We start from the raw sequence: 72,089 nt of genomic DNA on the forward strand, positions 1-72,089 counted from the left end.
CGGATAGTTTTCCCACTAGTATCAGCATAAGTATTTTGACGTTTCTTCCCCTATATAATGAAGGTCTTTGTTCAATTTCGGTACATATTTCAGAATAGATTGCATCTTCGATTTTGTATTTCTCTTTGATTTGTCCTATTGATTTTCATGAATACTAACAAAATATTTCAATCTAAAAAGTGATCTCGGTGTGATTCATAGATAACCGGCCCTATTCAAATTATGAAAAATCTTCATTTATCTAAGTCTGAGGAAAAGGTTATGGTGCATGATTGAGTACTCCAAAAGAAAATCTAGTTAAGAATAAGTTTATATAAACATATTCAAGTTTTAGAGTGACTATTTGCCTTGTGTTTTTATAACTGAAACAACTAAATACTATTCATCAACATATTTACTTCCATTGGCAAGAATTTTTACAATATATAGATGTTTTCGGTATAAGTCATGGAACTGAGTAGACTTATCACACAAGATCCATTTTCAGTAATATTACGCTAATAAATGTTATGTGCGTTATCTTTTTTCTATGAAGAAACTTCCATTCATAAAATTACTCCCAAATAAAAAATTAATGATGGATTACAGTCTAAACATCCTATTAATAAACATAAAATTGTTAACTTAACTGGGAGGAGGTAGTTTTGAATCTGTTTTAAAGGGGTATTGCATGATTCATCCATTGTAGCAGAGAAAAACCTAGAAGGTGTCAGCCGAGAAGAAAAAAAAACTAAGGAGTGAAGTTAGTACAATTGTGATCATCCAACATTCATGTTAATATTGTACGCTTTTTTGGTTCTGTGCAGAAGGTAATTGGTATATGATTACATACCAATGGTTCTCTAAATACTCATATTTTCAATCGAAAACAAGATAGTGTTCTAACCTGGAAAATAAGGTAATCATATTGCACTTGGAATGGCTAGTGGTTGGTTTATCTTCATGAGAAGTGCATGTTGGGAATTCCCGAGTTAGTCTGTGGCTTGGTGCTTGAGACGGCTAGGATATTAACTTGCACGACGTGCAAGTTAATGAATAAATAATATTAATCATAAAATTATCTAGTTTCCTATTTGATACATGTTAGGTAGACGATTATTATGGAACTGATTAATTAGAATCCTGATTATAGTATAATGTGTTAGGTTAGCTATATATACCTTGTTTAGGGTATGGGAGAAGTTGTATCAAGTTTTTTAGTCAGATATCAATAAAATTGGGTGTTAGCCAATTTCGGTTAGGTCTGTGTTTGTGTTCTAATCTGGTTATCAAACTGTACCAATTAATCACTTTAATTTGTATTAGAGCGGTACTAAATTAGTCGGCCGGTAATAAAATCAGAAGGAAGGAAAAGCATGTCTGACATGGGGCTACTCCGATGGAACAAACAAACCGACCAACGATCCCGTGATCAGAAATTCGTCTGCGACTAAAGGACTGCCAAGAAGAAGATAAGCCAACAAATCAATTCCTTCATATATTAAATATAGAAAAAGTCAACTATGTCCGTTGTCTTTAGTGATTTGATTCATGCACATGAGAAGCATGGTGATCATTTATTATTATTGAATTGATATATCAAATTATCAATTAAAAAAATGCCAAAGTGTGATTATTTGTTTAGTACAAACGAGGAGAATAAAGAATAAACATGGTGGCTTAACTCTTTTCTTGGTTAAGCAATACAACATGTTTTCGCGATTAAGGTTTGACGAAGATCGATGGGCGATCAACCGGCCAAAGAAACGAACACAAACCCGAACTCATTTCAGTGTCTAAAACTAACAACAACGAGTTACACAGTATGGGCTATGCACATGTGCGTGCTGATGAATGTGCATGGCGTGTGGGAAAAAATCAATCCCGGTAACGACGATGCAAAACTAAACAGTATTGCAAGCGCCTTGATTTTTTGGTCGATCCCTAAAGCACAGATTTTACAAGTTGGTAATCTGCGCACAGCAAAAGAGATGCGGGAAGCGTTAAAGATCCGACATCTAGGTGTTGAGCGGGTGAAGGGGCGAAGCTCCAAACCCTAACGTCAGAGTTCGACGAGTTGAAGATGAAAGAAACAAGGACGATCGATGAGTATGAAGCCAGACTATCGACCTACTCATCAAAAGCAGCCACGCTCAGAGAGAAAAGCTCGGAAGAAAAAATGGTAAAAAAGTTCTATACGAGTCTTTCGAGAAATTTTATTCATATAGTGGCATCACTCGAGCAAGTTTTAGAATTTAAGACTATTGGGCTTGATGATGTGGTGGGTCGATTAAAATCCTATGAAGAGAGGATAAAAGAAGACAATATTCAAACCGAGAGCTGTCAAAGTCGGTCAATGTTCACTAAATCTGAACTATTTGATGGGGTCGAGTTCGATAATCCTATGCTTCAAGAGGACGGGGACGTAGTCAAGGTGATAACAAGAAGCGTGATTATAAGAAAGGAAAAGGAATGGAATGAGATTTATCACATATTAAATGCTACGGGTGCGATTACTTCAGGCACTTTATGTCGAGGTGCCACAACCGATTTCGGAAAGATGAAGAAGCAAATCTAAATCGAAAGGACAAACGTGAAACGAAAGGTCTTGATGCTTCGTTTTTCATGATGGAAGGTATCAGGGAAACCGTATACCTTAACGAAGATAAAGTAATTCCGACAATATACAATACATATTCGGGCAATACTGACATGTGGCATTTAGATAATGGTGCAAGTAACAATATGACGGGAAACCGTGAATATTTTGCGGAATTAAACGAACAAATAATCGGACGAGTAAGGTTTGGGGGTGTTTCGTGTGTACCGATCAAAGGAAAGGGTTGGATTATTTTCAAAGGTAAAAGTGGAGAGCAAAAATTGATGACTGATATCTATTATATTTCAGTTCTGCAGTGTAATTTGAGTAGCTTGGGTCAAGCAACCGAGTCGGGTTGTGATATACGGATGAAGAGCAACTACTTAACGGTACACGATAGTAGTGAGAAGTTATTAATGAAGGTCACGGGGAACACCAACATACTTTATAAAATCCGACTACACATTGGGAACCCAACCTGTTTGAAAACTAAGTTACCTAGTATGTTCTCCGGTGTTTGCGGGCCGATAGATTCCGGGTTTGGTCTAATGAAACCCAACCCAAACTAACAACAGCAATAGCGACGGATTTGGTACTAACAACAGCAATAGAGACAGGTCTACAAAAAATTGCAGCAACAACCCGACAAAAAATGTCGCTAACAGCAGCAACAGCGACAGCCACGTTACAAACAACAACAGCGTTGTTGCGAACAACAGTTGCACCGACAAAACTATCCATAACAACAAAGAATTTGTCACTAACAGCACAAACCCGTCGCAAACTGCAGTAAGGTAAATTTCAATGAAGAACTCGATAAACTACTAGTGTTATTGAGTGATGAATTGATTAGTTTTGATGAAGCGAAATCGCAACCCGAGTGGATGAAAGCGATGTGGGCGAGATCGATTCATTCGAGAAAAACAAGACACGGAGTTTAGCGTGGTTACCAAAAGAAGTAAAACCAATCGGTTTAAAACAGGTATTCAAGGTAAAACGGAATCCCGGCGAGTCGATAAACAAACACAAGGCAGGGCTTGTGGTGAAAGGATACGTACAACAACCGGGGTTTTACTATGATGAAGTGTTCACCCCGGAAGCACGAATCGAGAAGATACGGATTTTAGTTTCTCTCGTGCGGATTAAATTCAACGAGATGCAAGCTTTTCAAAAGTTGGAAGATTTCCCTGTACGACTAAGAAATTCTACTCTGAATTTCTATGGGAGTGATTGTTGGAATTCTCGAGTCGGTATGTGGCTTGGTGCGTGGGACTGCTAGGATATTAACTTGGCGTGCAAGTTAATGAATAAATAAAATTAATCATATAATTATCTTGTTTCCTATTTGATACATTTTAGGAAGATGATTATTATGGAATTGATTAATTAGAATCCCGGTTATAGTATAACGTGTTACGTTAGCTATTTATATCGTGTTTAGGGTGTGGGACAAGTTGTATCAAGTTTTGAGCTAGATTTCTTGATCAATAAAATTGGGTGTTAGCCGATTCTAGTTGCGTCTATGTTTGTGTTCTAATCTGGTTATTAATACCAATTAATCACTTTACTGCAGAGACTGTATAATCCTGTGACATAAATCCTGTAGAAAATATTCTTTTAAATGCTATTTTTTGTCCAAATATTGCAGATATTGGTATGGCATAGCTCATGGGTAAAGACTTTAGTAGGGTTTTGACAACTATGAGAGGGACACTAGGATATCTAGCTCCAGAATGGTAATCGGTGTTGGTCATGACTGCCAAAGCAGATGTTTTTAGATATGGGAAGATGTTGTTTGAGTTGTTTAATGGTTAGAGAAATTCCAAGAAATCTGAAGGTTGGAATTATGTATTCTTCCAAGTTTAGCTGCAGATGTTGTAGTGAAGGGAGGTGATATCCTTTGCTTGTTAGATAGTAGGTTGAATAGGGAAGCTAGTGCTAAACAAGTCACCAAAATTCTAACAGTTGCATACTGGTGTATACAAGATGAAGAAGACAACATGCCTTCAATGAGTCAGGTGGAACATATTCTTGAAGGGATTTTAGATGTGAACGTGCCCCCAATCCACCACAATCAGTTGATGATGACAAAAGGATATTATTATCTTCAAACAGTATTCTCTATTAGGAATTATTGAAATATGATTCAAACTCGTGTTGAAGGCTATCTCATTTATTTATATTATGTTTGTTTTGTTTATTTTGAATAAGTGGGCCTGGTTTCACGGTTTGTTTGTTGAAGTCCAGTTCCTTTGTTTAGAGTCGTTGTCATGCTCTCTTTATGAGAGGGTTTTGCTTTCTTTCATTTTATGCAACTTATATAATCAATCAATCAATATGATAGCCTTCCTCAAACCCTAATTTGTTCATTACTATTATTCATCTGATACCAACAGATTTGGTATTAGAGCACCAGCCTTCGATCCATTCCTTGACATATGCTCAAAACCCTACATATGGTTGATCAAACCAGGTTGCTTCCGACTGCTCAAACCCTAATTCATGTGTTTAAGGGAGAAGGGTACGAGTGTTGGAGCATACGTAATAAAACCATTTTAAGATCTCATGATCTATGGGACCTGGTAAAAGAAGGTTTTGATGATACCAAGAAAGACCAGAGCAAACTCAAAAACAATATCAAAAGAGATGCCCATGCTATGGCCACTAGAACAAAAGAGGCTTGAAGATGCGGTCGATTTTCCCACAAGGTGCGGGTCAAGGACCGCACCACATACTATCGCACCATTTGTTATAATTGAACCGCATCTTCTTCAAAACCGCATCTTATGCTTATTAAAAAGAGAACCGCACCTTCTTAGCATCCAAATTTGAACTGCAATTGCTTATTTGAACCTCTAAATATGAACCTACTCTGCCCCAAATGATGCTGGTTTGGTGACCGCATCATCTGCACCATCTGATTCTTCTTCTTTTTTTTTAGGTAATTTCCAGAACACAAATAATATTATATATATAATACAATATGAATTTCCTGATTCCTAAAAACCAAAGATAATAACATACAGAAAAGTTTCATTGTCACAAATACATATAGGTTTAAGAGATAATAACATGCTCAACCTCTCCGTTGAACTCAACTTTTTTATTCCTAAAAATGTGACCCCTCGGAAGGAATCTTTGATGGTCCATGTATAGTTTTTTGCAATTTTTTAAATATATTGAGCTTGTTTCATTCTCACAAACAGGACAAGCTTTCTTAACCTTCACCTTGTATCCCGACAAGTTACCATATGCTGGAAAATCATTTATTGTACAGAAAATCATGGCACACAATTGAAAGTGTTCTTTCTTATAAGCATCATATATCTTTACACCTGAATCCCAAAGGGTGTTTAAGTCATCAATCAAAGGAGACAAGTATACGTCAATATTATTACCAGGCTGTCTCGGACCCTGAATCAACAATGACATCATAATGTATTTTCGTTTCATGCATAACCATGGTGGAAGATTGTAGATGCATAAAAGAACCGGCCACGTACTATGGCGACTACTCATGGTCCCAAATGGACTGATCCCATCAGAACTAAGCCCAAACTGTATGTTTCTAGCCTCCTTTCTAAATTCACAATACTTGTTATCAATGGTTTTCCATTGAGGTGAATCCGCGACGTGTCTTAGTTTTCCGTCAATTACACGTTCTTCTGAATGCCAACGTAATAATTTGGCTTCTTTTTCGTTTGAAAATAACCTTTTCAGTCTCGGTATAATAGGGAGATACCACAATACTTTAGCAGGCGGTTGTTTTTTTGTCATCTCATCGTCAACGTCACCCGAATCGTTTATCTGTTTATACCTTGATGCACTGCACACAACACATTTATGGTTAATTTCATACTGATTTCTATACAATATACAATTATTTGGGCATGCATGAATTCTTTCAACTTCTAATCCCATCGAACACATTAACTTTTTTGCTTGGTATGTTGAAATTGGTAATTCATTATCTCTTGGAAGCCTGTCATGCCAAAACACTAACAACTCTGTGAAACTTTTATCACTCCATCCATTTTTTAACTTCAAGTTAAGCAAGTTTAACACTGTATCAAGTTTCTTAAAATTAGAACCAGGATATAATGGTTTCTCTGCATCTTTAAACAGGTGTTGTAAATTTTCAATTTCAACATCACCCATGTCAGTCTCCATGTCATGTAACATTTCATTTACGTTTTCATTGGGATCATTTGAATGGTTATCATCGTCTATGGGGTCATTTGATTTTTCATCATGACCGTTAAGGTTTAATGAGTCATTGTTATATGTGTTATCATTAGTGGTCGATGACATGCTAAAATCAGCTAGTGATTCTCCATGCCTTGACCAACAATGGTATCTAGGCTTAAAACCATTTCGAACAAATGTGCCTCTATTTCATTGGTATCATTACAATACTTAAAGTTTTGACATTTGGAACAAGGACAACAAATCTACCGACTTCCTTTATAGCGAGATGTGCTTCAGCAACCCTAAGAAAACTTTTAACACCTTCCGCGTAAATTTCGGATTGTCGCAAAGCTTTGTACATCCAATCATCTCGATCCATCTGAAAATTAAAATAAACAAACAAGTGATGTAAATGTATGTAAACCGGCACTCTAAGGTAGTGGATCCTAACCCACTTTTTTGGATATTCTATCTCATATGTATACATTTTAACTTGGTAGCTATTTAAGAAAAAATCGGCATCATTTCCCCTTAACTCCTCAAGTATGCGTATAAAACGCAAACCCGATGGAGTAGGAGAAAAAGCTACCGTTTTATCTTACTTAGTCAACACATTAAAATGTATACACGTCCTAACGAGATAGAATATTCAAAAAGCAGTCCCAAAGGGGACAATCCAAAATTTATCTCTATTAGATAAATTTTGGACGGGTATTTCTATAAGGTTATCTTAAATACATATTATGACAAATATATCATATATAAAATATATCTTAAAACTAAAACGTACCTTCAATTAAGTGACAAAATTTAAGATGTGAAATTTTGAGCTTTTCTTGCTTGAAGAGAGGAAGAAGGAAGAAGCTAGAGAGTGAACCGTGAGAGGGAAAGAAGATACTATATATTTTTGAAATATATCCGTTCACAAAATAAGAACAATAATGGAACCTATTGCATTGAACCGCACCTTTTTCATTTGAAAATATACATTTTGAACCGCACCTTTTGCATTTGAACCTATTCAACGTTAATTTGTTTAAAAGAAACGCATCTTCTTCTTTTACATTTAATACAAAAACAAAATATTATGAATTTGGTCTAAAGGTGCTGTGGATCTTGAAACCGCACCTTCTGTGCTTAACCCATCGCATCTTCTGCCTATTTGTGTACTAGTGGGCCATCATTCAACATGTTGTTCATGATTACTAATCTCAAGAGTTGCTGCTGCTTCCACGGCCAAGGAAGCATAGGAGATATAGAAGATGGAATATAATGGAGACTCTCAGATAAAGGCTCTTAAACTGCAGAGTCTAAGAAGGAACTTCGAAAAACTCTTCATGAAAGAAGGAGAGATGATAGGTGATTACTCTAGGCGTGTCATGGCTCTTGTGAGCCAGAATAAAACCTATAGGGAAACTGTTACTGATCAAACAGTTATTGAAAAGATTCTTAGGAGTCTAATGCCCAAATTTGATTTTGTTGTGCCTTCCATCACTACTACAAAAGTGATCAAAACGTGCAATATCAAAAAAGCAAAAGATGCGGTTCTATACATCAACCGCACCTTTAGAGAATAATTAAAGTTTAAATATAAATGGAAACATAAGGTGCGGTTGTGAAGCTGGTTTATATTTAAATAAACATGGAAGCAAAAGGTGCAGTTCTTTCTTTTTTATTTTTTCCTTTTTCTTTTATTTTGGAAGGGCTATAATCCAAAATAGGTGTCTTTTAACCAGTAACTAGCTCCAAAAGGTCCATATTCATCCTCTAGAGTTTTACCACTAAATTTATGATTGTATATTTCACTTTTACGATATATTTTCATGATTGTTGAATATATTTATTTGTATGAAGATAAGGTGTTATTATTTATGTGATCAAGATATTTTATTTAATTATCAAGCAAATATATGATTGGTTGAGGGAATTGAAAGAGATTGTTTGGTATGGGGTAATGAAATGGGCGATTGAATGGAATGAACGAGGGAATGAAATGGACAAGGTAATTGAATGGATCATTATGATTCCGTGGACAGGTTTGGTTACCATGTGGGAATGAAATGAATTATTAGTTTTTTATTTTTTGGTAAGATAGAAAAAATAGAATAAAATAAAAATGGTAATGAGTGGTGGCGGCGGAGAGCACTAATGGTGGTGGTGGGTGGTTGGCGGCGGTGGAGATGGGCGGGAGCCGGGAGTGATTGTTAGTGGTGGTGATAGATGGGTGGTGGTGGCGATGGTAAACAGTGGGTGGCGAGCGGTGGTGGTGATGGCCGGTAGCGATTGTTGGTGGTAGCAGGTGGTGGTGATAGTGGGTGGTGGTGGTGGTGGTAAGCAGCGGATGGCCGGGAGCGATGGTTGGTGGTGGTGGGCAACATTGGTAGGTGGTGGTGGGTTGTTGGTGGTGGTGGAGACGGGGGTGGGTGGTGATTGTGGCGGGTGGCGGAGGCGGGTGGGTGATGGTAGGCGGCGATGGTAGGTGGTGATGGTGGTGGTGAGAGGGAAATGGCTAGTGGTGGTGGGAGAGTGGTGGATAAGATATAGTGTGCAAGAGGGATGAAATGGAAAAAAAACAAGGGGGGTGGATGGAATGAATTTGGGGTGTTTTTGTGTAACATCCTACTTTCAGTTATTATAATAAAAATAAATTTCGTTATTTCATAGTGGGTCGTTATCGGTTTAGATAAAGAGAATACGAGTTGGGCCAATGCTGGGTAAATGAATATGGGTTATGGACTTAGGTTAGGAAAGAAAGAAGGAAAGACCATGGGCTTAAGCCCATGATCCATAAATATATAAACCCTTAATATCCATTTAATCCTCATTCACACATATTCCATACACCACCCAAAACACACACTTATGATTTCTCTCTAGTTCTTCCTTATCTCTATCCGAAATCAAGAAGGAAACCGAGCACCGATCCGAGGTAACGATAGTTTAATATTGTATGAGCTTAACCCGTTAGATAAAGTTGCGAAACAACGAGCCGACACCGTTAAACCGTTTAAATCATGAGATCCGGGTGGATTCGGGTATAAACCGAACCTATGATTAGCTTAGGGATCACCCTAGCTCAGATCTGGATCGAACGGGGCGAAAAACGGTGAAAAACGAGTTAAGAATCGTTTTTCCGGTGAATTCGCGTTTTTCCGGCGGCTTTCCGGCAATGACGGCGCCGGAAAGGCGGCGCCGGAAAAGTAATACGAAGTTAAGGGTATGTCAGGGAATGTTCTGACATTCCCTGACCTAACCCTAGTTCGCTAACGGGAATTTAGCGAATTAAGGGTGATTCGTTAAGTAGATTCGCTGAGGAAAGATAACGAACTAGCCTTAGTTCGTGTCCTGATTCGTTAAGTAGATTCGCTGAGGAAAGATAACGAACTAGCCTTAGTTCGTGTCCTGATTCGTTAAGGAAAAGATAACGAATTACCCCCCCCCCCCCCATTTCGTTATAGCCATTCGTTAAAGGAGATAACGAATTAGAAGGTCCAATTCGTTACTTGAACTGATTCGCTATGTGGACTGGTTCGTACAAGGACGGATTCGTCAGAGGTCCAGTTCGTTAGAGGGTTCAGTTCGTTACAAATGACCAGTTCGCTAAGATAAGTCAATTCGTTAAAGACTGAATAACGAACTAGAAAGTTTAATAAAATGACAGAACAGTCCCTGGACTTAGAAAAAGAATGAATTAATTACAATTCATCCCTTGAACTTTTAAGTAACATATTAGTCAATGATTCAAAATGCTAATGGAAAATGTGTTAAGACAGTTAAGACAGCTCGACCCCAGCCAGGGGCTCTGCCCCTTTGACCCTGCTAGGGGCTGCCGCCCCTAGACCCCGCTGACAGGGGCGCTGCTCCCGGACCCCCGTTCGTTGTGGGTTATATAAAGATAGATATACAACATGAGTAGTAGTAGTTAATTGATACATGTAAATATTATACAGTTAGCCGTGCACAGCTCAAGAAGGGAATAACGATTAACGGAGAGCGTAACAGGATTCAGGTGAGTTTCTAGCCCCATTTATGTGTTATGTTTCCGGGGCTGTGTGCATACTCAATATGTTTGTTAATACGCTTATCCTAAGAGATAAGTGTATGTCTTATGTGAATAATGTGAAATGTATGAATGATTGCTTGATGGTACGTGAACGATCTTCGGATATTGCACGTACTGTCGGGTTGTAATGCTATGTATGAGGTAAGTATGATATGTATGCTTATATGTATGAACTTGATAAAGTTAATAAAAGAAGGAAATGATGGCTGTAGGGTTGTATGGTTACGAAAAGGGTACCGAGTCCTAATAATGCTCGAGGTATGATGTATGGTTGTATGGTAACGAAGAGGGAATCGAACCCTACTAATATTCGAGAACTAGGGAACCGAACCCTACTAATATTCGAGGAAAGAGGGTACCGAGCCCTAATAATACTCGAGGAAAGAGGGTACCAGCCCTAATAATACTCGAGGAAGGAGGGTACAGAGCCCTAATAATACTCGAGGAAGGAGGGTACCGAGCCCTAATAATACTCGAGGAATATAGGGCGTAATGCCCTTTATAACGTAAGATATGAAAGTAAGTTAATACAAAAGAAAGTATGAAAGTATGAAAGTATGAAAGTATGAATGAAAGAATATAAGTTTACGTGTATTGTATAATGTATGATTAACTAGAACTCACTCAGCGTAGCTGACTTTTAGTATGCACGCAGGTGAGTAGGATGAGGCTGCTCGCTTGAGGAGGACACGTGGCATTGAATAAGAGGCTGGCATCGGAAGACTCAAGACGTTTAAGTTTAATGTTTTGTTTATTTTGAAAGACAAGATGACGTTTTAAGACAAGATGTGTTTTGTTATGAAATGTTTTATGAAAGCTTTTATATTCCGCGAATGTTTTAGTTAACTCTGATATTTAGAACTGCGTTTATGAGTAAATCAACTGGAAAGTAGGGCTACCGGTAACGGGGCCTTACAAGTTGGTATCAGAGCAAAGTTCGAGAGATTTAAGCATCCTACATGCTTAGACTCGAATAGAGAATGAGATTTAAGTAAGAAATGAAAGAAGATGCCAGTTCGAGAATGTCATGTGTCGCTCAAGCAAGATCAGTGCTGGGTAAATGAATATGGGTTATGGACTTGGGTTAGGAAAGAAAGAAGGAAAGACCATGGGCTTAAGCCCATGATCCATAAATATATAAACCCTTAATATCCATTTAATCCTCATTCACACATATTCCATACACCACTCAAAACACACACTTAAGATTTCTCTCTAGTTCTTCCTTATCTCTATCCGAAATCAAGAAGGAAACCGAGCACCGATCCGAGGTAACGATAATTTAATATTGTATGAGCTTAACCCGTTAGATAAAGTTGCGAAACAACGAGCCGACACCGTTAAACCGTTTAAATCACGAGATCCAGGTGGAATCGTGTATAAACCGAACCTATGATGAACTTAGGGATCACCCTAGCTCAGATCTGGATCGAACGGGGCGAAAAACGGTGAAAAACGAGTTAAGAATCGTTTTTCCGGTGAGTTCGCGTTTTTCCGGCGGCTTTCCGGCAATGACGGCGCCGGAAAAGTAATACGAGGTTAAGGGTATGTCAGGGAATATTCTGACATTCCCTGACCTAACCCTAGTTCGCTAACGGGAATTTAGCGAATTAAGGGTGATTCGTTAAGTAGATTCGCTGAGGAAAGATAACGAACTAGCCTTAGTTCGTGTCCTGATTCGTTAAGTAGATTCGCTGAGGAAAGATAACGAACTAGCCTTAGTTCGTGTCCTGATTCGTTAAGGAAAAGATAACGAATTAACCCCCCCCCCCATTTCGTTATAACCATTCGTTAAAGGAGATAACGAATTAGAAGGTCCAATTCGCTACTTGAACTGATTCGCTATGTGGACTGGTTCGTACAAGGACGGATTCGTCAGAGTTCCAGTTCGTTAGAGGGTTCAGTTCGTTACAAATGACCAGTTCGCTAAGATAAGTCAATTCGTTAAAGACTGAATAACGAACTAGAAAGTTTAATAAAATGACAGAACAGTCCCTGGACTTAGAAAAAGAATGAATTAATTACAATTCATCCCTTGAACTTTTAAGTAACATATTAGTCAATGATTCAAAATGCTAATGGAAAATGTGTTAAGACAGTTAAGACAGCTCGACCCCAGCCAGGGGCTCTGCCCCTTGGACCCTGCTAGGGGCTGCCGCCCCTAGACCCCGCTGCCAGGGGCGCTGCCCCCGGACCCCCGTTCGTTGTGGGTTTTATAAAGATAGATATACAACATGAGTAGTAGTAGTTAATTGATACATGTAAATATTATACAGTTAGCCGTGCACAGCACAAGAAGGGAATAACGATTAACGGAGAGCTAACAGGATTCAGGTGAGTTTCTAGCCCCATTTATGTGTTATGTTTTCGGGGCTGTGTGCATACTCAATATGTTTGTTAATACGCTTATCCTAAGAGATAAGTGTATGTCTTATGTGAATAATGTGAAATGTATGAATGATTGCTTGATGGTACGTGAACGATCTTCGGATATTGCACGTACTGTCGGGTTGTAACGCTATGTATGAGGTAAGTATGATATGTATGCTTATATGTATGAACGTGATAAAGTTAATAAAAGAAGGAAATGATGGCTGTAGGGTTGTATAGTTACGAAAAGGGTACCGAGTCCTAACAATGCTCGAGGTATGATGTATGGTTGTATGGTAACGAAGAGGGAATCGAACCCTACTAATATTCGAGAACTAGGGAACCGAACCCTACTAATATTCGAGGAAAGAGGGTACCGAGCCCTAATAATACTCGAGGAAAGAGGGTACCAGCCCTAATAATACTCGAGGAAGGAGGGTACCGAGCCCTAATAATACTCGAGGAAGGAGGGTACCGAGCCCTAATAATACTCGAGGAATATAGGGCATAATGCCCTTTATAACGTAAGATATGAAATTAAGTTAATACAAAAGAAAGTATGAAAGTATGAAAGTATGAATGAAAGAATATAAGTTTACGTGTATTGTATAATGTATGATTAACTAGAACTCACTCAGCGTAGCTGACTTTTAGTATGCACACAGATGAGTAGGATGAGGCAGCTCGCTTGAGGAGACACGTGGCATTGAATAAGAGGCTGGCATCGGAAGACTCATGACGTTTAAGTTTAATGTTTTGTTTATTTTGAAAGACAAGATGACGTTTTAAGACAAGATGTGTTTTGTTATGAAATGTTTTATGAAAGCTTTTATATTCCGCGAATGTTTTAGTTAACTCTGATATTTAGAACTGCGTTTATGAGTAAATCCAACTGGAATGTAGGGCTACAGGTAACGGGGCCTTACAAGTTGGTATCAGAGCAAAGTTCGAGAGATTTAAGCATCCTACATGCTTAGACTCGAATAGAGAATGAGATTTAAGTAAGAAATGAAAGAAGATGCCAGTTCGAGAATGTCATGTGTCGCTCAAGCAAGATCAGTGCTGGGTAAATGAATATGGGTTATGGACTTGGGTTAGGAAAGAAAGAAGGAAAGACCATGGGCTTAAGCCCATGATCCATAAATATATAAACCCTTAATATCCATTTAATCCTCATTCACACATATTCCATACACCACCCAAAACACACACTTAAGATTTCCCTCTAGTTCTTCCTTATCTCTATCCGAAATCAAGAAGGAAACCGAGCACCGATCCGAGGTAACGATAATTTAATATCGTATGAGCTTAACCCGTTAGATAAAGTTGCGAAACAACGAGCCGACACCGTTAAACCGTTTAAATCACGAGATCCAGGTGGAATCGGGTATAAACCGAACCTATGATGAACTTAGGGATCACCCTAGCTCAGATCTGGATCGAACGGGGCGAAAAACGGTGAAAAACGAGTTAAGAATCGTTTTTCCGGTGAGTTCGCGTTTTTCCAGCGGCTTTCCGGCAATGACGGCGCCGGGAAAGTAGTACGAGGTTAAGGGTATGTCAGGGAATGTTCTGACATTCCCTGACCTAACCCTAGTTCGCTAACGGGAATTTAGCGAATTAAGGGTGATTCGTTAAGTAGATTCGCTGAGGAAAGATAACGAACTAGCCTTAGTTCGTGTCCTGATTCGTTAAGTAGATTCGCTGAGGAAAGATAACGAACTAGCTTTAGTTCGTGTCCTGATTCGTTAAGGAAAAGATAACGAATTAACCCCCCCCCCCATTTCGTTATAGCCATTCGTTAAAGGAGATAACGAATTAGAAGGTCCAATTCGTTACTTGAACTGATTCGCTATGTGGACTGGTTCGTACAAGGACGGATTCGTCAGAGTTCCAGTTCGTTAGAGGGTTCAGTTCGTTACAAATGACCAGTTCGCTAAGATAAGTCAATTCGTTAAAGACTGAATAACGAACTAGAAAGTTTAATAAAATGACAGAACAGTCCCTGGACTTAGAAAAAGAATGAATTAATTACAATTCATCCCTTGAACTTTTAAGTAACATATTAGTCAATGATTCAAAATGCTAATGGAAAATGTGTTAAGACAGTTAAGACAGCTCGACCCCAGCCAGGGGCTCTGCCCCTTGGACCCTGCTAGGGGCTGCCGCCCCTAGACCCCGCTGCCAGGGGCGCTGCCCCCGGACCCCCGTTCGTTGTGGGTTATATAAAGATAGATATACAACATGAGTAGTAGTAGTTAATTGATACATGTAAATATTATACAGTTAGCCGTGCACAGCTCAAGAAGGGAATAACGATTAACGGAGAGCGTAACAGGATTCAGGTGAGTTTCTAGCCCCATTTATGTGTTATGTTTCCGGGGCTGTGTGAATACTCAATATGTTTGTTAATACGCTTATCCTAAGAGATAAGTGTATGTCTTATGTGAATAATGTGAAATGTATGAATGATTGCTTGATGGTACGTGAACGATCTTCGGATATTGCACGTACTGTCGGGTTGTAACGCTATGTATGAGGTAAGTATGATATGTATGCTTATATGTATGAACGTGATAAAGTTAATAAAAGAAGGAAATGATGGCTGTAGGGTTGTATGGTTACGAAAAGGGTACCGAGTCCTAATAATGCTCGAGGTATGATGTATGGTTGTATGGTAACGAAGAGGGAATCGAACCCTACTAATATTCGAGAACTAGGGAACCGAACCCTACTAATATTCGAGGAAAGAGGGTACCGAGCCCTAATAATACTCGAGGAAAGAGGGTACCAGCCCTAATAATACTCGAGGAAGGAGGGTACCGAGCCCTAATAATACTCGAGGAAGGAGGGTACCGAGCCCTAATAATACTCGAGGAATGTAGGGCGTAATGCCCTTTATAACGTAAGATATGAAAGTATGTTAATACAAAAGAAAGTATGAAAGTATGAAAGTATGAATGAAAGAATATAAGTTTACGTGTATTGTATAATGTATGATTAACTAGAACTCACTCAGCGTAGCTGACTTTTAGTATGCACGCAGGTGAGTAGGATGAGGCAGCTCGCTTGAGGAGACACGTGGCATTGAATAAGAGGCTGGCATCGGAAGACTCAAGACGTTTAAGTTTAATGTTTTGTTTATTTTGAAAGACAAGATGACGTTTTAAGACAAGATGTGTTTTGTTATGAAATGTTTTATGAAAGCTTTTATATTCCGCGAATGTTTTAATTAACTCTAATTATATAGAACTGCGTTTATAAGTAAATCCAACAGGAAAGTAGGGCTACCGGTAACGGGGCCTTACATTTTGAGGGAATGGAATGAACTTTGTAATGGCCGATTCCATTCCATTGACCAACCAAACACATTTTATTTCATTCCGTCATAATGGTCTATTCCATTCCAGCTCTCATTCATGCATAACAAACACTACTTAAATGTGTCATTACTATTCCTTTGTATTATTTGGTTAATAATCTATTGAATCGAATGAATTACTACTTTATGATATTTGGTAGCGATGGTAGAGTCGTGGTAATGATGATTTTAGTAGTGGTGGCGACACAAGTGGCGTTGGTGGTGGGGGTCGTGGTAGTCAGGTGGCGGAGGTGGTATTTAGGTGGCGGCAACGGCGATGGTGGTGGCCGTGGCAGTCAAGTGGTGGCGGTGGTGGTGGTGGTGATCTGGTGGTGTTGTTATTGTCATAGTATGGTGAAAGATAGATGAAATGAAAAAAAAGGGGAGGGGGAAGAAATGGTTTTTGATAGTAAATTTTTTTAATAATGGTTTGACCTAAAAACCATCAAAACTGAATCGTGAACAACCCCTTGTGTGTATGGATAATATGTGTAGGTATGATATATTTGTCAACATATCCATTTAACATAGCCTTTTAGAGAATACTCGTCGAAAATTTATCTGATAGAGATAACTTTTGGATAGTCCCCTTTGGGACTACTTTTTGAATATTCTATCTCATTAGGACGTGTATACATTTTAACGTGTTGATTATTTAAGAAACAATCGGTAGCTTTTTCTCTTACTCCATCGGGTTTTGCGTTTTATATGCATACTCGGGGAGTTAAGGAGAAATGCTGCCATTTTTTATAAAATACTTAGCACGTTAAAATGTATACATATGATATAGATATTCAAAAAGTGGGTTAGGATCCATCGCCTTAGAGCACCGGATTACATACATTCATATCACTTGTTTGTTTATTTTAATTTTCAGATGGATCGTGATGATAGGGCGTACAAAGCTTTGCGACAATCTGAAATTTATGCGATGGGTGTTAAAAGTTTTCTTAGGACAGCCGAAGCACATCGCGCCAATAAAGGAACTCATTCGATTTGTTGTCCTTGTTCCAAATGTCAAAACTTTAGATATTGTAAATATAAATGAAACAGAGACACATTTGTTCTAAAATGGTTTTAAGCTTAGATACCATTGTTGGTCAAGGCATGGAGAATCACTAGTTGATCTTAGCACGTCATCGACAACAAATGATAATACATATAACAATGGCCCATTGAACCTTAATGGTTATGATGAAAATTCAAATGACCCAAAAGAACCCGGTTAGGTATGGAGATGCTACGCTCAACAAACCCGGATAAGGATGATATATGGTACATAAAAACTCAAAACAAAGAGTTATTGAGGTGGATGAGAAAAAAGGTAAAAGAAATTGATGCTGATGAAATCGTGAAAGGGTTAGGAGATGATCCAGATTGTAGAGTTAAATCTTATCAAGGGTATGCCATTAATGGTCATACGTTTTACACCAGTGATCGAGATAAAAAGAGTGCCGTTCAAAATAGCGGAGTTACATTAGTAGCATCAACGACCGAACTCTACAGTCAACGTCGTGAAACAATAATAAAAATCGTCAAGAATTCTTACTAGTAAGAGTTATGTAAATAAATTAAAAGATTTATGAACTAAATAATAAGTTTAATAATGACTTTATGACAAAACAAGTCACACATGTTTTTTTATGATGAAGATAAATAGATGTATTTTATTGTTTGTATGATTGTTTCATTTTGACTATAATTGCTATTTGTTTTATTTGTTTTAATAGTCATATAATATAAATGTTACCATGTACACCGCCAAAAGTCAAAAATATTTGACATTCCGTCCATTGATCTTTATCTATTCAGATTCGGCGCCAAACCAGCCCCTAATAAACTGAAATCAGTCACCTTTGCCTCTTCAACACTGTACATCTTGAAATCAACAAACATAGTAAGTCACAGCTTCAATTCTTTTTGTTAATTGTTTACGCAGTGGGGAGCCTGAACCAAAGTTATTGTTTTGTTTCAATTTCATTATTTATATATTTTGTTTCAGTCGGGTTTAGGGTTAATCGGGTCGGGTTATTCGGTTACTCTTATGCGATGTCGTTTTGTTCCAGCGACGGATACAACATTAATCCTAGTTAGTTTACATAGAAAATAATTATGCAACTATTTTCAATATAAAAGAGTTTAGTTTGTTTAGTTTTCTTTGGTGCATATGCATACAATTGTTTTTATAATCAGGTCATTATAATAATATATGAAGTAGTTGTTTTGCTTTGACTGTGTAATCAAACTGAATTAATATGAATAGTTGTATGGAGTATGTAAGTTACTATAATAATATCGAAACTTACGACCGAATCTAGACACTGTTTTATAACCACTCTGGAATTCGACTTTATCGAACACCAAGAGCAACCTCTGTTAGCTCTCCATCTAATGTGAATCATAACAATACTATAGTTCAATATTGAAAACAAATCTAAACACTACAAAGACAACTTAATTTATAACTACAGTAGTTTAATAAAGCGATTGGGATGAAACTAAGGTATCAATTGTGATTTGTAAATTGTAGGTGAGCTTGGTCTATGGCATAAATCCTCATTAATATAACTAGTGCATGTGTTGGTAATCGGGTTATTCGGGTTAAGAAACGACTCGCACCAAATAAATGACAACGACACGGTGAAAACTATAACTTTGTGTTCACAAAAGGTCAACCGAGTTACTCAAATATATATTTTTTAATTTAGTTTGACTTGTTTATATTATAACAATTTGTTTGCTATTTTAGACTGATCAAGTGGGTCGTATCTCCCCACAATTTCACGATGAGAATTTTGCGAGCGATTCATTTTATCAACTGGTAGCCGGACCATTTACTCTCTTTTTTTTGTTCATTTAGTTTGATTTGTTAGTGTTATAACAGTTTGTTTGTTAATATAGGTTGTGAAGACAATTACCAGCTTGTAGTGTTAAAATCAACTCTTTTTGAAGATGGTTATTTAGATACGGTTAGTTTTCAAAAACTTGTTTATATAACAATGTGTATGTACACACACATATTTTTTACTCAAGTACTAATGTTTTGATAATCGTATATAGTTAATATCTATGGACCAACAACAAACTGGTACAAATGCTTGAGGGATGGACTGTTGAGGCGTCTCAAGGTTAGCCCAAATTATATCATTTTAATGTTTGCTTATATCTAACCGCCCAAACCTAAAAGATAACTTATTGTTTGACTAAAATTGTCAAAATTGTCATACTTTGCTGAGTTAATGACCCATTAACAAACTTTGCCTCGAAATGATCTTTTGTGCTACAACTCACAAGTCAGACTGTAAAATATATGTTATGTGCTCAATTTTAGAATAACCTTGAAAGCTTGTGACCAAAAATTGCCTATTACCATAAATACCCTTGATAAGCAAACAACCGATCTGTTTGCAAATAAATCTTAATATGAAGCTGACAGGTTTATTCATTTATGTTCATTCATTAATGCTAGTGAACTGTTTGTTTATTTTGTTAGTGAACGAACATAAACGAACGCTTTCATTTTCTAATCGAAAACACTTACAAAATTTTAAGCTTCATTTTACTAATGTAATATGTTTTGTTAGGTGATTTCTATGGTTTGAGTTGCGATAATGAAGACGTCAGTTCAAGTTGCAAGAATGAAGACATTGGTTCGAGTTGTTAGAATGAAGATGTCGTTTTTGAAAGTTATTGTGTATTACTTTTATTTTTAAACCTATATGTATTTATGACAGTGAAATTTTTCTGTATATTATCATCTTTTGGTTTTTTGGAAACATGGAATTCATATTATATTATATATAATATTATTTGTGTTCTGGAAATAAAAAAAATTAATATAAAAAAGAACCAAATAGTGCAGTTACACAAACATCATTTGGATACGCATAGCATGAGGTTCATATGTAGAGGTTCAAAATAAACAGTTTGCAGTTCATATTTGGATGTAACAGAAGGTGCGGTTCTCATTTAAATGAGCAGAAGATGCGGTTTGAAGAAGGTGTTGTTCGATTTTAACAGATGGTATAAGGTGCGGTCCTTGACCCGCACCTTGTGGGAAAATTGACTGCATCTTCTGGCATCTTCTGTACTAGTGCATTGAAGTAGCTTATGACTTATCAAGCCTCAATCTAGTCAAATTAATGGGGTGCCTTCAATCCCAAGAGGAACGAATTAATAGTAGGACACCTTAAAAGAAAAGTGGTAGTGATGAGCAAGCCCTACAAGCTATGCAAGATAATTCAGGAAACAATGCTTCAAGACGAAGAGGTCAGCTATCCTTCATAGGAAGAGGCAGAGGTAGGAGTCAAGACAGGTCACAAGAGAAGCCTAAGATTTCTCAATGTACTCATTGCAACAAGTACAGTCATTTTAGACGTGACTGCTGGTACAATGAAGAATCTATAGCCAACATTGTTAAAGAAAGTGAAGCCAATGATGAGGAAGATGATAGATTGTTTATGGCAATCACTCATGATCAATTCTTCCTAATGACTAAAGCTGCTCAAGATGGTAATACAACCTATCTATGGTTCTTGGATTCTGGTGCCTCTAACCGTATGACAGGTTGTAAAGGCAGCTTTACTCAGCTAGATGAATCATTCAAGCTTGTGGTCAGATTAGGAGATAAGAAATAACTAGTTGTTCAAGGTAAAGGAACTATCAAGGTGGTTAGTCCTAATGGTATCACTAGACTCCTAGATTATGTGTACTTTGCGCCACAACTAGGCTATAACTTGTTGTCTATGGGGCAGCTAATGAGAAAGGGCTACTCTCTTTTGTTTGATGATGACCAATGTGTTATGACAAGCAAGACCACAGGTCACATCCTCATGAAAGTTCTAGTGTACAATAACAATATGTTCCTTTTAGATTCATCTAAATCAGCAGCAACGAATGAGACCAATTGTATTTCAGATCACTCAACTGATGAAACTTCCGTGCTATGGCACAAGAGGTATGGTCACTATCACTTTCAAATTTTGAAACTCTTAAATGATAAAAGAATGGTATATGGTCTACCTAATATTAAACACGTTGATAAGTGTCAAGGATGTGTTGTTGGCAAGAAATCTAGAGAATCATTCCCTTATAAATCATGGAGAGCTACAAAGATACTTGAATTAATACATACTGATGTATGTGGAGCAATGCAGGTACCTAGTTTGGGAGGTAGTCATTGTTGTTTATTGATGAGTTTATTAGAATGTGTTTGGTGTACTTTGTTGCTAACAAGTCATAAGCTTTTTCCAAGTTCAAAGTTTTCAAGACCATGGTTGAGAAAGAAGAACAAACAATCAAAGTTCCTAGGTCTGACGGGGATGTGAGTTTTGTTCTTTAGAATTCAATAAATTTTGTGATGATCATGATATAAATAGGTAACTCACTGTCCCTTATACCCCTGAACACAATGGGGTGGTAGAAAGAAATAATAGAACAATAATGGGTATGGCTAAAAGCATGTTAAAGCCAATGGGTATGCCAAACTGTTTTTGGGCCGAGGCCGTGGCAACATCAGTTTATTTGATAAATATTGCCACTACCAAAGCAGTTACAAACCAAACACCCTATGAAGCCTGAAAAACCATATGTTCATCACTAAAGGGTGTTTGGATGTATGGCATATGGGCTAATACCCTCTCAAATTCGAAGGAAACTTGATGACAGGACCGAAAAGTGTGTATTCATAGGGTACTCTTCACAAAGTAAAGGCTTCAGACTTTACAACCCTATCACTAAGAAGTTTTCCACAAGAAGGGATGTGATTTTCATTGAAAAAGAAAGTGGCAGTGGAGTCCAAATCAATCACAACATCCACAAGCCTATATTGACCATTTCCCTATTCCATCTTGTGAACCTAAAACAAATAACCAAACTACCAGCCCTACTCAATCACCATCCACACAAACACAAAACACTACTCACTTAACAGTTATGAAAACACCAACACAAACTAACCCATCCGTTCAAACTCCTAGCCAACTAAACTCACCTGCCACATCCATTGCTTCATCCTCTAATCAAATCAACCCATCGGTTCAAACTCCAAGCCAACTAAACTTACCTACCACTTCTATTGCTTCATCCTCTAATGAGACCAGCACTTATCCTCCATCACCACCACCAAAAATCAAAGAACTTAATGATGTCAACACAAAATCCAATAAGGTGGATGCATTATATGATGACTATGATTTTTGTATTAAATGTCCCTGATCCTACCAATTATGATGAGGCTACAGGAATAATAGAATGGCAGGAGGCCATGGATGCGGAACTTGATGCAATAGAAAGAAACAAGACTTGGGAATTGGTTAAGCGGCCACAAAACAAGAACCTTGTTGGGTTAAATGGTTACTTAAAACAAATATTGGTCCAGATAAGCAAGACTAGTGACCAAAGGTAACTCACAACAACATGGTGTAGACTACTTAGAGACATTTGCCCCCGGTTTGAATCGGTAAGAGTTGTGTTAAGTGTTGCAGCTCATATGGGTTGGAAGATTCACTAGCTAGATGTCAACTCTACTTTCCTAAATGGAACTCTAAATGAGGAAATCTATGTTGAGCAGCCTCAAGGGTATATATGTTGTTCATGGAAAAGAAGGGCATGTCTAAAAGCTACGTAAGGCTCTATATGGGCTCAAGCAGGCCCAAGAGCATGGTATTCCAAAATTGATGGGTATTTTAATTCTAATGGGTATATGAGAAGTAACAGTGAGCCTACCTTATATATTAATGGTTGTAATGACCAAAAGATGATGTATGTATGTTTCTATGTGGAGAATATTATTTGCACCAGTCCTTGTCCTAATCTTATTGCAGAGTTTAAAAGGGGAATGAAGGAGATGTTTGAAATGACTGACATGGGGCTGCTGAAGTACTTTCTAGGTCTAGAGGTGAGCAAGTCTTCACAGAGACTGTTCTTAAGCCAAGAAAAGTATGAAAATAATCTGTTAACTAAATTTGGGATAATAAAGGGGAAGATAGATGATACTCCAATGAACACGTGTGACAAGTTGTTGATGAGGCAAAACAAGTGCAGCCAACTACAGATTTCTTGTTGGCGGTCTCATCTAATGGACTCACACAAGGCCAGACTTAGCCTTTGATGTGAGTATGGTGGCACAATTTATGCAATCCCCATCAAAGATACATTATGGAGCAGCCCGCATGATTCTGAAATATGTAGCAGGAACTACTTCTTTTGGGCTATGGTATGCCAGAGGTACTAAAGTTGAATTGGTAGGATACACTGATAGTGATTGGGCTACTTGTGCCGATGATAGAAAGAGTGTGTTTGCCTATGTGTTTTCAATTGGAAGTGGAGTTGTGTCATGGAGGTCAAAGAAGCAAACTACAGTTTCTCTCTCAAGCACCACCGAGGCTGAATTCATAGCCTCTACTGCAGCTACTGAGGCTGATCGTGGGTATGAACAATAGGAGGCTACATTGTTGTATTGTGACATCGCTCCACAATCAGCTTAAGAAAATATCCAGTTTTGCACAGTCGTTCCAAGCATATAGAACTCAAGAATCACTGTGTTCATGAAATGGTGGCTAAAGAACAAGTTAAGCGGATGCACTGCAGTACTCATAACAACTTGGAGATGTGTTATAAAAAAGCCATCTCTAGAGAAAATTTTGTGTACTTTCGCCATTGGCTTGGAGTAACGGGGCATGAAGCAAGGGAGGGTATTGAAATATGATTCAAACTCATGTTGAAGGCTATTTCAATTATTTACGTTAAGTTTGTTTTTTTATTTTGAATAAGTGGGCCTGGTCTCACGGTTTGTGTAACATCCGCCCCTCACATCACCAATATTGTCCGCTTTGCACATGAAGAGCTCACATATTTGTTTTTGGTTGCCCGGGTGGAGACTTTACAGGAGGTCACCTATCCTGCTACTACTCCCACCTGAGCACGCTTAATTGTGGAGCTCTCCTCTCGTCCACTAACGTTAAGCCCAAAACGAGTTGGTGATGCAAGAGGCGGGACATTTACTTATGAACCAAATATCTCTCTTGTCCACGGCAAATGTGGGATTTGCCTAGGATGTTACAGTTTGTTTGTTGAAGTCTTGTTCCTTTGTTTAGAGTTGTTGTCATACTCTCTTTATAAGAGGGTTTTGCATTCTTTCATTGTATGCAACTTATATTATCAATCGATCAATACGATAGCCTTCCTCAAACCAGGGCCGGCCCAGGCCTATGGCAGGGTAGTCGACCGCCATAGACCTTACCACCCGGTAGGCCCGAAAGTTTTTTTAAAAAATTTTATATTTTATAAAAAAAAATTGTTTAGGCCCATTTATAAATTGTTTGTAGCCCAATTATTTATAGGCCATAACCCATTTACAATATAGAAGATCAGGAGGAAAGGAGCCAGGAGACGGAAGGTTTTAAAATAAAAATACAACCACCATCTTCCATACTCCAAATCTCCAATTACCGTACGTACCACAAAGGCACAAACCACCGCCTGACCGCCGTGACCGACGGTAGCCTGCACCACGCCACCACCCATCCACCACCGCCACAGCCGCTCCGCCTCCAGCCCTGCTCCGTCCAGCGCCCAGCAGACAACAGCCACTCAGCCAACCCAGGTTAGTTCTTGTTTATTTGTTTACTTAGTTGTTTAGTTTTATTATAAAAGTTAGTGAGTTAGGGAGTTAGCCAGTTAGGGTTAGTAATAGTTTTATTATAAAAGTTGTTAATTTGTTGTTTATCAGTTTTATCAACAGACAACAGCAGGTTTGATTGTTAATTATTACTTTGTTTTTGTTTATTAAATTAACACACACACACACATATATATATATATACAAATACCTTTTCCGGTAACCGTTGCTTCGGCTGAAAGAAGTTTTACAAAATTGAAGTTGTTGAAGACTTACATGCGATCCACAATGTCCCAGGAAAAACTTAATGGCTTGGCGATGATATCTATTTAGAGCGATGTGTTGGAAAGCATATATTGTCAATAATTGATCGAGAGTTTTTCTTAAAAAAATGCAAGGCGAGCATCGCGTTTCGTTTAGGTATGTAAATTAGATTATTTTGCTACAATATTTATGTTTTGTGTATTGAAATTAATATTATCATCGTATGATTTGCTTTTTTATTTGAGTTATCGAGTTTATATTTTACTTAAGTCTTAAGGCCCAAATTTATATTCGCCTTCGGCCGAATTTTTTTTAATGTTTTTCAGAGCCGGCCGTGCCTCAAACCCTAATTTGTTCATTACTATTATTCGTCTTATACCAACAGGAATTCAGTAAAAGGAAAATTTACCGGATGGTCATATTGGATTTTAATCTTAAATAACTTGGGCTAAATGAGTAATTATATATCCTTGTTATTGATTAATTAATTACCGTTAGTGATTTAATTTATGTCATGCGATTACAGCTGTTTTAATTCATATAAGTATGTTGTTGATTTAATTGTAAGCACCGGTCACTTTGCATGTATTAGATATACATTGACTATTGTCAATATAATGCACTGTTTTGTACTTCAATTCTTGTTCAATATCAAATCTTGTTATTGTGTTGCTTCCGATCATCTACCATTGGTATTGGAGTCATGTTGAAGAATCCAAAAGATAATCCGATCAGAAGCAGTAGAGAAGATATGAATCCAACTCAGAAGAAGCTGGAAGATAAGATCAAGCAACATATCGACTTAATGAGTAATGAGTATTGTACTATATAACGGCTTCCCTTGTTGATAATGATAACAGTAATCTCACCTGTGGCTGGAAGGAAGAAATTTCAGTCTTAAATTACTACAAAGGTCAGGAAGGAATCAAGCATGGTGACGCTAACCCTCCGCTAAATATTTTATAGGGAGCATTTCATATGAATGCCATTATTTTAGTGTATCCAGATTGACTTGCCGATCAATATGAATAATAATTAACATTAAACAAGTCAGTACAAGTGGGGTGCACGGTTGTTCGAATTGAGTTGTCGACTAGTGTGAATTACAATTTACATCAAATAGCCCAAGGTTTGGGGTACACACTTGTTTGGGCCAAGCCCCTAACCACTGAGAGTTCCAAGGGGGCATTGCCCCTAGTAAAGTGTCCCAAGGCGGCTTGGAAATGTTTGTTTTGATGATTATTACTTCATTCATTAGAATTTTAAATTTTGGATTTGTCACAAAATAAATCTTAAATCACAAAATGGCAGATATTAAGGTAGTTGGGGAATTCAAATTAAAAATTATTGATGACAGTTCCAGACCCTAATCTCCGAAAACGATTTATCGGTTAATTGGTTTGTTGGCTGGTTCAAAATTCGCTCTTGATCACTGTACCACGATTTTGTCTCGTTTGAGTTTTATCCGGTTTAATATTTGAAGAACCACCAAAGATTTTCAGTCTGAGAGTCGATACGGCTCTCAGATAATCCAAGTAATCAATTCCAAAATTACACATGTCCAAATAATCAGTCCTCTAAAAGCCGCAGTTTATTTACCCAAACTAAGGAATCTATGGGACTAAATTTGGATCACATGATAGAATGTGGTATGTAAACACCCTTTATCACTATAACATGAATGGAAATAGGGCAGTGTTAACAGCTTATGAATCAAGCATCTAGGTTGAAACTCAGGTAAAGGATAAAAATATCTCGTTATAAAAGGAAATGGGAAATATTATTCGAATATAGCCAGAGTAAATGTTAGCATTAATCCCTCTCATGTTAAAGTTTTGAGTTGGTGTTGTCAATATCTCAAACTATGCTTATTTAATATTTATTAATTATTTGAATTAGGTTGGCTAGAATTGTGATAAATAAACTTGATTACAAGATGATGCTGTTATATATTAGGGTGAATTGGTACTACATGAACCGATGCGTCGTTCCATCGTGACTCCTGATATCCATTTGGTATCAAAGCCTACTGCTCAATTTAGTTAATTTTTTCAGTTATTTTTGGAATCCACAATCAATAAGATTGATTCGGTTCAAAAGAAAATTGATTTGAGAAAAAAATCATTTCTGAAAAGGAAAATTAATTCAGATTAAATTGATTCGCATTTGAAAGTGGCATTCAAAATCAAATTTCAGGAAAAAAAAAAATCGAATGTTTCTTGAAACAGTGAGAAGCCGTACAAAATTTAATTTCAGAAACAAATTGATTATGTATATTAGTGACAACGAAAAGGAAGAAATCAGAAACATGAAGCTGATTGAAATCAAGAATATGATCCAAGGTTTGGACATATTGGAATCATCAGGGCCTGCCAGATTTGAATCTTGGGTCTATTTACACGTTAGAATCACACGGTTCTTCAATTTCAAACCGTAAAACTTATTCTGATAGCGAAGTAATGATCCGGGATGGAAAACGACTGGTTTGCCTAATTTGAGTTTGAATTTATGAAGGAAAATAAAGTCTAAGGAATCAAGGACAAAGGACGTGCACGGTGTTTGCAGTTTGCCCTATTAAGTTATCCTTATCAGAACATCTATTTCTTTGTTTTGGGTGTGCCATTTTAAAAGAACTCTTAGGATCAAATAATAAGTAAACACACTCTTTGTAGAGTGCTAAATCTTACGGGGTGTATTCCCATCTACCTTCCTCTTCCTCTTGGATTAAATGAAAATGAACCTTGTTTAAAATTAATCTTTTATTTTCCGTAATAGGTATGTTTATTTTTTATTTATCTATCTTTTGTGATAGGATAAGTTAACCTAAAATCAATAATTAATAACTTAACTTATACTAAAAGTGCATACAGCTTATGATATACCCATCAGATCCCATTCCCACACCGTGTAGCCTAACACATTCCTTATGACTTTTAAAAAATTTATTTGAATTCAATACAGACAATATTTATCTGTTTGAATTTCCCTTCATGGATTAGCTAGGTATATTTAAAAGCGAAAATCTCTAAAATAGCCTTTAACCTAAAATATTCTGAACTAACCCATATTTTATAAAAATCCCCAAAATGGCCTAAAAATCGCGTCGGATCCGACAGAAACAATAACTGATCCGACGGAATTCGTGGACCTTTAAAATCGTGCCACGTGTCAATGTATTAACCGATCTGATTTCCTTATACTATCTCAAGATCCCACGGAAATTTTAATGGCTCCGACGGAATTCTTAATCTTCTACCTCTCAAACTCTAAACCTTCATAACCAATCTCTATCTTTCTTATTTTTCCATAAAATCAAGCAAATCTATAGTGTAAATTGCTTATTTGTTTCGAGAAGAACACAACCATAGTGTTCTATTTCACTCTATAACTCAAAAATAAAAAACACCAAATTGAAAATCTAGGATTCGACGGACAAATTAAACAGTCAGATGCTTAAAAAAATCCACGTTCAAACACATAAACATCTCTCAAAATTGATTCCAGCCTTTCATATTCGAGTTAATTAATTACCATATAAGACCAGACTACTTTTAATATTAATACCATTCTAGTACCTCCGCTTTCTTTTATTACCCTGAGACAAAAAAATAAATAAATAAATAAAAAATTACACACTTGTGCGGTGCAGGAATGAGTCAAGTTTAATTATTATTCTCCATACAAAACTTAGCACCAACTACTGACTTAGGGAGATTTTCCAAGTCGTCTGTTGACTGCAAGCTTTTCACTTTTTTTCTGATTTCCATGATCATATTTGTGGGACTCAGCCAAGTTGGGCAACATAAACCAATTAAGCATGATTTTATTAGCTCTTCATTTGTTTTTCGGTTTCTTTTTTATTCCCATTCGCTCATCTGGAGCTGATACTTTGGCTGTAAATCAGTCTCTCTCGGGAAACTAGACACTCGTCTCTCTGGACGGAAATTTTGAAATGGGTTTCTTCAGACCAAGTAATTCTACCAACTATTATATCGGAATTTGGTACAGTAAGCCTCGAGTTACCATCGAAACAGTAGTTTGGGTAGCAAATAGGGATACAACCATCTCCGATGCATTCTCTTCGAAATTGAAAATAATAGATGGGTATTTAGTGCTTTTAAATGAGTTTAACGCCCAAATTTGCTCAACAAACATTAGTTCTACTGCTACCCCTGTATCAGTAGTCCTTTGATGACGGTAATTTAGTTTTACGATATGGAACAAATTCAAGCACACCAATTTGGCAGATTGATCATCCAACCCATACTTTTTTGCCCGGTGGTAAGTTAGGATACGACAAGCTTACAAAAAAGAAGCAGGTCCTTACTTCATGGAAAAGTATAGAAGATCCTGGGGTAGGACCGTTTTCTTTGGAGATTGACCATAGTAACAAGCAGTATCTGATCAAGTGGAATAGATCTGTGACGTACTGGAGAAGTGGACCTTGGAATGAACGCGATAACCGTTTAGTTAATGAAACGAGGTTAAGTTATATCTATAACTTCAGCTATGGTGATAATGAAAATGAGAGTTATGTCATTTATTCTTTATACAATACTTCAATTATTTCAAGATTTATTATAGACGTCTCGGGGCAGATAAAACAGCTTCTATGGTTGGACAGCACCCAGCAGTGGAATTTGTTTTGGGCTCAGCCCCGAGCAGTTTGTGATGTTTATGGTGGGTGTGGGTCATTTGGTGTTTGCAGTCAGCAGATGTACCCATCATGTAAATGCTTGACTGATTTTGATCCTAGATCACTGAGCGATTGGAGTCTGGATGCTTTCCATGGTGGGTGTGTGAGAAAAATTGAAGTGAATTGTAGTGTTGTTACACAAAAACCCGTGTTCATCTCGACTTATGTCAAAAAGGGAATTCTTTTTGCATTTCCTGAAAATCAAGCTCTGCAATTAGATGAATCAGCATGCAGACGTTCATGCTTGGAATGCTGCATGTGTCATGCCTATACTTTTATCTCAAATGAATGCCACCATTGGTATCATAAATATACGAGTAACATATCATTTGGGTTTGTTTCGAACAATTCATTTACGGACACATCTCAAATCCATATCAAAGTTGCTTCAGAAAATTTTCCACGTCTTAAAAAGAATAGTCATAAAAGGCGGAAGGAGGTTAATCTGGGTGTTGTTGCCTGGCCTGTTGCTGGTGTGGTATTCGTCTTGGGTGTAATTTTGCTCATAATGCGTAAAAAACAGAGGATCTTAGCTCGAAATACAAAACTTGAAGGATCATTGGTGGCATTTACCTACAAAGATTTACAAATAGCCACCAAAAATTTCTCAGATAAACTGGGAGGAGGTAGTTTTGGGTCTGTTTTTAAGGGAGTAGTGCGTGATTCATCCATTGTGGCAGTAAAAAAGCTAGAAAGTGTCAGCCAAGAAGATAAAGAATTCAGGAGTGAGGTCAGCACAATCGGAAACATCCAACATGTTAATATTGTTCGCCTTTGTGGGTTCTGTGCACAAGGTAAAAGTAGATTGTTGGTGTATGACTACATGCCAAATGGTTCTCTACATTCTCATCTTTTCCGTGAAAAACAAGATAACCTTCTAACGTGGAATACTAAATACCAGATTGCACTTGGAATTGCTTGAGGTTTGGTTTATCTTCATGAGAAGTGCAGAGATTGTATAATCCACTGTGACATAAAGCCAGAAAACATTCTTTTGGATGCTGATTTATGCCCAAAGGTAGCAGATTTTGGTCTAGAAAAGCTTATGGTTAGAGACTTCAGTAGGGTTTTGACAACTATGAGAGGGACACGAGGGTAACTAGCACCGGAATGGTTATCGGGGTTGGCTGTCACTGCCAAAGCAGATGTTTTTAGCTACGGGATGATGCTGTTTGAATTGGTACATGGTAAGAGAAATTTCCAGCAATCTGAAGATTTGAATTTTACATTCTTCCCTAGTTTGGTGGCAAAGTTTTTGATGGAGGGAGGTGGTATCCTTAGCTTGTTAGACAGTAGGTTGAATAGGGAAGCTAGTGTAGAACAAGTCACCAAAATTTTAAAAGTTGCATATTTGTGTATACAAGATGAGGAAGACAACAGGCCTTCAATGAGTAGTCAAGTGAAACATATTCTTGAAGGGGTTTTAGATGTGAACATGCCTCCAATCCCGCAATCTGTCAAGTATTTTGCTAATGACACAGAGGATGTTCTTTACTTCAAACAGGCTTCTCAATCGGGAATTCACAAGTGTAGATCAGATTTAACGGAAGGTCATTCCTAGTCCAAGAGTGCATCATCTTGATAATAAACCTGTCTTTGGGTTGTTTTTAATGAAAATAATTAATCGGCATGCGAAGAATATCAATCATCATAATATATATGTGGTTTATTATTACAATGTAGTGTCGTAGTGGGTAATGCCAAGAAGAATGTAACAAGCGTATGTATTGTTTGGGATATATTTAAATAGACAAATGAAATTTACTTTGGGTTGGAGATGATAGAGTTTTGTTGGTTAAACAGTTGTCCCGCAGCTATCCATATGAACTGAACAATGCTTTCATATTTAAAACACATATAGCGATTGGCATTACCATCTTCCATGCGAGAAACCTAGTCTCCTCAAATGACTGGTGTGTGGGAAAGATTATAAATAAACGTATCTGATTCCTTTTCATAACAGAACCAGCACGTCGAGTGCGTCATGCTGCTATGCCTCGTCCTCATATTCTTTTGTATTTTATGCTATGACACTGCCTTGTCTCGTTTCTCGCCGCCATCCTCTTCAATTTCTTCTTAGAGACTGTTATGCCTCATTTCTCAGGCTAGCAGCAATACTGTTGTCCGGTTTCTTTCTGGATTTAGCAGCGGCATGTGTCTTCCTCCTCGTCCTCTGCTTTGAACATCCGGGTTAGGCACCACCGTATTCCAGTCAAACCGCCCAGGTTTTATAAGGGCCTTATCCTGATTAATATTGGTTGGTACTGCAATTCATTAAGCCAATAATTATCTTTAATGGTATCAAGCCTCTTAACCCTACCCGTCTTTTCCTTCATTCATCTGCTTAAAACCTGATGGAGGCCCAAGTATTAAAGAACATGTCATGTTTTATTTGGAGGCCCATGATCGTGCTTCCAAATGTGGCCCAAGAAAATGAGCATAACTTGGCCCACGAAGCTCCGTTTCGAGCCCATTACCAGTCAAATCGAAGCTTGAAACGAGGAGCACATTGTGGCGAACAGCCTATGGCAGTTTGGCCCAAGTCCGAAGCCCAAAAATGCCTCCTAAATAAAGTTATGGGCCTTTTTATGTTTTTTTGTCGGTTTTTGCATTTTTCTTTTTGGGTTTGTGTTTGGCCCATGGCCTTTTTGGGCCCATTTCGTATTAGAAACTCTATTTATATTCAGTACATGTAATGTGAAAGATCAGACTTCAATTTTGATAATAAAGATTTTTCACTTAATTTTTCCCCTTGACCTTTGAGTGAGATTTGGGAGTTTTGGGAAGTTCTTCAAGGGTATTTTTAGAATCAACGTGAATCGATCTTCGTGATCGTTCACCGCTGCATCAAAACCCAACGATCCTATCAAAATTATCAAATTTGTTTCCTTTCAACTACTGTTTATACAACTTTAATTTCAAGTAACACTTTGAATTTGTTGATCCTATTGGTCAACACAGCCCACCTACTCAGAATACATGATTGTCATAGGCTTTAGAGGCTGCAACACACCACTACTGGTGTCTCCGTTTTCCGAAAACCTCACGAGCCGCAGTCCTTGGTCAATATTAACTAGACCCATCTCTGTTGAACCGCTAGAACTCTTGATATGCCCATGTTTGTTGAACACCCAGAGCTCATGACTTTCTTAAAATTTAAGTGTATCCAGATTTTGATAATCGTAATAACCTTTGAAGTGAGATCTCATGTGTCCATCTTTCTTCTTACTTCTCTGTTTCTTTGTGTGACTGTTGTGTACTATCACCACTGACAACACAGGATGTGGACTAACCGATGGCAACACAATAACCTTCAAGAGACTACCAATAGGTCAATGACAATCCGTGGATTGTGTTAATCACTCATCATCAAAATTCAAGGGGTCATATTATTGTAAATGGTCAAAACTATGTTTAGTTGTGTGTTAATAGTCTGGGTTCTAGAGTGTCATTATGTGAAGTCTGTAAAGTCTAGGATCTAGAATCACACCTTTTTGTGATCTATATAAGGGTTCAACATCATCGATCAATATCAATACATCAGATTAAATGTGTCAATTAGAAAAGAAGTTTGTAACTGGTTTAATCTTTATTCATCTTATTCTTATTATCAAATCAATTGCAAGATCTTCTATTGGGGCCAACAAATTGTTGTCGTTACAACAGCCTCGTTTAGAGTTTTTTTTTTAATCATTTATACTAACTTTCTTCCACATGATATCAGCCATCAACTTTCTCATTGTTGCCTCAATTTGTTTTCCAATGTAGCACTCGAAGCACATTGTCTGATATCATTGAGTTATGAGAAACGAAACACACACAACAACATTTTTCTAACTGGATAGATGTTATTAATGAAGGTACTCGGCTTAAATAAGCATACAACTGAAAGGAAATATTTTACGAAAGTGAGAAGCTAACTATTCTAACAGACTAACTTCTTTGTTGACCCAGTTAATATTCAAACAACCACATATCTGAATAACTTTAGCATGAGGATGGCAAATAAGACTACGTAAGTTACTCCTGTTTTGGATGGTTATTAGTTTGGGAAATTACTAGTATTATTCTGATGAGTATACATTTAATGAGGATTGGAGGATGCTGATGTTCAACAAAAGTCAACCCAATCCGGGTTGCCGGATTTTCTTAATAAACCATGGGCAAACTAATGGTATAGTTTTTCGCGCAATAAGAAGTAGCTGAAAAAATAGTTTGTAGTGATTACATCTAAACAGAAGGCAAACGGGCAACAAGCTGCACCACTGCCCCTTTTTGAATAGGCAGCATCGGGTGTTAAAAATATATCAATTTAATATCAAACACTAATGTGACGTTTATGTTCTTTTTCATGTTTGGACTTCGGGTTTCTCTTTGTTTCAGTGGGCTATCAAGCCCCACTTTCTGTTCAAGCTTGTCTCTAGGCCCAGCTTGCTTCAGCTTGGGTTATGCTTCTTCATCATCGCCTCCAACGGCTCCTTCTAACTGCTAACTGATTCATCCTTCTTCAAATAAATAAAGTCATCCGAAGCTATAAATTCTAATATCTATTGTAGGTCCAGGACACGCAACAATGTAGTGTTTAATCTTCTTTGTTGCTCTTAGTATTAGATGATTAATTAAACTTAGTATTATATTTACGTTATTATTGTAATTATTATTATTAGATATAGTTAGGATAAGAAATGGTTGTTGACACATGACTATTATAACGGTTAACCACCAAAAGGTGCAACGGTATTAGAAACCGTTTCTTTGCCACCTTATCAGTTAGTATATATAGCAACTATTATGTACGATGTGAACACCAAGATATTGAAAAAATATCCATTCGTTCATTTAAGAATTTGATTGCTTGCGCTGTTTACACACACACTGGACATGAACAACACGAATTCATTAATGATGTTAACGATGATAACGGCTTCCACCAATACAGTGGTATCAAAGCCACGGTCGAAAATCGAAGAGAAAAGATCAAATTTACATGATCTTGTGTTAGACTTAATTTCCGTCCTCGAGTCAATGAGGCGGGTTTGGCCGACTCATCGAGCCTATGATGAGTTCGTGTCTTCTTAATCAAGTTGAGCACGTAACTTGGTTTACATGGAATAAATTACTTGGTAAACAAGTCGAGCCAGTTACTTGGACAACAAGGAATTTTATTAATTATTATTTAAATATGTTTTTACTAATTAGTATTTGAGTATAATAAGGAGTTTGTATTCTAGTCTAATTAGGTTTTCATGTTTAAACTAGTATATATACCCGAGCTTGTGGGTTATATCGTAAAGAGAGTTTATGTATTGTAATTTTTCGAGCTAATGAAAGTTACAAAGATCGAGCTTATGATCTAAAACTTCGTTATTGTGTTTATCGATCATGGTCACCAAACTTCATCTTGGGAAGAAACGAATGAAGACGATGAAACTCGAATACGAATACGGGCGAGAAACCAACAATGATCCCGATCGTATAACCTCGCGATTACGTGCCATTGCAAAATTGAGACAAGAAATTGCAATCTTAGAATTGGAAAAAGAATTGATGATAATGAAACATTCCGTCGATGAAACATCTGAAGCCGGAAGTTTTGATGAATTAAAGGTGATAGAATGCGACAAAAACAAGGATGATCATGATGATCAAAAAGACGATACGGATACAGAATCGAAAGAGAAATTGGTGGATTATCAACAACACCACAAAAGAGCATACAGCAATGATCATGAAGAACAAGGAGATGCATGCTTAAAGAAATCAAGTGACCAAAGCAACTAGTCACGGCGACGATAAAGAAATCGAACGACAAGAATCGCGATGCTTTGTTCTTCAAAGAAGATATGGAAATTCATACGAGGGATAGACTACAACAAATTGAAAAACAAAACTTTGCATCGACATAAAAGAAAAAGAAAATCAGATTTTGTGATATACTTTAGCGACAAATAATTAAAGGCTATAGCGACAAAAGGAAGACAATTAGTGACATAAAGGAAATTTAGTGATCCAGGTTAAAAATATTTCCGGAAATCAAGAATCGATCAAGAAACAGTGGAACTACAAAGACATTTTTGTTATCGAAAACCGGGGCATGCAATTCATAATAGTCTTATCAAATTTAAGGATGAATTGATTGCCTCTATAATAGTTAGGATAAGAAATGGCGGCTGTCACACATGACTATTTATAACGGTTAACCACCAAAAGGTGCAACGGCTATTAGAAACCGTTTCTTTGCCGCCTTATCAATTACTCCATATAGCAACTATTATGTACGATGTGAATCACCAAGATATTGAATAAAATATCTATTCGTTCATTCAAGAATTCGATTGCATGCTTTGTTTACACACACATACGACATGAACACCACGAATTCATTAATGATGTTGATGATAACGGCTTCCACCAATACTTAGGGGTTTTATCCTTTTTGTTTTCTTCGTTTTATAATTTGTATGAATATGTTTTCGTTTGATTATTGACTTTAAAGGATGCCCATGATTACATGTTTCTGGCAGTCGGTAACCAAATAGATATTTATATTAACAGTTATATGGTTAAAGTTTAAATATTTATAATAACTCTATTAAAAAGAACGGTGTTGAAGAAATTTCAAAAGCTGGAGAGGAAGAACAGGTCAAAGAAAATAATAAACAGGTGGAAAGACACTTCATTTAGCGATGACATGCTGACAAGTATTTGTGGCTGCAAACTGTTTAGGTTATATTATTCTCCATACGTAACTTGAACCAACCATTGACTGAGGGAAGATTTTTCCAAGTCCTCTAATGAGCCATGTTGACCACAAGTTTTTTTCACTTACTCGACTGGCATGATCATTATTGTGGAGATCAGCCAAGTTGAATGCCATAAACTAATAAAGCATGATTTCAATAGCCTTTCGTTTGTTTTTCTGTTTCTTTTTAATTCCTGTTTGCGCATCTGGAGCTGATACTTTGGCGGTAAATCAGTTTCTCTCGGGAGACCGGACACTTGTCTCTCGTGATGGAAATTTTGAAATGGGCTTCTTTAGAGCAGGTGAGTCTTTCAACTATTACATAGGAATTTGGTACAAAAAGGTCGGAACTACTCCTCAAACGGTAGTCTGGGTAGCGAATAGAGAAACACCTGTCACTGATAGATTCAGTTCTGAATTGAAAATAATATATGGTAACTTGGTCCTTTTAAATGAGTCAAAATCCCAAATTTGGTCAACAAACTCGAATTCTACTACTACAACTGCATCAGCAGTTCTACTTGATGATGGTAATTTAGTTTTAAGATACGGATCAAATTCAAGCCCACCAATTTGGCAAAGCTTTGATCATCTAACGCATACCTTATTGCCTGGTAGTAAGTTAGCATACAACAAGCGTACAAAGACAAAGCAGATTCTTACTTCATGGAAAAGTACGGATGATCCTGGGGTAGGACTCTTTTCTTTGGAGACTGACCAAAATAACAAGCAATATCAGATCCAGTGGAATAGATCTGTGATATATTGGACTAGTGGACCTTGGAATGAAAGATAAAAACTCTTAAGCTATGTACCGGAAATGAGGTTGAATTATATCTATAATTTCAGCTATGTTGATAATGAAAATGAGAGTTATGTCATTTATTCTATATACGATCCTTCAATTATTTCAAGACTTGTGATAGGTGTCTCAGGGCAGCTACAACAGCTGTCATGGTCGGACAATACTGGGCAGTGGAATTTGTTTTGGGCTCAGCCACGAGCAGTTTGTGATGTTTATGGTGGGTGTGGGGCATTTGGTGTTTGCAATCAGCAGATGCTGCCATTCTGTAATTGCTTGACTGATTTCAAGCCTAGATCACAGGGTGATTGGGATCTGAGCGATTTCTCTGGTGGGTGTGTGAGAAAAACTGAATTGAATTGTAAGAGAAAGAAATACATATTCATCTTAGTTTATGTTGAAAAAAGATTTCTTTCTGTATTTCCTGAAACGAAGTGCCGGAATCTGATGAATCAGCATGCAGAAGTTCTTGCTTGGATTACTGCCATTGTACTGCGTATAGTTTTATCTCGGGTGTATGTAAGCATTGGTATGAAGATAACATGAACAACATATCACTTGTGCTTTCGCAAAATTCAAATCATGACAAGTTCTACATAAAAGTTTCTTCATCTGATCATAGCAAAATTAAAAACAAAGTGCTAGTGGCAGGTGATCTTAAGTTGGTTTTAATTGCAATGTCCATTTTTCTTCTCTTCAATCACAATTAAACATTTTGGCTCTCCGTCCTAGGGATTGTTTCAGGATGTTTGGGTCTTGTGTTTCTTTGCGGCATTGGTGTTATACTCTACAGGAGGATGAAACGTCGAGGTAATTAAATGTCGTATTTTTTATATAATTTATCTACTTTTGTTCAGAATATACTATTCTAAATGAGCACTCTGTATTAAAAATATACTCTTCATATTGTAGGCCGAGGAGTACTGAGTGATAAAGATAGAAAAGGCTTTGATGTACCTTTCTTTGAATTCAAAAGCATATTATCTGCTATTGACAATTTCTCACTTGTAAATAAACTTGGACAGGGAGGATTCGGCCCTGTTTATAAGGTAAAATAGCTCTAGACTTATAGAGGTAGGGTCCCAAAAAGACCCAAGTACCCTTAAGTATCACCCGCGGGTCGTAGAGAAACCCCTTATATACCCCCCGCGGGATATACGGATCATCCGCATAACACGGTAGAGGAAGAACGTCCTCACACCACACGCGGAAGCATCTAGGCAACCTCAAAAGTCATCCGCGAGATAGGACATCTGTCCGCCAAAATTACCGGAAGGCAATGCCAACTGGAAAGCTGTCATGAACTAATTAGCCTCTAGAAGAGTATCCACGATTGTTACTTGAAGAATACGTGACTCGCCAGCCAATGAGCAAAGGACACCTGTCCAGGTTGTTATAACCGTGCACATGGCCAGGATATGGTCCATCCTATTATAAGGTGACGCGTGTCCAGGTTGGTATACCCATGCGCATGGGACGTATAGCTCAACCTATCACAAAGGGACACGCGTCCAGGCAGTTATCAACATCTTCTAGAAGATGACAGCTGGCCCAATCACCTTCCTACATCCTTCGGCTATAAATACCTTGTCAACCTGCATGAGGTATTCATTCACACTCACTCTGACTCACTTATACTCTGACTACACTTAGTCTGTATACTTCAGTACTTTGTCCTTTACGAACGATACTAATTCTCACGCCGGAGGGTGGTTATAGGAAGAACCCCCCCCCCCTCTTGTCCTTCCTATAACGAGACTCACGGTGTCTGTTTTGCAGGTTCCGGTCATTGGACTTCAAGAAGTTATGCTCATACTGTGTTAGTAGTTATCGTATTTTACCCTGTGGACTCATTGGATCCAGGACCCATACCTGGGAATCAGATCCGTGTTTCTTCATTGGTGCCGTCCATGTTGGTGTTAGAACAGCACAAATTTTCGTTGGTTTTTCGGTTCGTTTATAGTATGAGTAAACTTCCTGAGGGGCCGACGGGAACTCCTGCACTTACTTCACGTGTGACTAACACTGAAATACCTTCAGGCTTTGCCTCGAGTGTTTTTGCACGTGTGGCGGCTCCGGGATCACGAACTACTGAAACAGCACCGGGTGGTCGTACCCTTGAGCGTGTCACTGCACCAACTGGGCCAACTCCTACTGATTTAGGACATGTTACGGCTCCAGAAGGTTCTAATCTGGGTGACCTTGGACGAATTATGAGGGAGACCCGTCAAACTCGATCAGTATTAGATCCGGAAGATGATTCCCATGATTTTGATATGGCGGGGACTCACCGTCATAATTCCAAATCTAGGGAATTACTGTCCCCGGAAGAATGGCTTCATGTCCAGCAAGAGAACTTAGAAGCGGAATATGAGCGGAGAGTGCGGAATGTCATCTTCACGCCCGCGCTCTGACTTACGAAAAATCTCCCCGGAGATCTCTTTCTCCTCCTCCAATGGTGAGGGGAAGTCAGATCCGCCACAGTCAACAAACTGAGCAAGAATTTGTTGAACCACGAAGGTTACGCCCTCTTCCTCAAATAGACATGAGGATGCCGTCTTACTTCGATGGGTATGACAGCTATGACTAAACGTATCACCTGGGAAACTACAGTTTCTACACGAGTGATAGCAGAATGAGTTCAAGGGCAAGAAGCAGTCGTCCGCAGGATGTAGTTTGCCACACTGAGTATCATAGTGATGCTGAGGAGGATTTCACCAAGCCATACCGCCCGACAGCCTTTGCCGAGAAGTCGAAATTTATAGCAAGCATTGCGACAGCGCCTTTTCCTGTCAATGCTAAGATACCTACATCGGTGGGTAAATACAATGGCATGACTGATCCAAGTGATCATCTCCAAACTTTCGTGGTGGTTGGTGGTGTGATCGGATGGACGCTCCCTTATTGGTGTCATATGTTCGCATTGACACTAACAGGGGCAGCGAGGGAATGGTTTGAGAAGTTACCTGACGGTCAAATCTGCAGCTGGGATGATCCGGTGAAGAAATTTTCACAACAGTTCAGCCAGCAAAAAAAACATACGCGCGACCAGTCAGAAATTTTGGATGGTATCCGCCGTGATAACGAATCCATAGAAGATTTTATTACCAGGTTCAATAACGAAAGTCTGAATATTGGTGGGATCGGCAAAGACATGCTTCATGGTGCCTTCCACAAGAATGTCAGGTGTGACAAGTTGATCCGCACACTCACTGGTATGGATGGAATGCCGAAATAATGGGACGATATTATGACCGCGGCGAAGTTGTTTGCCAACACTGAAAAAATATTGGGGAATAATAATTCAAAAAAAAACTCAAAGTCGAATTTCAAACTCCGAGACCCAATAAGCAAGCAAAGAGACCAATCTGGTCAAGACTTTAGCCAAACACGGAAGCATCAAAGCCATTCGATGCAAGATCCCTCATCGACAACAAGAATAAAGAGGGTCCCTCGAATCGAGGTCCCAACAGGTGGACTCCTCTTTCAAAGACTCCCGCATAAATTCTCACTACTGAGAATGTGAATTTCCGGAAACCACAGCCACTTATGAGGAGATTATTCCTCGACACCAAATAACATTGTTCGTTTCATAATGACATCGGTCATAACACGAACGTATGTAATGCTTTGAAGAGCGAAATTGAGGCGGCTGTGAAATCCGGGAAACTTGAACACCTGGTGAAAGATGGGAAATCTAGGACTGGTAAAGCTCCCATGCGGGACAACCAGGTCCCATTCAAAAAACGAGTCAAGGACATAAACGTTCACATGATTCAAGGCGGACGAAAAGTCGGAGGAAAGAGGTGGGAATACGACGAGGAAGAGTGGGAGAATGAGCCAGTGATCTTTCCACGAGTCAATGGAGGTCCCAGAAACAAAAATCCCTTGATCATCACTGCCCTCTTCGGTCATTACCGCTCCCAATATGTTTTCTTTGACACTGGTAGTACATCGGACATCATGTACGAACAGTGCTTTGAACAACTTGATGAAGAGGACAAGGAAAGACTGAAACCTATCCATGCTCCTGTGTCAGGATTTGGAGGAGAGATAATGTACCCGCGAGGGGTGATTTCTTTCCCAGTCACTTTAAGTGACGGAACTCATTCAAGGACCGAGGAGGTCGAGTTTTTAGGTTTAAATGCAACATCGAAACATGACGTCATTTTGGGGCGAGAAGCGATTGGAGATTTCAATGCTCATCCGTTTACGACTCACGGTGCGGTAGGGGTTCCAACCCGCACTGGTGTAGAAATAATTCATGTTAATAGACATTGCTTCGCTACAGAAAGCTCAAAACCCAGCAAGATTCCAAAACAATCTCAACGGTCTGAACCGGAAAAGTGGGTTTTGAACAAAAAGTTCCCAGATCAAACTGTGACAATCGGACCTACTATCTCTGAAATAGTAAGGACTTTCCTGAAACAGTTGTTAGTAAAGAACGTAGATGTCTTCGCATGGCAACCCGCGGACATGACTGGTGTCCCGCGGACTATTGCGGAGCACAAGTTGAGGGTAAACTCGTTGTTTACACCAATTGTTCATAAACAACGAAAGATGGGTCCAGAACAAACAAAAGCAATGAACGAGCAAGTTCAAAACCTCCTACAGGCTGGAATCATTCGTCCAATTCAATATCAGACCTAGGTCGCCAATCCGGTTATCGTTCCCAAAAGCAACGGGACGTGACAGATGCGTATAGATTTCAAGGATCAAAACAAGGCATGTCCCAAGGACTGTTATCCGCTACCAAAAATAGATCTCAAGGTTGATGTTGTGGCACCATTCAAATTCTAGTGCTTTTTAGATGCTTACAAAGGCTATCATCAAATCCGCATGGCCGCGGGTGATGAGGATAAAACAGCCTTTCGTATCGATCAAGGCACCTTTTGCTACAAAATGATGCATTTCGGACTAAAGAATGCAGGGGCCACATATCAGCGACTGATGGACATAGCGTTTAAAAGCCAAATTGGCCAAAATTTGGAAGTTTATATGGACGACCTTGTGACCAAGAGTGTTGAGGAAGATCAAATGTTGAGAGACATCGAAGTTACATTCGAAACCTTGAGAAGTATCAACATGAAGCTGAATCCAGCTAAATGTTCGTTTGGGATGGAAGAAGGAAATTTTCTTGGAGTAATCGTCACGGATGCGGGCTTCAAAGCTAATCCGGATAAAGTCCAAGCTGTAGCCCGCATGCCCTCTCCTTCCTCCCTCAAGGAAGTTCAGACTCTCAATGGTCGTTTGGTTGCTCTGAATCGTTTCTTGGTGAATCATGCAGCCAAATCTTATCCTTTCGTCTCAACACTATGAAATTGCCTCAAAAAAGCACAATTCAAATGGACCGCGGAAGCGGAACAAGCTTTTTTGGAGGTTAAAAAATGTTTAATGGAACTGCCCACGTTGACAGCACCTTATGTGGGGGAACCATTAACGTTGTATTTGTCGGCATCAGACATTGCTATCGGGGATGTCCTCGTGACAGATCGAAAGAACGTTCAAACACCGATCTACTACGTCAGCAGAACATTGTCAGACCCGGAGACAAGATATTCAATGATGGAAAAGCTTGTCTTAGCATTGGTCTATGCAGCCTGACGCCTCCGCAGGTACTTCCAGGTACATCCCATCAACGTTTTAACTGGATACAAACTCAAAAAACGTTCTTAGTAAGCCGGAATTGTCTGGGCGATTGGCAAAGTGGGCCATCGAGCTAGGTGAACATGCGATAGAATATAAACATAGACCAGCAATTAAGGGACAGGTGTTGGCGGACTTCGTCACGGAAGTTCCACAAAACAAAGAAAAAGAATGTTTGATTGAACAGCAACCTCAAGCACCCCCGGAGCAAGAACAAATTTGGTCATTGTTCACGGACGGGGCTTCAAGCAATGAGGGATCTGGTGCAAGCCTCAGGCTAGTCAACCCCGAAGGCCATGAAATCACATATGCCATAAAGTTGGACTTTAAGAGTACCAACAATGAGGCAGAATACGAGGCTTTCTTGGCAGGCTTACGGATAGCCAAAAAGCTTGGGGTGAAACACTTGGAAGCCTGCGTGGACTCCATGTTGATCGCGGGACAGATTAACGGCACGTATGAAAAAAAGAATGACGTAATGGCTTCATACGTGTCACATGCGAAAGATTTGATGCTTCAGTTCTCTTCATGCAAAGTAATTCATATAAAGAGAAGCGAGAAAAAATCAGCAGATGCTCTTAGCAAACTGGCTTCAACGAATTTTGAACACTTCGCTAAAGACCGCATTGAAATATTGGATCTCCCTTCTGTCACGCAACATCAAGTTTTGGTGATTCACACCAGAGTGGAATCTTGTATGACACCCATCATATCATATTTGTCATCAGGAGCCCTCCCAGAAGGAAAAGCCGCGGCCCGGAAGATAATACACAAATCCTTGAACTGTCAAATGCATGACGGTGTTTTATACCGACGTTCCTTCCTCGGACCACTACTTCGATGTGTGGACGCTGAGGACGGGAACTATTTAATCAGAGAAGTTCATGAAGGCATATGTGGTCTTCAGGCAGGCCCCCGCATGGTTGTAGCAAAGTTAATGAACGCCGGATATTATTGGCCAGGAATGCATCTGGACGCTGTGCATGAAATCAGAAAGTGTGATTCATGCCAACGTCATGCTCCTAACACGCTACGACCAACAAACGAGCTTGGTCGTTCCAGAAATGGGCTATCGACATAATGTGACCTTACCCTGAAGCCCCGGGACGTGTCAAATTTTTAATAGTAGCCATTGACTACTTCACAAAGTGGGTGGAAGCCAAACCGTTTGCTTCCATAACAACAGCAAGTGTTAAGAAATTCCTGTGGGAATTCATCATCTCCCAGTTTGGTCTTCCGTTGGAACTCGTTAGTGATAACGGTACTCAGTTCGCGGACAGTGAGCTACAGAATGGTTGAAAGAACTACAGATATCCCAAATTTTCACATCTGTAGCCCACCCGCAGGCAAATGGTCAGGTTGAGAGAACCAACCGGACAATCAAAGAAGGAATCAAAACAAGGTTAGGAACTAAACGGACGGGTTGGGTTGACGAATTTCCCCATGTACTCTGGGCCTTCTGCACCCAAAAAATTCCAGTAATTCTGAGACCCCCTTTAGTCTAACCTACGGCAGAGAGGCCATGATTCCTGCCGAGATTGGGATTCCATCCGCAAGAGTTTTGTTGATCGATGACAATGATCACGAACTCCGGATGAATCTTAAAGAGAGGAGAGAACTAGCATCGATCCGCGAGCGCAATTACAAATGCCAGTTGCAAAAATATTATAACTCGCGGGTCCAGAAATGCGAGTTCGATGCGGGAGATTTTGTCTTCCGCAACAATGAAGCCTCCGGGCAAGAGCCTCCTGGCAAGTTGGCCCCGAATTGGGAAGGACCTTATAGAGTTAAAAGAGTGTTATCTAAAGGTGCCTACAAGTTAGAAAAATTGGACGGGACTGAGATCCCTAGAACTTGGAATGGGGCCCAATTGAAGAAATGTTACATAAGGTATGTTTTTCTTTTTGTCATGCGTGCCTAAATAGACTCGCAAAGTTATGTAATTTCATCTTTTGTAATTCGGCTTATGCCTCATCTATGGAAATTTTGTTTCAGTCATTTATGACATGTATTGTTATGTAATCCTTTATTGGGATACAAAGAATATCCTACGAACACTTATATTATAAAGAATAAACAAAGTGTACCGGACAACAAAGACTTCTTATTACTGATCAAAAGGGATTACAAAGAAATTAAAATTACAAGGAAGGAAAAAATATATTTACAACGCGGCATCTCTATGCTCTGCGTTATCGCCTTCCGCACCATCTGAGTCTTCTTCATCCTCCTCACCTAGGTCAAGAAGATCTTTCAGCTGCTCGATGCTATCCTCCTTATCTGCAAGATCCGATATTTGCTCCGCCAGAGAAAACTTCAAAGTATCAAAATCTTTTGTTTTCTGGATGAGGACGGCAACAGTATCTTGGTCGTGCAACATGTATTCCTCCGGAAGCTTGGACTCTGAACCAAATTTATAGCCTTCCTGGAAACCTAGTTCACGGCCCGCTTGTTTGGATGCTTTCAAGAGGATAGCAACACAGTTCCCAAGTTCAACACTCACCCGGACGTCGGCAATGACCTGATTGAAATAATAAAATATAAGTAATTTTGAATACTTAGATTATTCACAACAAAACAGTATACATACCTTGGGAATTCCTTCTGTTAGCAGCCATTTTTTGTCCGCCTTAGCTCGGACAAGTTCCATCTTGTGACCGGCACACTCCAAGGCCTGATCTCAGCTCTTAGCAGCAAGGTCAGACAAACGCTTGTCTTTGGCTGCCGAATCAGCCTAAAGAGTCTTTATTAAATTGGCTTGTTCATCCAACTGCTTTTGGAGAACAACCTTAGCTTCCTCGGTGGCGGAACGAGCGGTTCTCTCATCTTCCAACGCTTGGCTGCTTTCTCAGGCCTCATTCATAGCCTTAAGGGCTTCTTCCTTAGCATCGAACGTTGAGGCTGCCAGTTCGTCCCACTCCTCGTTTATGGCCAACCAGTCCGGGTTGTCTCCTGATTGGTGGAAATAGTATTCGCCAAATGATAAGAGTTTGAGTTTAATAACTCTTGGCGAATACTGCGACGACGTCGCTCCTTTTTCGCAGGAGGAAGACTTTCCCGCAGATATTCAAAACATATGTCCACGTCGCGAAACTTTGAATCTCGGCGTAAAGACCAACGTGGACGACGCGGGGTAGGATCTTCCTATTGAGGGGACGGAGAGGTTTGAGGCCCATGGGCGAACATGCTCATACCCCCTTCATATACTGATGTGATCAATATCATCAACGTTTAAGGAAGGTGACAAACTGATGTGATCAGTATCATCAACTTCTTTAGTATTCAAGGGTGACTCATCCGCCACAATGATTGGTTTTCGGCGGTGTTAGGAGGATGAGATGACGGCGGAGGTGGCACCTTTGAACTCTTTAGACCTGAAATGTCTTCAGAAAAAACATTCAGGGCCATTGAAAAATGATAACAATGGATCAGATATACATTTTATCCATAACAACTGATAAATAGGAAGAACATCAAACTTACCCAAAGAATTGTCTTCCGAATCAAGTTGATGAAGGCGCGCCTCCAAGTCAGCAGCAGGTTTTCGCTTTTTTGACTTCTTGGACGAAGCAACCTTAGTAGGATGAACCTTGCGTTTACCAGCCGCTTTGGAAACATACGCATCAACAGCATGATGCCCACCTTCAAAGGTGACGTCATGATCATTTGGACGACTGCCCTCAGCAGTAACGTCCGCATCATCATCACCCGCAGCAGATGGATTCTTGCTAAGTTTCCGGGTCAAAACTACAGTTGAATACACGACATTAGTAGCATCAACCGACAAACTTCCTTCGCAGAGCGATGACTCCTCACTAGACGAAAAGAGTATAATCACTCCGCTGGAAGTAATAGCAGTCACGGGTCGGGGTTGTAGAATGCCCTCACCTTTTTTAATAGACTCTTGAACATAGTCCTCACCTTTGGCGTACATCGCTTCGGAAACTACTGGTTCCGAACGAAACGCGGTGGGAAATAGGAAGTTAACACTAGTGCGTTCCAGAAAGGGCACATCCCTTGGATCGATCGGGCGACGAACCATCATGACCCCTTCATGATCCAACAAGGTATCGAAGGCGGAACCCTCACCTGTACAAACAATAATAAAAGTCAGAAATCTGACATTTATTAAAGAGAGAATATGAGTAACACCAAACTTACTCTTGTTGGTCGTTTCATAGTAAGGCTCTAAGTCAGGGAATGGCCACAGGCGGCTCATCTTCGCACTCACCATCTCCCCCTCGTGGATAGGGTGCATGGGAGTCGGCGTGGCGGTCAAAGTCATAAACCACGGAAGACCCTCATGAGCAGCGGCCGGAACCACTGGCATGGCATCCTCCGCCTTGCGATGAACCATCGCGAAAGGAACAACATCCTCCCGGATCCAGAAAAATTTTGGTTTCCAGCCGTGAAGGCAACGGATCCATTCCGTTCCTATAACTTTCTTCCCGGTGGAAGCGAAGTTGTACCACCCATCGTGGAGGGTCATCTTGTAGAAAACGACAAACATGCCAACAGATGGTTCAAAGTTACGAGTTTAACAGCAGAATTCGAAATGTCGAATTCTTAACATCCCAAAGGGATGGATTTGTGATATGTGTATCCCATAAGTCGTCAAGATTGATTGCACAAATCTAGTCTCCGGGATCCGGAAGTTTTCCGTCGTGAAATGGTCCACATATATAGCCATCTTCTTTGGAGGAGGACTGGTTGCAATGGAACCACTCGACGGACGCTCGGGTTCCCATTCAGAAGCCAAACCATATACGTTCACAACATCATCAAAATCTTTCTTCTTAAGGTTCACAACGACCTCGTGATTGGCAGGAGCACTCTTCTTATCCACAACCATCAAATTAATATAACTGGTCAAGATATAAGAAGACAATATCAGGAGGTTCAAGTTTGAAGGATTGGGAGAGAAAGAGTTTGGAAGTGATAAGAGTAAAATGGAAATCACGAGTGATCTATTTATACTCATCACAATTAATGCGACTGATGGAGTGCCAAAGGAGAGAGAAACCGCGTACCGTCAGATGGTTGACACGTCAGGCGGGAGATTCAAGAAAGTGCGAACAGACTGTCAAAGGTGTCATACACGTCTTGTCAGTTTTCCCTTAAAGTTCCTCTCTCCGCCACGTCATCAAAATCATTCAACTTGCAGAAATTTCAAATTTCAAAAATATCTACCAAGGATATTTTCCTCAAACAGTTGAATATTCACAAAAGATAAAAAATTTCTTTCCATTAAATAATCAAAAGATTGTTACAAAAGGATGGAAGAACAATTACAAAATATTAAACACCTAAACCTATTCTATGGGTTTAAGGCTGCCATGTCTTCCGGAGCCTTTGGTAAAGTATCTTCAGACGAGTCGTCCTCAGACTCATCACCTAAGTAATTATTCAACTGCTGCACGCCGTCAGTAGCCGAAGCAAACTCCGGGAGCATGTTTTGCAACTGAAAGATCAGGCGATCATGTTCTTTAATCCGCATATCTCGTTCCTGCTTGACATCAAGGCCATGAAGTGGATGATGGAAAAAAGTGCGATTACTTTGATCATAGGTCATCCCTTCATTGTAACCTCTCACGCGACCAAGCTGGGAGGAGGCAGTCATTAAATTAGCAAAACTATCAACCATCTCAGGACTCCCCTTGATATGGCGGATGACCTGACAAAATAAAAACATAAGTCATTTAGTATCAAAGCATGAAATGTGCAATGAACAACAAGTGAGGAAAACTTATAGAGTCAAGTCCTCGTGTGAGGAACCATTGGCGATCCTGCCCAGCACGTTCCGCCCTGCTCCGCAGTTCTTGCACCTAGTTAACCAGCCTTTGGTTATTAGCAGAAGCTTCAGTAGCACGAGTTTCCACCTCCGCCTGAGATTGCAGCAAGGAATCATAAGCAGACTGCATTTCAGCAGCACTTTTGTCCTTAAGATCAAATTGTTCCTTCTGCAACCTCAGCTCTTCCTCGAGCTCTTGAATTCGGTTGACTTGGCGGGAAGCCTGACTCTCCAAAGCCGAGTTAACTTCAAGAGCCCTCGCCAAGTCTTCGTTTTTACTTTGTGCCTCAGCGCGGGCATCTTCGAGAAGGGAATTTTGCTTTTCGCAAGCCTCCTTCCATTGACGGGTAGCGGTAATATTCCGGTCCTGCTCAGCCCTAAGGGCGATTTCCGCATCCGTCTGCTTCCACTTGGCAGTACTGGGCGCCAAGCGATGATCCTCAGCTTCTTTCCTCGTAGCCTCAACAGCCCGGGAAGCCTCACCCAGTTTCCCGCCCATGGTGCGCCATTCACGAAGAATCTCCTGGCTGCAGGCTAAAGTGTTTGCCAGGGAAAAAAGATAAGTCCGTGTGAAAGTCGTGGCGGGAGCGATCGCACTGGTGCACCATTTCGGCTGGTGGCACGCAGTGTTTGACGAAGCTCATACAGGTCCCGGGGTCAGAAAACCGAGACCCATTGGTAATATCCCATGGAGGGACAAACAGATCAAAATCACCCCCCATATTCGCATCTCCGTAATAACGGGAACCTGAGGCTTCGAGGCGAACGGGGATCGAGGATGGTTGTTGATGAGCATTCTATGTTGTCGCCTCCCCAGCACCTCGGAATGCTTGACCAGCCTGGAAACCTCCGTCCCCACCAGTAGTTAAAGGGGAAGAGGTAGCAAAAATTTGTGGAGGAGAACGAGGTGGAGATTCGTCCGTCCTAAAACCTTCTGCATTAACAGCCGGGTCGCTCTCCTGAAAACCAGTAATGGTACCAGTCTGAAAAAGATAGTCAAAAGAGCTATCATTCCCAGACTATACGTTTGGCTCTTCCGCCATAGTCTCAGCCGGAGGAATAGACGGCCTATCCTCTGTTGTCTTCTCAGAAGGAGGAGACAATGGTTTCTCGGATATGGGGTTGGCGATGGTAATTTTTCAGAAACATTGTCCCTAAAGATCAATGGATCTGCACAAAAATTTACAATTAGCTAAATATTCCAAGGCAGCAAAGTATAACAAAGAAATACATACCTTCTACCGTATCCATACATTCAGCAAGACTGTACTACGACTTCTTGGGACGATGGGTTTTCCTTTTCTTCTTCAAAGATCCTTCTCCGGCGTCCGCGGTTTTTACACCCGCATCACCCGCCTTAAAGAATGAGAATGCTCTCTTTTTCTCCAACTCTGTTAATAAATGTGGGACAGAGGAAAATTCATAGGCATCGTCATCAGTGCTCCTTTCTTCTTAGGATGCGGAATCGTCACTCGATGACAGAATGGAGATCACCCCATCAGAGGTAAGAGCATTAAGTGGAGAAGGTTTAAAACATACGCACCTGATTCAAAGGTTGCGTCCGAAACTATGGGTTCGGCCCGCACCTTTGTCGAGAAAAGAAACCGCCCCGTGGTTTTTTCAAGGATAGGCTTCTCACACGCATCACGAATACTTTTGCGGGTACAGCCTCTATCCTCAAAAAGAGCATTGAGCATAAAACCCGGAACTGAAAGGAAAAACATACATAAATTAACCACAAAGTTTCAAGCAAGAGAAAAATCAACATGGGTAACTTACGTTCATCCAAACCAATGAAGACAGGTTCCAAGAACTCCGATGGCCATAGGCGGCTCATGCCCGCCCACACCAGAGCTTCCTCGGGCAGTGCCTGCATCGGTGTTGGCTCCGACTTTAGGACGCGGAACCAATCACGTCCCTCGTGAGCTGCAGTAACAACGTCCGGGACGCAGCTTTAACCGGACGACGGATCATGGAAACAGGCACCACGTCGGATATCCAAAAGAACTTGCTACGCCAGTCCTTGGATCCTTTCTCGACTTCGTAACCAATACTCCTATCGGAAAAACCTTGGCATGTAAACCAACCGTCACGGTTGGGGAACCGGTAAAAGACCGGAAATCGGTCAAGATGTGGTAGCATGTCATGTGCTGTACATACGAATTCGTAATGACGAATTCGCATTACAGCACGCGGATGCAATTGGGATAAATGGATCCCATATGCAGTCAGCACCTTCATAAAAAATTTCGTTATGGGAAAACGGAAATTCCCATAAACAAAATAATCATAATACACAGCCATTTTTCCTGGCGGTGGCAGGCTGGCTATAGAACCAGGTAACGGAAATTCCGCTTCCCATTCCGGCGGGATACCATAAGTTTCAATAAGTTTCTGATACTTAGCCAAATCCCATTGAACTTCTATTTCATCAACCTCGGATTGAACAGTCATCATTACAGTAAGAGGTAAGGTAGCGACAGGTGGTTATACGAAAAATTGAATGCTTAAGTCAAAGATTCAGGGAAAGAAAGCAAGAAGATAATCAGAAATCAAAGGCGATAAAACTTCGACTAGAAGATATCTCCCACTATTTATACCCATCGCAATTAATGAGATGGGATATAAACAGTGGAGAGAGAAAGTCCTCGCCTATTCAACAACCGCCACGTCACGCGGGAAATTCGAAAAAGGGAAAAAGTTACATAGTCGGGTACAATGACAGCCGTCATAAACGTTCCATCGCCTGTTCACGCGCCTGCGAGTGGTCAACTTGTCCTTTTTTCATGATTATCTAAACCAACAGAAGATATTTTCTACTAAACTTCAAAATTCAGAAACCCCCAAAATACATTAAGTCCAAAATTTCACCCGCATAAAGACTTCACGCGGAAGAAACACTGGACTGGGGGGACTTATAGAGGTAGGGTACCAAAAACACCCAAGTACCCTTAAGTATCACCCGCGGGTCGTAGAGAAACCCCTTATATACCCCCCACGGGATATACGGATCATCCGCATAACACGGTAGAGGAAGAACGTCCTCACACCACACGCGAAAGCATCCAGGCACCCTCAGAAGTCATCCGGGAGATTGGACATCTGTCCGCCAAAATGACCAGAAGGCAATGCCAACTGGATAGCTGTCATGAACTAATTACCCTCTAGAAGAGTATCCACGATTGTTACTTGAAGAATACGTGACTCGCCAGCCAATGAGCAAAGGACACCTGGCCAGGTTGTTATAACCATGCACATGGCCAGGATATGGTTCATCCTATCATAAGGCGACGCGTGTCTAGGTTGTTATACCCATGCGCATGGGACGTATAGCTCAACCTATCACAAAGGGACACGCGTCCAGGCAGTTATCAAGATCTTCTAGAAAAGGACAGCTGGCCCAATCACCTTCCTACATCCTTCGGCTATAAATACCTTGTCAACCTGCATGAGGTATTCATTCACACTCACTCTGACTCACTTATACTCTGACTACACTTAGTATGTATACTTTAGTACTTTCTCTTTTACGAACGATACTGATTCTCACGCCGGAGGGTGGTTACATGAAGACCCCCCCTTGTCCTTTCTGTAACGAGACTCACGGTGTCTATTTTGCAGGTTCCGGTCATTGGACTTCGGGAAGTTGTGCTCATACTGTGTTAGTAGTTATCGTATTTTACCCTATGGACTCATTGGATCCAGGACCCATACCCGGGGACCGGATCCGTGTTTCTTCAAGACTTTATGAATATGTTGCTTATTACAAACTGTCTCATATCCAAAACTGTGTTACCTAGCCTGCCCATTTCCGTCCCTTGATGTGGTGCTTTACTAATTGCATATGTTTTGAGAAGGGAACTTTCCCTGGTGGAGCAGAAACGGCAGTAAAGAGGTTGTCGAGTCAATCTGGAGAAGGCTTGAAGGAATTCAAAAATGAGGTATTATTAATTGCCAAACTCCAACATCGTAATCTTGTTAGGCTCTTAGGATACGGCATGAAGGATCGTGAAATTATACTACTCTATGAATACATGCCTAATAAAAGCTTGGATCATTTCATATTTGGTTAGCCTCTTTGTCTCTTACTTTTTTAATTTGCACTTACTTTTATGTTAATAATCTCATAATCTGAAATCTGATATTATGGTTTGTAGATAGGAAGCTTTGTATACGTCTTGATTGGGCGTTACGCTTTGATATTCCTATTGGAATTGCTAGAGGGCTTTTATATCTTCACCAAGATTCACGGTTGAGGATTATTCACAGAGATTTGAAAGCAAGCAATGTGTTATTAGATGAAGAAATGAATCCCAAGATATCATATTTCGGTTTGGCTAAGATAGTTAAAGGCCGAGAAACAGAAGCTAGCACCACTAGAGTGATTGGAACCTAGTAAATGCATTTCACAACTATATATATTGTTCAAACTAGAAATTGTTTTAACAAGTGATGTTGCTCCTAATCATGTAGTGGCTATATGGCTCCGGAGTATGCACTAAATGGGTTCTTCTCTGTAAAATCGGATGTTTTTAGCTTTGGGGTAATCTTACTCGAGATTATTAGCGGAAAAAGAAACACAGGCTATTATCATAATCAACAAGCCTTTAGCCTTGTATCATATGTGAGTTCTTAAAGAATTTAGAAACCCAAATCTTTTTCTAGCTTTTCATTTAATCTTGCTTTGTTTCAGGCTTGGGGCTTGTGGAAAGATAAAAAACCATTAGATTTACTAGATCCAGCATTAGCTGAATCTTGCAATTCGATTGAAGTGTTGCGATGTATGATTATCGGGCTACTGTGCGTACAAGAAGACCCTCAAGATGGGCCTACCATGACAAATGTGCTTCTTATGTTGGGGATGGATATTGAGAGCTTTCCAGATCCTAAAGAACCTGCTTTTATTTCTAAAGCACGAGCTCATAATTCTCCATCACATATGACTGAATCTGAGATCAATCAATTGACAATTACCGACGAAGGACGGTAGAAAACAAAGGGTAAGCTAGGTCATATTCGAAGGGGAACATTTATTTTCTGGATGAAATATCCGTATATTATTCTTTCACCATAGCGTTTATGTCAACCTTCGCGATCATTGCTTAACCATTTATGTAGTACTACTAGTAGCCTTCAATTACGTGTAGTTCACTTATCTGTTTGTAATAACCGTTCACTTGATATATATTACAAAAAGAAAGAATATAATTATTTTAATTCGGTGGGAAGTTGGACGAAGTTGTAAGAATAAAGTCTTGAGTGTCTTATTGTGAACAAGTAATAAAAGATAATCATAAGATTTTGAAATAATTAATTAATGACATTTATATATTTAAATGGCATTTACGACCGTTACATTAATTGTGCAAAGGCGTTACTATATTTTTCTTTCGGGTCTTCCACTTCACACCCCCCTTATCTATATCTATATTACATATAAAAGATATAAGAAGGACAAAATGGTAAATGATTATTTCCGGCAAGACGCCGTTATATTTATGACTTCTGGCGATTTTTATGAACTCCGACGACGTTGACGTTCTCTCTCCTTAAGTGGTGTCCGTTACACACTCTCGCAATAACAATTGGTTAGAATCCATTTAATGTTATATATGCTCCAGCTTCTCCTTCATCATTCGTATATACCAATTGGCCCTGCAAACGGAAGCCAAACCTTATTTAGGTCGTAATGGCCATTGCTTATATTCCAGTACAACACTTCAAGGAGGACGTAATGGCCATTCTTCAATCCAAAGGGAGACGCCGCTAAAATTTAACAGCGTCACCGGCCGGCGACTATCTTCAGCCGACGTTATAATTCACCTCTAGCAACGTTACACAGTAAAATTGAATTCCCTTAGGTGGTGATGGAGATAAAACCCTCACCTGCCCTTCTTCGATTGAATGCCTTTGTTACTTCACCGGCCTGACTTACCGGAGACGTTAAAGGTATCACAATCACCTTAACCTTCCATTGCAATCAATATTATGCCTGCATAACAAATGTTTGGAATTCAAGCAGAACTTATAATTTCTGCAATTTAGGGTTGTATAACTATGCCATTAAGGATCAACTTGATGTTGTAGTGAGGTTTGTATTGTTTTTAATTATGGCCACCATTTCTTTTTTACTTTTCGCAACCATCTGTTTTCCGATTAAGTGCTTTCAGTGTCCAAGAGGCTATGATGCTTGAGGTTAGGTTAAGATTCACATTTGATTTCCCTACTATTTTCATTTTTGGCTATGCATCTTCTACGCTTATCAGGTATTTCATGATGTTAATTTCTGCATTTCAATTGTAACTTACTCTATATGAGGAATTTAAGTTAATTGTGTCTGATGATTAATGTTTAGGTTGAATGGAATTCTCCGGATGTTTAGGTTAAACCCTAAACCCCCCCCCCCCACCCCCGCCCCACGTTCACGCCCTTGCACCCCATACATTGAGACACTGATAAATTAATACCAATTAATGGTCATCCATTCACATTCATTCCTGTTTAAGAAACTTGTTTAATAAACGAGCATGAGTTCAGCTTAAACGAGCTTAAAATCCATTAGCCATCAAAGCTAATTTTATTGTGTCTATATATATATATATATATATATATGATATTAGTAAATTTGTTTTTTTTTTTTCAGAGGCTGCTATGACTACATGAGTTCGGGTGAGGATAATTGGGTAAATCGGGTTGGGATACATTTAATTGGGTTGGGTTATTCGATTATTTTTGCTCTAAATTCTACCTAATACCCGACCTGTATACTTCAAGCTACTGCTCAGGTTATCGGGTTCATATTGTACAGGTTATTCAAGCTTTGTTTGTTACGCTGTGTTATTTTTTAAAAATACGAAAGCTAAACATATACTTTATTAGATAAATAATTAAATTAGATACTCGGGTTGGGTGATTCGGGTTCTCTTTTTTTCCATACATTTTACCCGATACTCCCCATATGGCAATCAAGTTTGGGGATTGTTTGGCTTATTCGATTGAATGTTCGGGATAATCGGTTTCTGGTCATGAGAGTTTCGGTTTGTTACGTTCTACTGTTTTTTTATAGGCTAAGAAGGCAAATTTTTGTATGAAGTAACTGCCAATTCAATGGTTGCATTTGACGAAAGTTTATGTTTCTCTTTAAGCAATAACCAGTTTGACTTGTTTAACTGTCAAGCGGCTATTTCAAATTTCAGTTGGTTGTATAAAATGTACCTACTTGGGAGTTTAATAAACAACATTAAGCCTCTTAAAGTATTGAATACTTTTCAAATTTCAATTTGTATTTATAGTTGTAACTTTATAGTTTGAAGAAAGAAAAATAACTTTCAAAACATACAATTAAAGGTAATATATCAAGTTCCATCAACAATATTCCAGACTTGTAGGTGATCGAGACCTTAAGGCTAAAGAACATAACTGTTTTATTTATTTTTTATCTCTATCTTGTTGATGTTTTTACTAAATGTTTTACTAATTGCAGCTTAGCGGTGGTGACAAAAAAACAAATTACATTAGCTCGCACGTTCTCGAAAGATCCTCCAATTTTGTGAGTGGTGAATTATCATATGCTAATAAATATTTATAGCAGTTTTACAGTTTAAAAAATATGTAAATTCAACTTCTTTCAGGCTGTGTGATGATGCAACAAGTGCTTTAGATAGCATAAGAGAAGCATAGGTATTAAGTGTCATAAGGTCACTTCCTAATAACATAACACCATTCTTTATTGCTCGCAGACTTGCAACTGCAATGCAGTGTGATTTGGCAAGCCCCATTTTCTCTCAAATTCTTGATATTCCCATATTGATAAATGCACGCACATTTCGGCTCAGCTTTATCTCGTAGCCAAGGGGTGCACACGAGCCAAGCCGCTTGTGAAGTTACTCGAGATTGACTCGCTAAAATCTCAAGTGCTCAACCCAGCCAAGCTTAAACCATCTTGAGCCTGAAATCGCCTAAACTGAGACAAATTGGCCCGTTCATATAGGTTAGGAGTGAACTGGTTCAACAAAATCAGGGTCCATGGTTCGATTTATTGTTTAGAAAACTGGGTTTCATGGTTTGGAACGGGTCGCAAAGACCGAACCTACCGAAATATTAAATACAATATATATTTTTTTTAAATAGTATAGTTTCTTTAAATAAATAAAAAAAATTGTGTATAGGAATAAAAAATTATAATATGTGTAATTGATTTTATTTCAATATGTGTATATCATTAATTTTTCCGGTAATGCAGTTACTTTTTTCCATTTTGCGTTTCGGGAACCCTTTAATACTGAAAAGGTAGAAGGTATGCTATTTTCTTAAACGTACCATTTTGTACGATTCCGTGCTAAAAAATCCGCCTCAAACAAGCAAACCACCGAAACCGATTCATTTTGACTGTTCTAGCACACCCAGACAATTCAGTCAGTTCCGTGCTACAAAATACCGGTTCAGCACAAAATTTCATCAAACCGTCTGGACGGACCGTGAACACCCTATGATCTACCTAAGCTTGGTAAAACGGTTCGGTCGGGTCAAGTAGTGGGTTGAAATGGGTTGCTTTAAAGAGTATCAATTTGGTTCAGGGTAAAATGGGTTTTGACCAAAATGGGGTGAGGTTGAAACGGTTTGTTTTTAGATAAAAAAAATATATATATCAGCCCACCATATGTTATTTTTTGTTCCTTTAATATTATTGATGCGCTTTAATCCTTGTTATGTTTGTTTGATAGACTGGCCAACATATCACAAGTTCCATGTGTTCAAAGTGGATATCTAAGAAATATTCTCAATCAACTACTTTGGCGGTCCTGAACGTCTTACGGTTGATCAATGCCTCCATTATGGAAAGTAAGTCGGGTTTGGGAGCAGTAATAACAGTGAGTTTATATAACATTTACTGCAATGTAACATTGTAACCTCATCATTGTGAATATGAATATATGATATAAAAAGTTTAATAAACAAACTTGTTATCTTGAAGCTTACAAACACATATTTTATCCATTTGCATGGATGATTTAACAGCAATTTAGTGAAAAATGAGCACGATTTAAAAGCGCGTTTTCAATATTCGATTCGAGAATTTGTAGATCGTGTCAAATATTTGTGTAATATGATTACTTAAACATTGAATATTTATATGTCAAAGCTCATTGTTACATGGAAATAATAGTTACTGAATAATCAAGTATGTAACGTGGTTGACTTTTTAAAATTATAAAGTTTCCTGTTTGTTCTCTTATCAACAAGTCGGGCAGCGTTAATCGTTGTTGCCAACAGGACAAATGATAACACTTACCTACAAGATACACCAGTTAGGCTAAACTCAAAGTATTTTTTTAATATTTACAAACACAAAAATGATACACCAGTTGTTTTTTTTTAATTGGGATATTGGTTTTTAATACCTCAACTTTCGTCAGTTGGTAGATAACACTCCCAACATTCACTTTGTCTCTCACCACTCTCGACTCTCATCCTATTTGTTTTTATCACTCCCTCGTTAACTAAAGGCTAACGACGTTAGTGGCGACGCTGACGTGGTTTTTTATTTTTATTCTTTAATTAAGTCAGATGAGGTGTCATGCCTACTTGGAATTTAACTTTTTTTTACTTTTTAATCTTTTATACATTCTTTAAACCATTATCTTCTCCACCTTCCAACCTCCCATCACAACCACCACTGCCAGACATCACCACCACCGCCACCAGGGGCGGACCCACATAGTATGGATCGGGGTCCCGGGACACCAATGTTTTTTAAAAATTTATTAGAAGCGGTATATTAAATTTTTTGAGGACCCCATAAGATTTAATACTTGGAACCCATACTATTAATGTTGATGTGGTCCGGTGGAAAGTAAGGGTTTTATCTTTGAAAGGTCATGGGTTCAAGTCTTACAAGGCTCAGTTTTTGGTTTTTTGTGTTAATTTTTAGTGTTAATCAATCATTTGATTTCTAATGTTGCAATGATAACTTTGGAAACATTCAAACACCTCTAAAATACATATCATTGTTTTCAACTTTATGCATGGTTTTCTTTAGAAACATTCAAACACTTTAAAATATCAGTTTTATTTTTCACTAGTTTAAGTTAATGGTTTTCAACACATGCTTATGAAAGGGTGGATCTAGGTTCTATCTCAAAAATGTTTAAGAAAGGGAAAACAAAGTGTTTATGTGTCAACCCGACCCATTTTGACCCGTTCAGGTAGTGATGATTGAAAAGAAAGTTTTATTATAATATTGTTTTTTATTATGTTCTTCGCCTCGACCCGACCTGAACAACGACCGACCCGAAAAATTTGAACACCGAAAATATGGGACCCCATTGGCAAAAAATCCTGGGTCCGCCACTGACCGCCACCACTTCTCCGACCGTCATCCTTATCTACCGGTACCGTCTTTTCTCATTGTATTAAACATCTTTTCAGCATTATGTTTATCTAATCTTCTACTTAAATTAAATTCCGGTTGCTCTCCTCCATTCAAATTAAAGATGGTATAAGCACTCTCATCAACCATCCAATTAGGTGTCTCCATGTTGAAACTCGCCAATGAAAAAGAGCAAATGGTGGCACTTTGTTTTAGCCGCCACACTCAATTTTTCGGCAAGCATCGTGGGTGGCAACCTGGTTTTAGTCGAAAAACGACGACATCCCATAGTACAGTAGCAACCAGCGGTGGGTCTTGCGAGACAGAACAACGGTGCCATGGCGGTACAAATGGATGAACAGTTAGGGTTTTGCTGCTACACATTTTTCTGACAATGTAACGACAAAGACGACGGCGGTTCCAAGTTCAGATCTCGTTAGAATGGCAATGGCAAACAGTGGTAAGTGTGGTGGTTAAGGGTGGTCATTTGGTAAACAAGATGACATGGGTGTTATTGTTAAATCCGGTGACATGTGAGCTTTTCCGGCCGAATCCGAGTAGGCATGACACCTCATCTGACTTAGTTAAAAAAATTAAAAAAAAACACGTCAGCGTCTCCACTAACGGCATTAGCCTTTAGTTAACGAGGGAGTGATAAAAACAAATAGGATGAAAGTTGGGAGTAGTGGGAGACAAAGTGAATGTTGGGAGTGTTATCTACCAACGAGCGAAAGTTTGGAGTATTAAAAACCAATATCGCTTTTTAATTTAAAATATTATTATAATAACATTTTTAGACTTATATCTTTAACACATCTACTCCAAATTTTGTTGATTCATGTGGTTAAACTAAATTAATTAAACGATGTATGAAAACTTGTTTACTATGACAATTTAAAAAAAAATTACGAGAAACTAATATTCAACTTTAATAACAGGAGCAAGAGTTAATTAAAGATATAAGGAAGTTTGGGAAGATGGCAAACCATGTTCTAGAATGTGAATATCTTATATGATGACTGTATCAAGCACTCGTAATAGATGCAATGTGTGCTCAAGCACTCTAATAACTGATGTGGTCGCTTCTCTTCACTACTTGGCATCACAATAATATGCTCCATCAACGAATCATGTTTAAACTTCTAGAAGGTTTTCTCATGTTCAACGGTCTATTGATGATATAGAAAAGAAACCGATGTGTAAACGTTGACAAACAATTTTGTGTTTTTGTGTGTTGTTAATACGAAAAGATTTTCTGTATTGTTTTTGGTATCATGACGAAGTCGGTAACTAAAAGATTTGACATTGTTTATTTTATACTCCCTCCGTCCCTCTACAAGTGTCATGGTTTGAAAAACACAAAATTTAAGAGAGTTTGAATGATTGCATATTTTGCTTAACAAATGACTATAATGCCCTTGACATATATAAAAAGACAAAATTAAAGAAGTTTGAATAATTGCATTTGTGTAAGGGTAAACATGAAAATTAGTTAATAAATTTAGAAAGCAGACATTTGTAATGGGACAAACGAAAAAGGAAATGTGGCACTTTCAAATAGACGGAGGAACTATTTGTTTGGCATATAAAAGTTATGAGATTGACATCATATATGATATACTTCTTATATACCTTTTTGCTAAAAATAAAGTTTCATAATATTTGATCATCTGTTCACTTTATTACCTAAACGCGATTATCCGTGACTTGCGATTAAATTATGACATGAAATGTAATCAATATTTGAGAAAAAAAAGTATCATCTACCAATTTCAACATGTTCCCATAGTTTGTATGACTGACAACAAATATAATTAGCATATGTTAATAAATTTGATGTTTGCTTGTAAGAAAATAGGGGCAAGAGATGGAGTAATACCTATACTATATAAAATATTAAATTTAGATTTTGAAATTATGCTAAATTAAAACATTTAAATCTATTACTATGGTATCATAAGGAACTAAACAATTATTGAGTGAATCCTCGTACCACCGAATCATCGCAAACCGAACTCACACCTACCAGTATGACCTTATATGCCATGGATAGTGTTATCCGTGGCATATAAGGGTATTTTCTAAAAATACGGTTTTTTTTTTTCTTTTTATGCTTAATTTTATTTTTACTTTTAATTTAATTTTATTTATTTTAATTATTGTTTTTTATTTTGTTGTTTTATATAAAAAAGTTTTTTATGTTGATTTTCTTTATCAACAATTATAAAAATAATAACGAAACAATGTAAATAAACAATATATACATTCACACAACCATTACATCAAGTTTGCACAAATAAGAACTAAAAGCTATCTTAATGGTAGTGTCACGAATTTCATCGATGTCGTCATCACTATCAAACCTACATCTGAATCCCGGTCTATTGCCGTCCTCGTGGCCTGACGCCGCGGTGTGCTCGCTTCATGGTTAGAACGTGGTCGTGGTTTTTTGTTTTTTATTGTCACGTAAATCCTAAAATTTAATCATCTTCTGTTAACACGCCAATGGCGTTGTCATTTATACATATTTCTAGATTTTGTTATTATTTTTACAATCTCGTTTTAATGGTGATGGTTTTTGTGCTTTTTATTGTACAACGTCGTCATTGCCCTTGCAATCGCACCTAAATGTGCTCGCTTCATGGTTAGAACGGGGTGGTGGTTTTTTTGTGTTTTTTATCGTCGCATAATACTAAGATTTAAGCATCGCCTGTTAGCACGCTAGTGATACTTCCATTTAGATATATTTCTATATTTTGTTATTATTTGTACAAACTTGTTGTAATGGTTGTGTGTGTGTGTGTATATATATATTGTTTATTTACATTGCTTTGTTATAATTTTTATAATTCTTATTTTTATAATTCTTGATAAAGAAAATCAACAAAAAAAATTAATAAAACAACAAAATAAAAAACAATAATTAAAATAAATAAAATTAAACTAAAACTAAAATAAACATCAAACATAAAAAGACAAAAAAAAAAACAGTTTTTTTAAAAAACACATATGACATATATTTTCCTACCCATTTTCAACAAAAGTTTTCCGTTAAAAATTTCCTACGCATTTCCAACAGAAGTTATTACTTTAGTTTTTTAAGCTTTCTACAATATTCCGACGGATCTTTTTTTTTTCTGTTTTTTATTTTCTTACACATTTCTAACGAAAACATTTTTTTATTATTTCTTTTTTCCTACGCATTTCCAACGAAACTCTATTCATTTTTCTAACATATTTCCTACAAGAATATTGGTAATAAATTTTTAGAAAATTCTATAAAAAACTAGAATTTGACCTGCTAGAAATGCATAATATAAATATTTCAAAACATATTTTTATACACTTAACCAAACAAAATAACATAAATTCAAAACATGTATTTTAGATTAGCAAAACCAAAAACATGAATTCAAAACGGGCTTACATTACAAAAGCACAATTGGAATGTTATAAATTCATAATATTGAAAAGTACTACTAATTACTACCGACCTTAAACTTTCTCATAAACTCATCAAATTGTTTTTGCCTTCTTTCTTCATTTTCCTTAAGTTCTTTTTCTACTTGTTACACTCGTTGCACTCGTTCTTCCAACTCGTTTCTTGATTTCCTTTCATTATCTAGTTTTTTTTCCATCTCAGCTTGAACCTTTTGAACTTGAAATTGTTAAGTTTTAGCATCATAACTAGTAAAAGTAACAAGTAAATAAACCAAACCCGAAACATTGGGTTTTATTGGTTAATTGGAGTGTTCGCGGTCCAATTTTAACGGATTTTAGGTCAAACCCTTGGTAACTTTTTTTTTAATAACCGATAAATTGTTGAAACTTAAAACTAAACTAAACCGACTTACGAACGGTCTGGGCTTAGAAGTTATCTGATACACTATGGTGATGAGCAAATATGTTTCATACAAACACATTTATTCCTTTGAAAATCATGTTATTAAAATATGATTAAAGTAAATAATACCTCCTCTTGAGACTTTAGGGCACTAATAAACGGCGCAGATACGGAAGTTGTAGACGGTGTCCCAGCTACCACAAAATGAGGATTTGATGATCCTATCCCGATTACCCGACCTCTACTACCTCTTGCCACTCTCGCCCACACATTAACATCATCCAGATGCTCATTAATATCTCATTAATATCTGGCCCATGTAACTGGATCATTTCATTCTTGTATTTGACCTACATTTTATTCAAACAAGGTGATTGAAGTTGTACTAATAGTTGATAGCAGGGCAAAGCTTGAAACATATGAACCCGAAATAACCCGATAAACTACCCTTTTTAACTGAAGCCCGAACCTAAATATCAAAAGTTAAACTAAATTAAATTTTTGTTAATTTACACCCACAAAATCTATATTTAATTTTCATTCGGATTTTCGGTTTAAGGTTTTAAACCGAACAGATCCCTTTTTCATAATCGAATACGTTTATACCTGCTGTACCCAAATTTATAGTTTTTTGCAGTTTGTATTTATACCCTTAGCAGGGTTTCGGGCTGAATCGATCAAAAGAAATCCGATTCGGTCCTTTTGATTTGCTCGCCCCTAGTTGATACGCTATACCTAGTTCTATAAGAAGAAAAATTATAAAGATAACTTACAAATGCTTGTTTTGATCTTGCTTTCTTTTTCGAGGTGGGTATCTAACACTACTTCATACCACTTAACTTTTCGACCATGTAGTTTTTCCTAATAAGATGTAATAATGTTAAAGTACAAACAATAATAATTTTTTTCCTATTTTATAAAAATTAAATTTACAAATAAAACTAGCTTACCAGTTGGATACGACGCTCATCAACCCCTTTGGATCCGCCTGTATGCCGGTATACACCGCCACCGATACCCTCTTTAGCGCGGTTGTCTCTCCCGCTAGCGGATTTTTTTAACCATTTTTCTATGTTCCAACCCTGTAAAGAGAAAAAATTATATGAAACAAGTTATAAAAATAAACAATAATGTATGAGCTCCTTACCAAACACTATTTCTTCCGTATGTCACGAGCAACAAAATCAGGAGGAAAATTACATATTATGTCGAATCTATATTCTTTGGCCCTAATAATATGTCCAGCGTCCTTGGCTTTTTCTTTAGATTTTGCTCTCCACTCACACATAATGTCCCTAAACCGACCCTTAATCACGTTACAAAATACGTTATACATGAGTTGTTCATTTTCTGGATCCCAACAATAAAGCATCTGTACAAAATAAAAAATTAAAAGTGAAATAAGTAGTACTAAAATAAACAAGCAAATATAAAGAGTTAACTAATATATTACCCCAAAACGAGCAAACATACGACCAATCACATTCTTTGGGACCATTCTAATGTAAGAATAAATATATGAATATGTATATATTTATGTATGGCCCTCATGATCATTTATATTATAATAGATCAAAGTTAATTAATTATACCTTATTATTATTAGCTAGGTAATTGTTGATGGACCAAATTTCCCTTTCTTGCTAATCAAGGGTTCTCCTTGGGTGTATATAAATATATGGAGAGACTAATTAACATCATTGAACATAATCCTAAACCTCACCTAATATTTTCGTGACCCTCTCTCTCCATATATTATTAGGTTTCTCAAGAACCCTAATCCCCATCACTAATATACATCCTAAAGGGGAACTCGACCAAGCTGACTATCATGTCGTCTGGATCTTTCTCATTAGCTGTGGCCTCTCTCTCTCTGCTGTGACAGGTATGTTTTACTTGTAGGTTTATCATAATATTCATGTTTTCTATTACATACATGAAGAACTGATCAACACGTGGTATCAGAGCGATGTTGATTAATCAGCTCTTCATGTCTTCCATTAACTCAAGATCTAAACCAGAAGACATGGAATAAAATCTTATAAACCCTAACAATTTTCGGTTCTTTTATTAATATGTTTTATTTTATTATAATTATTAAAATCCAAACATAAGAAACCCTAACAACTTTTCGGTTTTAAAACTCGTATCTGATATAAACTGATGGATTTCGAAATCTGATAAATTAATGATCTTCGTGTTCATGACAGTTTTTCGAAAACCCAATATAATCTGGTTCAAGATCTAGATTGTTATAATGTTTTACTAGATTTTTTTATTAAGATTTTTATTAAGATTTAGACCAAGATATTTCGAATTCTGTAAACTTAATAAATGAATTACTTTGAAAATAATCAAATCTTGGATAAACAAACAATCCCTAAGAATTCAGATCAAACATTATTAACTGTTCATCAACTTATGGGTGTATGTGTTTACGGTTAAAACAGTTTCGGAGAACAGTGAGTTTCCGAAAACACTAAAACCCGAAAACTCATCAAACCGGAAAACTAATTTCCCGATACTAAAAATTTTTCTGTGAACAGTCCACTAAAACTCGATCCGCGCTAATAGTTTGATTGCTATTAACTAAACCAATATTTTGTAAATACTTATAATATAAACATACATGTTGATTTTAACAAAACATATAAAAGGCTTAACTTGAATAAATAATGATGTACACTTCTTCCCAAAGGTGATGTGATACATCTAACATATTATTCAAGTCTAATACAAGTTGTGTTAATTTAGCTTAAACATGATTTAAATGTATCACTTCTGCCCAAAGGTGATGCGATACATATATATCAAAGCAAAACTAACTCGTGCATGATTAAAATGGTTGTCTCACTTCTGCCCAAATGTGATGTGTTACAATTGTTTTGCACATATACTTAAGTAAAATTTAATTCTGCCCAAAGGTGATTTATCTTTTATTTAAGTAGAATTTTATTAATTATATTAGTCTATTATTTTGATGTTAACAATAGACATTTATTATCACAGCTTCATAATTTAAATGGTTCTTATCTATGTCTGCATTAGTTTAAATTGCCCCTAGTTCACTGTAAGTTTCTTATAGTTTAGTATCTTAACATTCTTATATAAATTCCAATAACAGCTCTGAATGGTGGAATCACATCATTAACTGGAGATAACGTTGTTGCCTGGAAGGACTCTCTTATGCTTAATCTCGCCTTCTTGGATTTCCACTTTGCTCTAAACGAGGATGAACCTCCAACACTAACCGCTGAAAGCACTTCTGCTCAGCACTTATTGTTCGAAAAATGGAAGAGATGTAACCTCATGTCTCTAATGCCTATGAAAAACTCCATTAGCATGCCCATAAGAGGATCCATTCCAGACTCTGAAAAAGCTAAAACCTATCTGGCTTCTGTGGATGAACAATTCTAAGGAACGTCTAAGGCACATGCTAGTACTCTTATTCTCAAGCTGGTGACTACTAAGTATGATGGAAGGAGTGGCATTCATGGGCACATTATGATAATGAACAACATGGACCATAAGCTGAAGGGATTAGACATGGAGATTAGTGGTGGTTTTCTGGGTGCACTTCATCATAACCTCTCTTCCAGCTGCCTATGAAGCTTTCAAGATCAATTACAATATCCAGAAGGACAAATGGACTATGAGTGAGCTGATTGCTATGTGCGTGCAAGAGGAAGAGCGTATGAATATGGACAAACCTGAAGTTGCTTACCTTGCCACCAGTTCCAAGAAGAGGAAGAACACTAATCCAAGAAAGGAGTTTGCTAAAGTTCAGAAGACTAATACAGGTGTCTCAACCATCTCTCACAAATCCACTGGAAAGCCTTTCTACAAGTTCTTTAAGAAGTACATTCATAAGCAAAAGGACTGTTCAGACTTTAAGGAGTGGCTGGCTAAGAAAGGTAATGATCTCTTTATGATACTTGAGTCCTATAATTTAACTGTTCCTGCTAATACATGGTGGTTTGATTCTGGTTCTATGGTTCATGTGACCAATTCTACTCAGGGATTCCTTTCAATCCGGAAGCCGAAAAGAAACCAAAGAACACTAAGACTGGGGAATAATAAAGAACTTGAAGTCAAGGCTGTGGGAACTTTACAATTAATAATGAAAACCGATTTATGTATTAAACTTTATAATACCTTATATATTCCTGAGATTACTTGGAATCTTGTATCATGTCTAAAGTTAGACATGGACGGTTTTGATGTTTCTCATGGTCGTGGCAAACTTACAATTTCTTTAAATTATCAAGTGTTTGGTTATGGCTTTTTGGATGGTAGTCTTTATAGATTAGAACTAGATGATAATTTTTCTAAATCTTTGTTGTCATATAATATTAATGAATCAGTCACAAAGAGTAAGAAGAAACGAGACTTAGAGACTTCTTCTATGTTGTGGCATCAACGTTTAGGCCACATCTCACGAGACCGGTTAGCCCGCCTCGTGAAGAATGAAGTCTTACCACATCTCGATTTCACTGATTTTGGAACATGTGTCAAATGCCTTAAAGGCAAAATGACAACAACAAATAATAAAGATGCCACTAGGAGCTCTAATTTATTAGAACTCATTCATACTGATATTAGTGGTCCTTACTCCATTGCTGGCATAGCTAGACATACTTCATTTATCACTTTCATTGATGATTATTCCCAATATATGTACCTGTATCTCATTAAAGAAAAATCTGAATCTGTAACAACTTTTAAAGATTATAAAACTGAAGTTGAAAAAAAATTAGATCGTCAAATAAAAGTTGTCAGATTAGATAGAGGAGGTGAATAATATTGAAGACATACTGATGTGGGTCAAGCCACTGGTCCATTTTATGAGTTTTGTAAGGGATGTGGGATCGTGAACCAATATACCATGCCAGGTACTCCTCAGCAAAATGGTGTTGCTAAACGGAGAAATCGAACCCTTATGGATATGGTACACAGTATGTTAGCCAACACTAATTTACCTATATTTCTCTGGACTGAAGCCTTAAAAGCAGTCGTTCATATACTCAATAGAGTTCCTTCTAAGTTTGTCCCTAAAACTCCTTATGAACTTTGGACAGGAAGGAAACCAAGTCTTAATTATATGAAAGTATGGGGCTGTATTGCTGAAGCAAAACTTTATAACCCTTTCCTAAAGAAACTTGACCCTAAAACTATTACATGTTTCATTATCGGGTATCCTGAAAATTCAAAGGGTTATCATTTCTGTTGTCCTTCCCATGTCACTCGTATTGTTGAAACCAAGCGTGTCATGTTCCTGGAGGATTACAAGATCAATGGGAGCAGTACGAACCCTTATGAAGAACTGCAAGAAATACAAGATGTGGGGGGGAAGACTCGTCGATTATTGTAACTCTGGTTATTCTTCTTGTACCCCATGCAATTGAACCTTCTACACCACCTTCTCCACACTCAGAACCTATTATAACAGAAAATGAAGGCGCATCAAACACTCAAAACCAAGACAATGTTGAACCCGCTAATCTACTCAGGTGGTCATCCAGGTCTAGAAGACCTACTAACTTTGATGATTATATAACTTACCTGACCGAAGCTGATGCCGAAAAGCTTAATTATCATATCTATTATAATGAAGCCATGAGCAGTGATCAGTCTTCTGAATGGAATAAAGCAATGATTGATGAGCTTTACTCCATGAGGAAAAGTGACGTTTGGGATTTGGTAGAATATCCCAACGGTGTCAAAACCGTAGGATGTAAATGGGTGTTCAAAACAAAACTTGATCCAAATAGGAACGTTGAACGCTATAAAGCGAGATTGGTTGCAAAGGGCTACACTCAGAAAGAGGGAATTGACTATCAAGAGACCTTTTCACCTGTCTCTCGAAAAGATTCATTAAGGATCCTTATAGCCCTAGTAGCTCATTTTGATTTAGAGCTGCATCAGATGGACGTGAAAACCGCTTTCCTTAACGGCAATTTGAACAAAGAGGTGTACATGAAGCAGCCTAAAAGTTTTAAACCTGAAGATTAAGAAAATCTAGTTTGTAAGCTCAAGAAGTCAATATATAGGTTGAAACAAGCATCACGTCGATGGTATCTAAATTTTGATGAAGTCATGAAGAAACAAGGTTTTGCAAAGAATAAAGTGGATCAATGCACCTACCTCAAAATGAGTGTGAGTAAGTTTACTATACTTGTCCTTTACGTAGATGATATTCTATTGGCAAGTAATATTTTAGACATGTTGCATGAGTCGAAGCGATTACTCTCGCATAATTTTGACATGAAGTATCTCGGAGATGCTTCTTATGTTATTGGCATCGAATTTCAACGAAACATACACAGAGGGATCTTAGGATTATTTCAAAGGGCCTACATTGACCGTGTCCTTACTAGTTACAAAATGCAACATTGTAACCCAACTGCAGCTCCAGTAGTTAAAGGAGACATTTTAGGGGGCATTCCAATTTCCGAAAACAGAAGTTGAAAAGGAGCAAATGAGATCTATACCTTATGCATCAGTATTCGGGAGCCTTATGTATGCACAAGTTTGTACTCGTCCAGATATTGCTTATATTTCTGGAATGATAGGCCGTTATCAGACTAATCCTGGCCTTGAACACTGGAAAGCAGCTAAGAAGGTGCTTCGATATCTTCAAAGGACGAAAGACTACAAACTGACTTACAGAAGAAGTGATAATTTAGATGTGGTAGGTTATTCTGATTCTGACTTTGCTAAATGCAAAGATGACAAGAAGTCCACTTCGGGGTATATATTTATGTTAGCAGGCGGGCCCATCTCATGGAGGAGTCATAAGCAACAGTTAACGACTACTTCCACTATGATTGTAGAATATATAGCTGTTTATAATGCTACCTGTTGTGGAATGTTGCTTAAGAATCTGATCTCTGGACTCAAATTAGTCAATTCCCTTTCTAGACCAATGAAGCTTTATTGTGATAATTCAGCTGCCGTTAATTTCTCGAACAGTAATAGTTCGACTACAGCTGGTTTATATCTTGATACAAGGTATTTGTTCGTGCGTGAATGAGTTGAGCAAAATAATCTTTTTATTGAGTATATTAGTACACATAATATACTAGCGGATCAGATGACTAAAGGTGTCCCCCCTAAAGTTTTTGAAGAACATGTTGCTAATATGGGATTTGATGAAGACCTTCTTTAATTGCATATTGTACTTATTTAAATTTTATTTAATAAAATTTCCTCAGTTTTGATTTTGTATGTCTCTTAAAATGTTCTGCATGCGTAATAACATATAGACAAATTATTATACAAATCAAATATTTGAAGGGCTTACTTATATAATTTTGATCATAACTACTTAGTATTTAAACAAGGACTGCAGTATGATTAATGGGGTCTTGAGCTGATGTTCAATTCAATGACTGTATTTCTCTGCTCCAGTTTGAGTTTAAAGCTAAAATGAGTGTTAAAATATGCAGACTAATCTAATGCTCATAATAAATGATTATTTGGCCAAATGGGAGAATGTAAGAATAAATATATGGATATATATATTTATGTATGGCCCTCATGATCATTTATATTATAATAGATCAAAGTTAATCAATTATACCTTATTATTATTAGCAAGGTAATTGTTGATGGACCAAATTACACTTTCTTGCTAATCAAGGGTTTCCCCTTGGGTGTATATAAAGATATAAAGAGACTAATTAACATTATTGAACATAACCCTAAACCTCACCTAATATTTTCGTGACCCTCTCTCTCCATATATTATTCGTTTTCTCAAGAACCCTAATCCCCATCACTAATATACATCCTAATGGGGAACTCGACCAAGCTGACTATCATGTCATCTGGATCTTTCTCATCAGCCGTGGCCTCTCTCTGATGTGACAGGTATGTTTTAGTTGTAGGTTTATCATAATATTCATGTTTTCTATTACATACATGAAGAACTAATCAACATCTAAATATGGCCCAAGGTTCATCATAGTGCTCAACTAGTATCTTTGTGATTTGTCTATGAATCTCATCATCCGCAAACCTACAATATTGAAATAACCAAAAAGTATATTTATGTATGGCCCTCATGATCATTTATATTATAATAGATCAAAGTTAATCAATTATACCTTATTATTATTAGCAATGTAATTGTTGATGGACCAAATTACACTTTCTTGCTAATCAAGGGTTTCCCCTTGGGTGTATATAAAGATATAGAGAGACTAATTAACATTATTGAACATAACCCTAAACCTCACCTAATATTTTTGTGACCCTCTCTCTCCATATATTATTCGTTTTCTCAAGAACCCTAATCCCCATCACTAATATACATCCTAATGGGGAACTCGACCAAGCTGACTATCATGTCATCTGGATCTTTCTCATCAGTTGTGGCCTCTCTCTGATGTGACAGGTATGTTTTAGTTGTAGGTTTATCATAATATTCATGTTTTCTATTACATACATGAAGAACTAATCAACATCTAAATATGGCCCAAGGTTCATCATAGTGCTCAACTAGTATCTTTGTGATTTGTCTATGAATCTCATCATCCGCAAACCTACAATATTGAAATAACCAAAAAAGTATATTTGTAACATAAATAGACAACACAAATGAAAATGTTAAATATAAAAACATACTTGTTCCCAATCCGCACAATAAATTTCTTCTCAGAGGTTTTCCAAGGCACATCTCTATCACAAGAGTTTTGTTGAGAGGGATGTCCCGGTCCTTCCTCATTGTCATTGTATGCATCATCATCAATCA

General features: G+C 38.1%; 2 protein-coding genes, 1 long non-coding RNA gene and 2 pseudogenes across 5 annotated transcripts; all 5 read left to right on the forward strand.

Annotated features, from left to right (window-relative positions):
* The first annotated feature begins 8,028 nt into the window (after positions 1 to 8,028).
* Positions 8,029 to 8,343, forward strand: LOC143621046 (uncharacterized). Its single transcript, XM_077092583.1, has one exon. It carries the CDS (start codon positions 8,029 to 8,031, stop codon positions 8,341 to 8,343), a length of 315 nt encoding a protein of 104 aa, XP_076948698.1.
* Positions 8,344 to 19,166: 10,823 nt separating this feature from the next.
* Positions 19,167 to 20,287, forward strand: LOC143621301 (uncharacterized). Of its 3 annotated transcripts, XR_013151490.1 has the most exons (5): positions 19,167 to 19,230; positions 19,310 to 19,381; positions 19,462 to 19,529; positions 19,621 to 19,688; positions 20,145 to 20,287. It is a non-coding gene; the product is annotated as an uncharacterized LOC143621301 (long non-coding RNA). The 3 variants fall into 3 exon arrangements; XR_013151489.1 differs by having other exon boundaries at positions 19,191 to 19,230; positions 19,310 to 19,529; XR_013151488.1 differs by lacking the exon at positions 19,167 to 19,230 and having other exon boundaries at positions 19,281 to 19,529.
* An 8,873-nt stretch (positions 20,288 to 29,160) lies between these two features.
* LOC143621313 (G-type lectin S-receptor-like serine/threonine-protein kinase At2g19130 pseudogene) lies at positions 29,161 to 31,722 on the forward strand (annotated as a pseudogene).
* Positions 31,723 to 52,881: 21,159 nt separating this feature from the next.
* On the forward strand, positions 52,882 to 54,111 carry LOC143621057 (G-type lectin S-receptor-like serine/threonine-protein kinase At4g03230). The gene is made up of 4 exons (XM_077092593.1): positions 52,882 to 53,189; positions 53,279 to 53,516; positions 53,595 to 53,745; positions 53,815 to 54,111. Exons 1-4 carry the CDS (start codon positions 52,943 to 52,945, stop codon positions 54,109 to 54,111), a joined length of 933 nt encoding a protein of 310 aa, XP_076948708.1. The 5' UTR covers positions 52,882 to 52,942.
* A 15,701-nt stretch (positions 54,112 to 69,812) lies between these two features.
* LOC143621067 (secreted RxLR effector protein 161 pseudogene) lies at positions 69,813 to 70,502 on the forward strand (annotated as a pseudogene).
* The last annotated feature ends 1,587 nt before the right edge of the window (positions 70,503 to 72,089 follow it).

This window comes from Bidens hawaiensis, unplaced genomic scaffold (assembly GCF_021521415.1).
Source record: "Bidens hawaiensis isolate Kalapana, Puna unplaced genomic scaffold, B.hawaiensis_p1.1 tig00000326_1, whole genome shotgun sequence".
NCBI lineage: Eukaryota > Viridiplantae > Streptophyta > Magnoliopsida > Asterales > Asteraceae > Bidens > Bidens hawaiensis.

What these genes read in the sequence shown, in the direction of transcription:
- LOC143621046 (XM_077092583.1), top strand. Translation starts at nt 8,029, where the DNA reads ATGGAATATAATGGAGACTCTCAGATAAAGGCTCTTAAACTGCAGAGT.
- LOC143621057 (XM_077092593.1), top strand. Translation starts at nt 52,943, where the DNA reads ATGTGGTGCTTTACTAATTGCATATGTTTTGAGAAGGGAACTTTCCCT. An exon ending in ACTAGAGTGATTGGAACCTA is followed by an intron (nt 53,517 to 53,594) that starts GTAAATGCATTT and finishes CTAATCATGTAG; the next exon opens with TGGCTATATGGCTCCGGAGT. An exon ending in CCTTTAGCCTTGTATCATAT is followed by an intron (nt 53,746 to 53,814) that starts GTGAGTTCTTAA and finishes GCTTTGTTTCAG; the next exon opens with GCTTGGGGCTTGTGGAAAGA.